Genomic DNA, 72,089 nt, shown 5'->3' on the forward strand with positions numbered 1-72,089 from the left:
AATAGCTACAGGATTCTCATTTAAGCAAAATCAACCATACTTGAAAACTAAACTTAGAATGTAAATGATGCAATCATTCATAATTCATTCTGCCAAGCACACAAAAGCAGAGCCTGCAGTCGGCTTTTCTTAAATCTTTTGTGCAGATTAATACAGCCAATACCAGATTTTAAAAAGCTGTTGAGAAACAGATCTTCTAAGGGTACTATTTTTTTTCCAGCATTTTATTACTAATCTTAAGCTTGAATACATCTGCTTTAGAAGAAAGACTTAGCAGAAAAGGTGAAGTTATAAACAGTCTCTGTTTGAAAAGAGTATTCTACATTTCCTGCTCAACAGAAATATTAGCTGCTCGTCAAAGAATGTTGTATGGCCATTTGCAAGACTCACATTTGCTTGTGACTGTTCAGTTAAATCTTGAATCTGGCAGTAGATAATGTCTACTGCCCATGCATTAGTGGAATCAATGATCCAAGGTAATCCAAGGATAATTTCTCAGGCAAGCTAACTGAGGGCAAGACCTCGAAATCTCAGGTGCAGCTACAGCTCTCCTGGGGACAAAGAGAGACTTTAAATATCAATCCTTGGTTTGCAGGTCTCAGCCCTTTTGCAGGCTAGAACGACCACACAAATTAGTTGTCCAAGCTCAGGTTACTGTTGCTGTTACCCTTATCGATGGAAACTCACTAGAACAGGTGAATATCAGCTCATTTTACATGGCATTTTTATGTGAAATCACTTTCTGCACACAAATAAATACCACCCTATGCACACATAAATATTATCCCCACAGAAAGCTGGTTACTTAGTACAACACATTCCAAAGCAACAATTTATAGTTGTTTAGACAACAACAACAACAATAATAAAAATAAATAAAATATATAGGTTTATAGTGTTATTCACTTATCAAAGTGCAGATTTTAGCTCAATCTGAGCAGTTCAGTCTGTGGTGTTTCTGTGTACCTGTACTAAATACTTTCTAAGCTACTATTAATCCTATGAGTAGCTTGGGAAAGAATTTGCAGTATAAATTGTATTTATAAAATGTAATTTGCAATTGCTTGAACCAATTGTGAGATCCTCTTTGCCATCACATTCTTTATCAATTATTGTGAAGAGAAAAAACTGAGCCTACTCATTGATCACAAATTCTTTGCTGATGTTGTCAATATATATAAATATAATGTCTTCCTGTACATATTTTATATTCCCTATGCCTTAACCTTTCTTTGACAAAAAATATTACACTCCTTCAAAATCCATTTCCACAGCCATTCCTAGCAATCAAACACTATAAAATATAACCTCTCCCTAATTTCTGTCTTACTCTACAGGATACACAGTTTCATGAAGCCAATAAAATTCCTGTGGATTCTGCACTATCTCACCACTGGGACTCTGTTTCTCCCATGGGGACAGTGTCCAAGCACGGATCGATGGGATCCATGCTGGGCTGGCAGTCTGTGATCCATGTGAGTATAGCACTCACAGGGATGGCTGGGTACACATTATCCTGAACAACCTCTTCACCATTAAAGCTGATTTAGGTCCTTCTGTTAACTCTTGTTTACTCCTGATTGTTCAGCTTCAGTCTGGCAATATCATGTATTGCTTCCCTCTTTTTATTTGCACTGGTAAATCATATTAAATGGGGCTTTCTGCAGATGGTCACTGTGTGAGTACATCTTTGGATGAAGATGGATGATAAGAAAGGAAGTCTGAAATTGCAGCAAACCATGGATTCTTGTCCCTCCTGTCATACTGAATACCTATATATTCACTCAAGTTTTTACTTGAGTTGAGGTTTATGGAGAGTTGAATTCCCTAGAGTGTGTGCTGAGATTTTTAATTTAACGCTCATTACTTCAAGAAACACAATGCATTTGCATTTACAGGGCAGGAAAATAAATGTTTAAATGGAACCTAATCCCATATTTTGAAAATCTGCAATTTATTTGAACTCTCTTACTGGCCACTTTGGATTTCAATTAAGAATGATGGCATAAAAAAATAGGAAACCACAGTATTCTTTCATAATTTGAAAATACAACATTACAGGTAATCGAATATAATTGTCCAGAGATTTAAGGAAGTGTTTCCACAGACAATAATTTATCTAACAAAAAGCAAACCCCATTGTACACTCAGAAGGGTTAAAGGTGAGGAAGTGGGAATATAAGTTATGCTATGCAATCAAATTCTTGACATAATTGCATTTGTCTTTGTGTTTTGTGTGCAAAAACCACATTAAAACATGTTCTAAGAGTAGTATTTACTTTAAAGAAATCTTTCTGCACGTGTATTAGGAAACATGAAAGAAACTATGTAGAAGTTCAAGCCTTCAGCATGTTTAACCATTTATGAGTAGTTTATGAATATTTTATTAACTATTGCTTGAAAGAACAACAAAAGTGCTGCTTGCCAATTCAGAGAAAGTAAGTGATCTTTAGTTTAATGATTTAACACATATAAGCTTTATGAAATGTGTTTGTTGCTATGGTACACATGCATTTCTCTGACAGAATAGACGGGAAGGTAACAGGATGCACATGGCATTCTTTTATGTGAAGAATTTCATTCCTTTTGGATCATTTTGACTCTGACTTTTTTCTTCTACAGGCTTAGTTTCCTCCCTTCACTCTTTTTTACTGAATAGTATTCTTTGCTCTAGGAAAAAATGCATTCAGCAATTGAATCGTCCCCTTTTTGAAAGTGAACAACCTTGTGATGCACTTTTTAAAAGTATCTGTTGCCTTTACAGTAGTTGAACTGTGACATATTTTGAAAGATTCTGAAAAAATATTGCTATTTCTGCCAGTGGGAAATGTTTCATGGATGCAAGAGGTGTACTGAAAATTGAGCTCAAATTCCAGCTATACAGGGTATTTTTACCTCTTTGTATATCAAACACTATATAATATAATCCTCTCCCTAATTTCTGTCTTACACTACAGGATATATACTTTCATGAACCATTCATAATAATAACTAACTGTGAAATAGTGGTTGTTATTTTGACTATGATTGTTTTAAAATGTCAGGTAAGAAACAAATTCTCAGTAAAGGAGGCACAACTGAAACATCAAATAATTTTTATGATTAACACTAAAATCTGATTGGAATCTAAGAGATATAATGTTGATAGGAAGCTATCAGAGAGGATGACATAATAGGAAATTTAAATGTAGATACAACTCAGAAGAGAAGAAGCTGTTTCAGATGCTGTGTTAGCTAGGACATGAAATTATGAAGAATGATATTTGAGACTCTGAAATGGAAAGTGTAGTTAGAAAGATCAAATTAATGTGTCCATTGGTGATGCCAATTTCTATTTCCTGATGCCAATAAGAAGTAATGAGGGAATGCATATTTAAATTACAAGCCTAAGAAATTAGCCATTTCCACTTAAAAGTATGGACATCCTAAGAGTTTCTACTTAGAGATTAGATTGTCTGTGGGACAATCTGTTTCCTGGTTAAAGCAGAGGAGGTTTTGTTTGGTCTGTACTACTATAAAGACAAAAACATAGGCAGTGCAAAAACAAAGTCAGCTAAATTTTGCAGGAAAAAGATCATGTCAAGAAAACCACACAATGTAAAACAGATACAGTACCACCAGAAGAAGTCCAGGTAGGAGGACTGGGACAGAGACATAAAGACTAATTCAGTGCAACTCTAATCAAGAGAAAGAAAATAGAAATGCATATCAGTGATGAGTCATGAGGCAAAACTAAGAACTTCATACACCACTGCAATAACCATCAAAAAAAAAAAAAAAAAAAAAAAAGAGAATTCCAAGGAATAAGAGTATATCTGCCATATGACTTGAATTGCTTCACAAGCTCTTGATTTAAATGCTCTGCAGGAAAAAATGGCTGCTATATTTGCAATTGAGTTATTAGATCACAAACCAATTCAATTTCAGCTGAATCATGGGACCAGATGCAATATGAGCCTCAGAAATATTGATAATATTACAAATATTACACTAGAGAAATGTAGCTGAGAGCTGGTGATACTCAGTATATGCACTATGAGTCCTGTAAGCAAAAATAAGCTGTTAATAAGAAACCTGTGAAACAAGCAACATTATCTCTCAGCATCTGTAACAGCTGACAGGCAGGAATACCTTACTGAGCAACACTGTAGCATAAAGAGCAATTTGCCCAACAAGTGCCATCAAAAGTACTTCAAACTGAAATATCAAGGACAGCAGCATTGATAGGAATCCTCCTCTTCCAGCAGCCCTAGGAAAACAACTGAAGAAGAAACAGGCATATCTCCAAAGGGGTTACATGTCAGAGCAGCACGGTTTGGATCTGCCTCCAAACAGCACTGACAAAGCCTTTTGGTAAACTAGACATTGGCATTGGCTCAGAAACTCGTAATAGCCAAGAACAACATTTCTCACAAACAACCTCTGAGGGTTCTTGCCTGCTTTGCCTATATTCAGGAGTCACTATATTGTGGTAAATTATACAGGCTCTCGTGTCACCTGACAAAGTCTTCATCTTGTGGTAAGTACCTCCAAAGCCAAGTAACTATGGATGCTTCCAGGAAGCATTCTAGTTTACACTGAACTTGGTATAAACTAAACGAGGCATTAAGATCAGAGCAGATAAAGCTTTTATTTTAGGAAATTGAAAGGGCAATGAAAAAGTAATACAGTGCTATGCATCAAAATACAGTACTGCTAACTAAGAAAAGGGAGAACACAAGGCTGAGTGGAGAAAAGCTGGTAATAAACTTCCCTACTTTGGACAATTTCTTTATGCATCCAAACCTTAAGAAAGCTACCAGGAGAAGTTATCACCACAAGAGTCAAAACCACCTTAGCCCTCTGGGCTTAGTTCCCTTTCTTGTTAGTGATTCACATCCACACTCCCATATTTGGGACCAGTGCTCTCCCCCAGGCTGCAAAGCAGGGTTCCTGCTGCCTCGCTCACTGGAGCATGGTTGAACTCCATGTGGAAATAAATGTTGGCTGAGAAGTATGAGCAGGACTTTAGTCTCCTGGTTTTTACCTGAGAGGAGACTCTGATCTAATTCATCCTTTAGTTAATGTTATTTGTACATATTGAAAAACTATTGGTAGGAAAATAATCTTCTTTTCTCTTTCCTTGCACCCCCAAAGAACTTACCAACTTAGTAGATGACAATGAGAGTTGAAATTCACTCAGGCAGAGACCAGAATGTGATCTGAATCTCCTTCATGTTTCAAAATTTACCTAGCCTTTAAGATATCAGAAAAGGGAAGATTGATGAAAATTACCCATTTGTGAATTTTTTCCTGAAAAGACACCAAAAAAATATTCAGCAAAGATAATCCAAATCTGTTAAGTATTTGAGAGGACTAAGTGAAACTGCATCTTTGTTGAATTTAGTGCATGGGAAAAAAATCACCCACCATTTATCTACAATTTTGTTTAAAGGGAACTAAGCATAAATTCCAGGCAATTTAATAACTGATTTTATAAGACAGATGCATGCTCGCAACTTGAAGCAGATATTGTCAAGAAGAAGCAAGAGAGGGGGAGCATTCTCTTTTCCAGTAATGAATGTTCAACTGAGATCATGTATGGGACAGAAGGGGAAGTGCAAAGAGTACAGTGATTGACAGTGAATAGAGATTTCTGCCCCATGTGGTCACAGTGTAATTGTACAAAGGAGGCTGCACGATACAAATACACAGGCAGACCTGGCTCCAGGACATTCACACAAGTATTGTAATCACAAAACTGAAAGGTGCTACTGTCTGCCAAAGTGCCCTGTTCAGACAGTGTTGCACTGCGGTGAAATGGGATGATTTCCTGCCAAACGGGCATTTCAGCATAAGAAATCTGACCGCCGTACCCTCAATGCCTTCTGCAGAGTCAGTGGGAAAGGCAGCCAAGAGCTGGGTGGTGATGGCAGGACGGACAGAAAAGGAGCCCTGTGGCAGTGCTGGACCGTCCCAGCACACAGAGGTTTGTGACAGCCTGAGCCGGAGCTGCTGTGCTCCGAACAGGATTAGGATTGTCTGTCTCCTCCCCAGCGCCTGACGGCCCCGCCAGCCCACCCGGCCATTCCAGCGCTGTCCTCCTCCACGGGGCAGGGGACACAATGAGGGGAAAACGTCATGGATCGAGATAAAAACAAGAAGATCACTGACCAATTGCCGCCATAGGCAAAATTGATTTGGGAAAAATTAATTTAATTTATTGCCATTTTAAAATAGAGTCGTAACAAAGTTAAAAACACTCCGTCGTCGTCGTCCTCCCCCACCCCTTTCCCCTCGGCGGAGCCTCCACGGCCTCACCCTGATCCTTCTACCTCCTCCTGCCCTGAGCTTCCGTGAGGGGCTGGGAACCAGCCGGGACTGGCCGAGTCCAGCCGGGACAGCCCCGCTCGCCTCACGGGCCGCCCCGCTCCTGGAGAGGGACACCCGGGATGGAGCAAGGTGCGCAAAGCAGCCGGGCCAGGAAAGCACAGCCGGGGCAGGGCCGAGAGGTGCCAGGGCTGCGTGGGGGAGCCGGGCTCCTTCCCACTCGGCAGCCACCCGAGTACCGCCACCAGGTCACTCCTCCTGGCTCGGTCTGGTTCATGGTCACGGTGACAATGAAATTAGACACAGTTGCAAGATTATGGCCGACAGTGAATCCCTCCCAAAACCAAAGACAGAACAGAAACCCTGAATGCTTCAGCTCGTTCGGAAAAGTAGGAAGCAATGGCATTTGGAAACCTGAAAAACGCCACCAAGAACTAAAGCAGCAAAAATACGGAGGGCAAATCCCCCATACAAGTAATCCCCCAGTGCCAGACTGACACACGGGTTTTCAGGGCAGAGTGAGAGAATGGCTGAGAAAGGCAGTGGGACAGGCTGTCCCTCAGGTGGGCTCCGGGCGGGCAGGGCTCAGCAGAAGAACAAGTGACAAAGGCTGTGGCACTGGACCTGCACCTGGCACTGATAGAAAAGGAAGGAAAGAGGGTTTCAGAGAAGATATCAAAGTCAGCTCCCTTGCTTATGGCTATAAGCCAAGCTGCTGTTGCAGAATCTGATAAACAAAATTTGCACTACAGGAGGTAGTAAACTTATTACTTATTTGGAGAGGAACCTGTACCTGGAGAAGGGTGTGATGTTTTCCTTAATAGATTATGCTTGAAGATAAACTGCAAAATAATTTCTCATCTATATGCTTTATTTTCCACTATTTTCCAAAGAGAATATCTGTTTTCTGAACTCAGGTTAGGACTAACCAAATGACTTTTATTTTTCAGTAAAAATGAGAGTGAAGCATTCAGATTAGACATTAGGTTGCAACTCCACGAATGCTGGCCTTTAATAAACAATAGCAAAAAAACCCAAAACAAACTGAAAACTAAAACTCAGAGCCTGCAAAGAAATGAGATTAAATTTTATTTTATATTTTTTTTCAAATTCAAAGCCAACTGTCTCTGGTGTTGGCTGAGGGAGTGTTCTGAAGAGTTAGCGATGCAAAATCTGCAACGACACAAACCCAAACCGAAAAGAAGGATTTCCGTTCAGAAGCCAAGACCTGGGGGTTTTGTTGGAGGAATTGGAGCCCATCGGGAGTGACCCTGAGCTGTCTGCTCTAACTGTGCTGCAGGTGTTAACGAGGAGCGGAGGCGCTCTCCGGACGGGACCTGGCAGTCCCCGGGAGCCAGGTGAGCCCAGGGAATCAGCCCGTGTGCCACGGGAAAGTTCGCCGGGGTGCAGAGCAGGAAAAGCGGCAGAGTTACTGTGCAGAGGACAGTCTCCGCTTGCCACCTTTCCCCGCAGCTGAGTCAAATGACTTCTGCACTGATCGCGGAGGAGCGTTCGCAGCGCAGCTGGGGCCGGGCGGGAGGTGGCTGGGGCAGATGCCAGGTTGCCCAGACGCGGCCGCGCAGCCCCCCAGGGGTACGGGAGAGCAGCCCGGGGGAGCGGGGCGGCCTCACGGCCGGGGCTGCGGGGACAGCGCGGGCTCGCGGAGGCGCCGCAGGGCCGCGGGCAGGTGCGCGGGGCGGGCGGGGCCCGCGGACAATGGGCGGGGGCGGGCGCAGGTGCGGGGCGGGGCGGCGGGGCGGGCCGGGGCGCGGAGCGCGGCCGCGCGGGGCGGGGCGGGCCGGGCTCCAGCCGCGCCGCCGAGTCCGCCGCGCCGCCAGCCGCGCCCGGAGCCGCGCAGTCCCCGCCGGCCGCCGCCGCACCCGCGTAAGTCCGTCCCTCCGTCCCTCCGGCGCCGCGGCCCCGGCCGCGCCTGCCCGCGGTGCCGCTGCCCGGCGCGGAGCGGCGGTGCCGGGGGATGCCGGGCGCTGCGCGGGGCTGCGCCGGGCGGGTCTCGCCGCCCGCCCATTGTCTGCGGCGCCCCGAGCCTGGGGGCGAGGTGGGGCCGAGCTGGGCCGGGGCTGAGGGGGGGCGGCTCGGAGCCCCTGCCGGGGTGATTCCACGGGTGTTTTCGCGAGCCCCGAGCCGAGGGACTGCCGCCGGGGTACGTGGGTCTGTCCGCCCGGCACTTGGGGCGATTGCGAGCTCGGCACTGCCGGGGCGGCCGTTCCCGTTAATTCTTCTCAGGTGTTTCTTCTTTCCAGTTTTGCTCCCAACTGGAGCCTCAGACCTTTTTACTCTTTGAGTGAAGAAAGGTTTATTTATTTTAAATGATGTTACTTCTTCTCGGTTGTCTTGGAGCAGAAGCGGCCGTGCTGGTACAGGTCTCTCTCGCAGCATTCATGAATCTCCTTTGCCATCGTAAGACATGTGCATCTCGAGTAATCAGTGAGATGTATGAGGCGAATGAATATTCTCTGACAGGGACTCGCCGAGCACCGGCACCTGCGAGCATCCTCTCCTCTTACAAGTCTGTGTCCTGATCACTTTGTTTGCTGCACCCGCAAAGGTGTGTTTCTTTAGCTGTGCAAGGTAGCAATGATTCAAAATCTCTCATGTAAGAAGTGGTACAGCTCGTGACACCAAACTGTTTGTGTGCATCAGGTGGTGCTGGGTGCTAATCTCAGTGGACCGACCAAATGTAGTGCCTGCCTTGAATGCTTTTTGTTTGATGATCCTTGGTGGACTTGCTAAGTGCATTAGTCTGTTGAGGCTTAGAGTTTCCTAGCCCTCGGGAGCAACACATCCTGTGAACACCTCTGTCTAACGTAGAGTTTGATTTCAAAGAGAAGCCCCTGATGTGGAACTGGCATTGTGTTTACAGAAACTTACTATATATTTTCCTTAAAGAAACAAGAAACCTTATAGCGGTTTTAAAAATGAAATACAAGGTTTTTACAGGAATAAAATGCTTGCGTTATCCCTCAGTATAGCCATTTAGTCCCTCTCTACAACAGTAGCAATTTGTTTTAATTTTCTATTTTTATTTCTCTTTCTGTCATGATTTTCTCTTGATTCAATTCCTTTTCTTTCCTGTCACTGTGGATGCTGGTCCCTGGTCCAATTCTTAACAGCATTTGTAACTACAGTTTATGCCCTCATCTCAAGGAAAAGAACCCAATCTTATAGGCAGCACCCCTATTAATTTCACAACTTTGAATCTGTAAGATTTTCTTTTCCCTTTATAGTTTGTTTGTGTTCTCTTTCAAATGTTAATATAACTTGGCCCGTTTCAGGCAGGTCTTTATTGAGAAACTGACATATAAATGCACTGACTCCCTTTAATGACCATTTTGATTACTGCCATTGTGTGTTCTCCAGTTATAGTGTGACGTGAGTTGTAAGTCTTGAGATCTCTTCTCCCCTTGTATTATTCCTCTTCACCAAAATATTTAGCCACCAGGAAGCCCATTTTTCACATAAGTCAAATTTGGTTAAATATGGTGCTAAAATGCACAGAATTGCTATGGCGTCTTTCTTTCCCTAAGAAAAACAAGAAAGAATTTAGGATGTGTATAAGGAAAGGTTTAATACACAGTGGAGAACCCGAGATTTCTTTTGGAAAAGAGCCTTAACCAATCTTTATTGAATTTGCTTGTCTGCATGAAGAAAAGAACTGTTGTTTTGTTATCTAGCAGCTGTAGGAAGATTGACAGCTACAAATTGCAAATCTATGAAGGATCTGCCCATGACACAATTTTTAGTTCATTTAGATCGTTATCCTACACATCTTGTCATTTGCAAAATTATATAAACAAGACCAGTAAGTTTGTGGAGAAGATGTAAATGCAGTGAATATACTGTAAAGATTGTGAAGCTCTTTGGGATAATTAGCAGAGGCTTGCCTGAAATATGACATTACTACAGTAAATTTAATTCAAATAGGAACACACCATTGAAAAAAATATGTTGTAGAAAAGAATTACATATTTCAAAACATGCTAGCTCTGTCAGAAGAACATTAAGTGTAGTAGTCTTTTTGTTAAGGTAAAGAGAACATCACTGATGTTGTGGTGTGCTTTGCATTTCTAAATGGAATCTAATGAATTACAAACATTCATTATGCCACAAGCAATTGCTGAAACTTCTCAGCACCCCAAAATAGAGATTTATTTATGTGCTCATATTTGCACATTTTCTGATTATGGTGTCATTGTAAAAATAGAAATTAAAAAACCCAACAATTGTTCTGAAATTAGTTCTCTCCTAGCTCCAGATCTTTGGTTGGTCTTCCGCTGTCTTGGAAATTTATGTTTAAATACCTCAGTGTATTCAGGTTATGGAACTTACTGTTGGGAAGTGTGGGAAAGCTACAGGAGGGGGTCTGAGAGCATTCTTTCTTGGATCCTGGAAGAGTTAAGGGCATATAATCTGCAGCAGCAGAAGGTCAGGTTTACCAAACGTCTGAGAAAGAAGGTAGCTGAAATTTTCAAAGGTCAAAAAGAACAATGTGCTAAATTTAAAGGACATCTTGCATAAATATTACTTTTCTTAACATGTTAAAATTTGAAAAAAAAATTTCTTGGTCTGTGTTTTTATCTAAATGTTTAACAACTCAGTCTTTCTTAAACATGTTATTTGTAACACAGTTACTGTTTTTCTAATGCTGTATCCTTCTCTGTGGACTCCAGAATGAGCCACTGGAAAGGGTCTGTATTTATAGGCCCAAACCAATTTAGAGCTTTTGAATGCCTCAGTTCATGGCTATACTTGGCACTGTACACTGTGGACTGTCACTTTCCACAAATGGATTTCTTTGAAACATGTGGGTCTTTGGAGTTCAGTTTCATCCCACCTCCTCTTGGGTGCCAGGAGAGCACAGCAGAGGTGGTGCCACCGCCAGGGATGGATGGAGTGGAGCCCCTCACGTGTCCCCTTGTGCTCTGGCACTGGGGTTGACATGCTGAGGGTCGAGACAAAACTGGGTGGTTCCTTTGGGCATGTGCATGGAGTGGGAGGATCACATTCTCTGCTGTTCACAAGGAGAGGTACTGAAAATTTATTATTGAATTCTGCTGCTCTTTACAACTGGTTTTAATTTATTTTTAAATACTGTCTCTTAAACCTTTATCTTGGGAATTAATTCCTGCCTTGGCACTGTATTTCTAAATTAACTCAAACCCAAGTGGATTCAAAATGCAGGAGACCCTTTTATAAATGACTGTCAATGACAGATGATGAAACATGGGCTGGAGAATACATAGCAATTTACCTGTTGGTTGTCTGTGCCATACTACAGCTACATTGATTATTCCTGAAACTCCAGGTGATTCTCCTGGAACACATTATGGTGAAACAGAAAATTGCAAATTCCTGCACATCTGCAGGAACTCTAGGTCTTAAAGCCAGTCCTAGGTTTGATCTGAAGTAAGCAAGTATTGTTGGTCCCTCAAGGAAGTGCTTAATGCTCATCTCTTTTCCAGACAAGGATACAGTCAATAAGCATGGCAGGTACGGGAAGTTTTAAGGGAGAAAAGTATGTGTCTCAAATTATGGTGATATTGTGGATACATTAATTGTGAACTAATGTAAATGGTATCCAGAAAATCAGACAAATCTTCAACACAATTATTAATCAAACTAAGAGAAGGGGAAAGAAATATGAAGTATTTTTGAAGGCTGATACTGGGCAGTGTCTCACAGCTAAAAATGAATGTTATTCAATGAGAGAATGAGGGAGGGGTTTTGGGGGAGGTTTTTTTTTCTGTTTTTTTTGGTTTTTTTTGTGGTATAAAACAACTGTTTCTTCCCTTGTAAGCTGAAGATCACTTGACTTTATCATACAATTCAGGTATTTGAGACTAGCCTTTTTTGGCAAGGAAGAGTCATTGTGTTTCTCAGTGTGCTCTGCTCCTGTGGCAGGCCTGCAAACGCAGTAAGTGCTTACACTGCTGTTAGACAAGGGTCTGCTTCTTTAGCTTAAGTAGGAAAGATCTCCACTTGGAAGAGAAGCTTTTGAGTCCTTTCTTCCAAAGCAGGAGGAGTTCCTATCAGTTTTGCAGTAGTACTTTTAAGCAGCTTCAATTACATATTCTTAACTTTGTTTCGCTAGCGGGAGATCCCCTTTCAGTATCTCTGACCTTTTTCAGTGAGGTTAGCTTAGCTTCTGCTGAATCCACCCTGCCTGTTCTGCTAGGTTGTAATTCCCTTTACAAAGTCCACTTTTACCTTTATTTTGTGACTTCTGGTTTTGATCATATTCCTTCAATTCTCAGAAATATTTTGTATTCCTTAATCCTTATGTTTCCTGCTGATACACCACTTCTGTCTCTTTTAGTCTATCCAAAGAACCCAATTCCTTGTACTCCAACTGTTTGGTTTGCTCACTAGCTCGAAGATCTCTTTACACCTACAACTTTTTCTTCCACTTCAAAGCTAGTCATGACAATGTGACATATTTTCTGTATCCAGCTGTAACCTGTTTCTGAACTGGTATGTTTCTGAACTTGAATTTTCATGCCACTAACACTGCACGTGAAGTTTTCTCTGTGAAGAGGGTTCATCCTGACAAATAGTGTTACTATGAAAGCAGGCGATACATCCATGTTCTTGAAAACAGCAGAATTGCATCCTGAGGTTGAGAGCAGAACCATTGCACAGAATGGCTGAGACATGTGATCCTAATTTTCTTTGTTAAAAGGTAACTGACAAACTGCTGATGAATTCTGTTTGCTTCTAAACCAAAAAGAGCCGTGTTCTTGAGTCAATAGCCTCGCTCCTTTTCCTTGCTACTCTTCCAAGGCTCAAAACTTTGATATGAATTCCCTTCTACAGAGCTAGTTTTGGTCTACAATGTGTTACAAGGCTCTTTGGGAGAGGCTGAAGTACAGATCTTGGCTGTTTTTGTAGTTGCTCTAAAAAGGAGTAGTCCAGCCCTACACCTTTTCCTGACTAGTAGCGTCTTGCTTGTTTGTAATGGGAAATACTATTGCAATTCCAATATGGACCAAATTTTTTAAATCTGCTTTAAAAATGCTTTAACCTCATTTGTTTGTTGGTGTGTGGTAAGGAAAAGAGTGAGTTCTTCACATATAATGAAAATGAACAGTAGAGAATCAGACATAACCAACCTGAAAATGTTAGATTATAAAGTTCAGCATCTTTGAATTGGGGTTGAGGGTGAGGAAGGCCCACTTATACTTGGTCATTTCAGGTAAGTATTACTTTTTTCACTTTCCCATAATCAAAGAGCAGGTGAATTAACCTGTCTGGGGCTGTAAAATTAAAAAGAAAAATTGTCTTCAGAAGGATTGGAAATCAACCATTTATTTCACAAAGCAAAAGATCAAGATGAGACTTTTCAGCTATAAATGAGAAATTACATAAACATTATTAGCATGAAAATATGTGTTTATAGTGCAAATTCTAATTCGGTAATAAATACCTTTTTGTTTCACAAAATAACATAAAAAGTGAAAAATCCTAGCATATAAATGGTAGTCAAAAAGTCAAGTATCTAAATTCAAATTTTTTCTAAACTAAAATTTAATGTTTTCTAGACAGTTTCCTTAGATATCTCAATCCTTTTCTGTCAATGAGTCAAATCTTTTTCCTATTTGAAAATGGACAAAGTCCATTCTTTCTCCAAATTGCTTGAGGAGAGAAGCTTTTCCTGCTCATTGCCTGGATAGCTCCACCAAATTTTAAAAAACCTAAACAACTAAATAAATCTGAGGAGGGTTTTTCCATGTCCCTGAATACGTCAGATAAAATGTGTTGAACACATGCTGAATTTCCAGAGAAAACAGCTGTTTAACCCTAAACTCAATGGAGAATTTCCCACACTTATAAAGTAGCAAGTTTTTCTTCTTCCATGTGAAGCATTACTCTCTATCATGAGGACACATTAAAAATTATTTTGTTTTGATCAAATGTCAAGTCTTTTCACCAATACAGGAAAGCCTTCAGATTTTCCCAGGAAAACATTACTTGTCCCTGTTAAAGCATTCCCATTTCATCTTAACAAATTACATGCAGCAAACTGAAGCCCTTGCTTTATCGTACATGACTGATGAATAATTTATTTTAAAAACACAAGAAAGGGAAAGAAAAAACCTTTATGTAACATATCCATGTAATGACATTTGGAACAGGAAATGTTTGGCAGCTTTGGGCAGGCACACAGCTCCTGTCCCGTCTTGGGCACGCCATGGGTAGTCTGGAATCTTCCGTGTGCAGATGCCCAGGCCTGCAGGGATGTGTCTGTGCTTGAAAGCCAGCTAAGTAAGAAAAGCAGTGTGAATTAACACAACTGGAGCACTCCACTGCTACAAGGACTCCTGCATAGTTTGAGATTTCCCACTTTATACTTCTGCACACAGTGTCCCTGTGAGTGACTTTTTCTTGGAGGATGGAGCTGTACGCTGAAACCATTACACTGTGGGCATGGAGCTGGCATGTCTACAAGTGCACGGGTGAGGGGGAGAAATTACCTGGTGATGATGGCAGCAGAGATTTCCATAGCAATCCAGCCTAGGATGACTGCCTTACTCACAATGGTGATGGATGGGTGCAGAGTGGAAGGGACTGGTACGAGTGTAGGTATTTATTGGCTTGAAAGTAAGCTGGAGTGAAGATAAAATGCAGTTAAATCTGGGAGCACTGCAGTCTGAGAAGTAACACTGCTCTGCAACCACATTCCCTTGTAGAAATGGTCACACACATGGTTCAGCTCATGCTCTGTGAGTATGGAATTTCTGAAAATGGAAGTTATTTCCAAAAGGGGATTTACCTTGTTAGGCTTTCAGTTGTTTAAAAGATTTTTGTAGTGTAACTTTGGATGTGATGAGAGGAAATACATAATTTTCATGGGGCTTTTTGCTTTATTGAAACGGTAAATGTAGAGCTCTTCTTCCTTGTGCATTATTTCAGTGTGCTCTGAGCATCTACCAGACATACTCATTGAGAAATTGTTGGAAATGTTTTCACCACTTTGTTTTCTGGCAGACAGTTGTAATCCAGTTTGTCAAATGAATTTTCTTGATTGCCTTGCAGCATATGCAAAGTACTTAAAATTGTTGTAATTGCGTCTGAAGAGCTGGGGTGGGGGGAGAGAACAACACAAAAGAAAACAAGCAAAAATCCAGCTTTCTATTATTATGTAAGTATAAAAGAAAATTATACTGTATAAAGGCAGCACAAAAAATACAACAGGGGTAATATAATGACAGCAATCAAATCCTTCCGAATTCTGTACAGTGATTGGTCAGGGCTGGGGGAACACAGATTGCTGTGTAAAACATTGAACAAACTAAACTTAGACTATCAAACGCATTTACTGTCTGACTGTCACTCAAATATAAATATTTGAGTTGCCAGTTCTGCAGGACTCTTCCATGTGGGGGATCTTGCTAAGGTTCAGGGGTATCCCTCTGCCTCCAAGTCTACTGTTCAAAACTGCTATAATCAATTTCACTTCCACTACTGTGATATTTAATGTATTTTAGAATGCTTGTAAGCAATTATTATCTCCGTCTTTCTGCAGAATTTACACTTATGCTGAGTTTGTTGCCTACACTGAAGAAGGGAGAAATGTTTTTTCTGCGTTATTATGATGTTTGGGTTATAGGTAGTCTTGGGTTTTTCTTTTAAGTTAACTTACATTTTTCTTACCAAAATCATGCTTACAATATTTGTCAGGAATCCGTGGAGGGCAGAGGTATAAACTCTTAGCAAACAGACAGGGCTTCATAGTGAAGTGATAAAACACTTTGCAAGATTCATGGTATGAATTAAGCTGCTAGCTGATTAGCTTTTGCAGCAATTTTTCCAACCACTCAAGAAAGGCCAGTGTGTGGTACAATAAATCCAGAGATCTTAGAGCTGATATTCCTGTATCTTAGCCTCTTGCTTTCTAAAATGCCAGCAGTCCTTGTAAATCAGCAGGTTCTGCTTGGTATTCTGGGCAGTGTGCCTTTTGAGCCAGGCTGGAGGGAGCACCATGATTGTTGCCTTTTGGCTGAAACCCTCAAGAGTTTTCTGGAGAAAGCAGTGTGGGAAAAGACCTTCTCGATTTGTTGCCAGGAGGTGTCACTGCAGCTCAGGAGTAACTATTTCATCCCTTGAGACCCGTTTTTGTGGTGTCAGGGTCTCCTCTGAGTGCTGGTGCCGTGGGGCGCAGCAAGGCCTGGCTCTTTGTCACAGCACTGAAACTGTGCAGGTTATTAATTGACATATAGACAAGTAAAGAGAAGATGCTGCTGTGTACTGTGTTGCTTCCCAAAAAGGCCCTTTCTGCATCCATAGTGAATATGCAGCGCTGTGGTACTGGGGCCTCCTGCCTTTGGGAATTTGTGTGTACATGGGGCTACCTGGGGCAGCTGTTTGTGCTGCCCTGGTCCCGTTCACCTCTCGGGGCTGTAGCAGAACCTCAGCAGTCACTGATCAAATCTTTCCTGCTGGAATGAGCATGGCAAGATATCTGGTGAAAATGTCAGGCTGAAGAAGCTGGGGCCATGAGTAGTTTTGGGAATCATATCCTTGAAAGCTACTGATAGCAATCTTCCAAAACAATTTAAATAATTTATTTTAATGCATGAGGAGCTTTTTATTCACAATCAGTTTTGCACAGCATATTATATGTATTTTATACAGCCTGCTAATGAGCTGAAGACTTGTTAATTATATGTGTGTGGAATGGCATAGCTGCTGAATTATGCACATTATTTTTCTTTACAATGAAGCTTTCCTCTTAACTGTATCCATACTGCTTGAAATGTGCACCTCTGGCTGCTGATACAAACTCCTCTACTGTCACTTCATTATTGTAAATCTTCAGGTTTTGGTGATATGAAGGATTAGTCTGAAAGGTGGAAGAGTTAGTTAGGCAAGACAATCTACTGTTTAAAAGCAGCTTCCTGTGCTGCATAAAGCAGCTGTTGGGAATTTTATATCCCCTGAAATAAAAGAAAAGAGTTTGATAAAGGAGTATAAAATCTGTAATGGTTCACTTAATTTTCTTCCTTCATCTGTTTGGTTTGTAATTCATTACAGTTTTCCTATTCAATATTGTCTTTTTGAGGTGGAAAACAAAAAAAAAACCTCCAGGAAAAACTCAGCAACAAAAACTGAAATTATAGGTGATATTTACAGCAAAATATTTTGTAAGACCAGATCAGTGTTGTGAGAATTGGAATATACATAAAGATAGGTGCCCTGTTTCCTGAATTTATGTTTACAAAGTTTTTAAAATGTAGTGGCAAAGCTGATCAGCAGTTTCTTACCTTGGTAAAATCTAGAAAGCCACAAAAATATGCAATGCTGATGATACCAGTAACTTACCGAACAACACATTTTAATGTAAACTTTGTGTCTAGTATAGAATTTAAATCATTACATGGAAGTAAGATTTTCAAATTCCCTCTGTCTTTTACAATGAATTATTCATATTAATGAATACTCATATCTAGCTCAGTCTGTTGAATGAGAATGATGTTTCATTTACATGTGTTGGAGGTCATGCTCGTAGATCTTGGGGAAACATGGAACCTTTGCTTTTGCCAAGAGCTTTAACCCTCACACATATTTACACTGTGGGGCTGCTAAAGTCTGGCCATGGAGTGCTCTTCAGTGTGGTGTGTCCTGGAAGCCTCCACCCGTGAGAGATGGGCAAAGAAACTGAGACCCTGGAAAGAAATTATGACCCTGGACGGAAAACTTGGAAAATGTTGTGAGCTGGATGTTAGGCACCTCTGTCTCTTAATCTTCTCCTGGTGCTTCCAGGTTTCATTCTGACACTCAGTGTGGTGGTTTGGATTTAGCAGCCTTGAGTTGATGGAGATCAGGATGTGTTGGCAGCTTTTTCAAGTCAGTGTTGGACTACCCAAATTACTGGGCTGTGTCCCCTCCCGAGGGGTGGGCTCTGTGGGCTGCTGAGGAAACACTCTTGCATTTGTGCAGGTGCTGTTGGGAAGCAGGGGGAGTCTGAATCAGGATTTCTGTCATGTTGAAAGTCCTGAACTTTAACAGTGTCATGATTGCAGCAGGGCTGGTGGGCTGAAAGTCTGAATTGCTTTTCAGTAGCAAACACTGATGGCATTTTTGTGTTTGTTTTTGAAAGAAACACCCAAAAAACACCCAAAAAACAAACAAACAAAACCCACAAAAAAACCCAACCTCCAAAAAACAACCCAGACAAAAATCACCCCAACAAAAACTTCTCAGTTTTCAGTTTAGAAAAGGTTGGACTCCTTCTTTTTTTTTTTTTTTTCTTTGTGATGATAATTGTGTTGTAAAAACTCAAATTTGTGTGAGTGGGTAGGAAAAAGTAATTTTGCTGAAGATTGCTGAAACTTTGTGGGGAATGGAGAGGGAAGAAAAGCAAAGCCATAGTACTAATATTATATGTTTAATGAAAGGAAATACAGCTTAATTTATTGTCCTACATTTTTTAGTTCTCAGATGAGGGAGTTGTATATGGCTAAAATAGGCTGAAGAAGATTAGTGGTCCATCTTGATCACAGACCCAGGCTACATGAAAATCAGTACTGCCTTCAACAAACAAAATATTTGTAAAACTTTCACCTAAAGAACTGGTAAGAAGCTGTTCATAAGAGCAGCATTAGTGAGCTTCAAGCTGAGCATCTTCTACGTTTTCCTCTAGTTCTGGGGATATTTTTGTGATTCACAAGCTGCATTCTGGGTATGTCCATCTTGGACATGTACTCTTGGGGAGAGGAACAGGTACAAGGAAAAACCTCCTAAATTAGCCTGAAGGTTTCTTCAGTCTTTGCTATTGTTTATACAGGGTGTTCAGGAGATTTCATTTGTTGTGCTAATGTCAGCTTGTTTCAAACAAGCTGTGGAATGACTGTTAGACAGATGATGAGCCTCAAAGGATTACATACATCCTTCATCTAGGTGCTGCTGCAATAGAAGCACAGTAACAATAATCAGCTTAGTTAAATTCAGACAGGTGGTCTAAAGGGAAAAGTTCATTTTCCCTCCATCCTCAACAATGGAACATGTGATTATACAGAAAACTAGAGAAATTTCTTAGGGCCATTTTCAAGACTTATATTCTAGGGAGCTAGGGTTGTTTTGGTTTCCTGGGTATTCTTTTAACACGGTGATTTTGTGACATTGTAACATGGCATGGACATGAAGAACTTCAATTTCCTTATCTGCTTTGTAAAGTGGTATATCAGGGCAAGATGGTGAGTGGATTTCCCTTCCTAGCCAGCTGATGACCTTGCACTTGTTCAACTTTTGGTAATGAAAACAAATAGCTAGTTTTGTTTTGTGGGTTTTTTTCTTTTGCTGTACACAATATTGATTTTTCTCTTCCTACTTTGGAAATGTAGGACCTTTGCAAGTGAAGAGAATTTTTCTGTCCGTGGTGTGGAAAGCCATGAGAGCAGCTTTCAGGAGAGCTGAGCTGGGACTCTGGGCAGCTCCATGGCTTCCTCCCTTGGGTCAGCTGCCTGCCCCAGACCCGAGGGGTGCTTAGGGTTATCTCATGTGGAACATCTTTGTACCTAAGGCTGAGGGTTAGCTCTAAAACAACTCCTAACCACTGCACCTTTCCCAGTAGCTTGGGGCTTCTGCTTCCACAACAGACACGTTCTGTTTTTCTCAAGTTGCTAATGTCAAAATTAGCTTATCTTGGCAATAAACTCCTTGCTTTGTATATGTAAATGCCAAATTAAAGTGATATACCAAGTATTTTTATACCTAGAAATAACTGTAAAACCAGGAAAAGGATATGGAGCTGTGCAATTACTTGTGAGGATTCCGAGACTGAAGGAGTTATTTTTAAGCATTTCATTACAGGGCTTAATTAACTGCTTGCCAAACTTGGTAGGTTAATGTCAATTGTTCACAACCAGTTTGGAGTACAATTTATTGTACTGTCTTGGAGAAAATTCATGTGACCAAGAAAGTGTCTGAGGTAATTGTTTCTGTTGTGATTTAGAAATATTTTCTTTCCTACAGCATTCCTTTGGGTGCTTTCTGTGATTGGTATGAAACCATGATAGCTTTTATTTAGGGAAAAGGTATTTCTACTAAGAACATTTATGGCAAAATATAGTAAAAGTAAACACACAAAAGAGGCACAGTTTTAAGACTCTGAAATAAAGCCATAGAAATTTTTGTTAATTGGAGGAATTCAGAATGCTTTTTTTTGCTTTTGTTTAGAGTTTATTTGCGGGGGAGGGGTTGTTCAGTTTGGGTTTTGGTTTGTTTGGGGTTTTTTATTGGTTTTTTTTATTGTTGTTTGGTTTTTGGGTTTTTTTTTTGGTTAGTTTTTATAATGATTTAAAACTAGCATAAAAAATTACATGGAAATCCCTTGACCTACAGCTCAAAAAAATTGGAGGCAGTAGGTGCTGTAAAATAGGCACATTTTGTGGATTTGTGTGGGACAACCTTTAGGAGACTATTCAAGTCTGAATATTAAACTCCACATAAGTAAATTTCAAAGTAAAAGCCCAGGAAGAATTTGTATTATGTTATAAGAAACCCTTTTGTATGCATGAAGACTCTAGATATGGAAAAATGATTATTTGCTATAGTATTCTGAGCTCATTTTTTCATTTCACCTGGATGAGATGAAAGTACATTTGGGAAGGTAGATTTTCAGATTCTTTGTCATTATCTTGTTTTTGATTCTTTATGGATTGTCCAGATAAAGGTGTCAACATAGTGCTTTATTGCAGAGAGCATCAATATGTAAAAAATGCAGGGAGGAAAAAAAAAAATCTTTTTTTTCCCTGTGCTGTGCCACAAATAAATTGTGAGAGAAATGAGCAAGAAACTGATTCCACTTGAATTGTGGTTGAAGAAGGGCATTTCATCCTTCTCTCTCATGCAAATCCAGTTTGATTTTTTTGGAAATGCTATTACCCTCCAAAATCTGTTCTAGCTTTCCTCATTGCAATAGCTTTTGCTTATAATAATGCACAACATACTGTATCCTTTTGGCACAGATTGATCTGGGGGAGCAGAGTGGAAACATACATTAGTGAGACAATGTAAAGATTTCACACTCCTGCTGCTTCTGTACTGCTTGTGTTTGAGATAAATGACAGACTCCAGGACACCAATTCTCCCCCTCGTTCGCACTTTCTCTAGACACCGAGGAAAAGATTCGGGAGCCTAAACATAGATATCTAATGCCATTTTAAATGCTTTGGGTACCTGAGACATCTGTCAGGGCTAGCAGGTGTGACAGATGACTTAATGCCTTTTTAGCAGCGGTTGCGAGCCAGGGTGGGATGCCCTCAGGCATCTAAAATAGCACCGAATGTGTTCCTTTAGGTACCTGCATGGCTCCTGAATGCTCTGCTGTGAAATGAAGTAGAGCAGGTAAAAATGGTTCAAACAATTGTGCGGGCATATTTGTATGTGGTTAACCTGGGTATGGAAGTGAAAGTGATAAAAGTGAGATTTATCTAAATTTTCTTTTGTATCAATTTAAATTCCTTTAAAACTTGCTTGTAGTACAACCTCTGTGCAAATTTGCAGTTGTACAACAAGTGAGGCAGGGGCTTTGTTTTTTAAATGATCAGTTACAAAGCTCTAGATAATCCCTCCTATTAAGCTTGTTGTGTTTTGAACTACAAAGGTTGCTGCTTGCAAGCTAAGGAGTGTCAAACTCCAATCACTGGATCAGGCAGGTTTCCAGCAGTTTGAACAGAAGATGACTGTTCCCATCCAGCTGGTGCCATTGTGGAGGTGAGGCTGCGGTTTGTGGAGTGCAGGGCTGTGAGCAGGCAGAGCCTTTGACCAGGCGTGTGCTTGTGGGGAAGCTGTGCCACGAGCAGTGGCCTTTGTGCAGTGCCCTCGCACACCTGGGCCGTACCTGCCCCTGCTGTGCCCTCCCCTTGTCTCAGGCAGGGACAGGGAGAGCTGAGACTGAAGTTCTCTCTGCAGCAGAGATGCACCGAGGAACCTGCCCCCACCTCACAGACCGTGCCCTGGACGTGCTGTTAGTTCAGAAGTTAATGCAGCATCTCTTATTTTGAGGTGTTTGGTCGCTGGGTAATGCAGATGCTTAAATAAATTCAATAAATTCTAAATGACATGTTCTGGAAGCAGTAGTTACCCATTGAGCTCTGTGATCAAAAAGTAATGTTTCAGTATTCTATTTTGTGTTAATGTTCTCTGTAGTCAATGTGTAGTTAAACCATGAGGCACAACAGGCATTAATCCCTTTTAAATATACGCCTGTCATGATGTCAGAGGTGTCGTTGGAGATGTGCTGAAGAGTGTGGTAGTGTAACTACCTCAGTGGTACAATAAGCTTTCATTAATTCATTTCGGGGGGCATCACATTGCTGCTATGAAATAGAAATTTAAATAAATAAATGAAATCCTCAAGGAGTTGCTCTGCAGTTTATAGGGGATTTTAACTGAGGTTTGGCCTCCCTGCTGCTGCATTCTGTTTCCATGTGAGTGTTTGCTTTGTTCATGTCCAGACCAGTGTGCCATGGTGCCAGCTACCAGAGCTACCAAAGCTGCAGAGCACACACACAGCTGCACTCAGTGGTCCAAGCTACTTTTCCAATATGTGCTATCCATAATTTATTCAAAGCAAGGCCAGAAATAATGTGTACTTTAAAAACAGCTTGAGTGGTGAAAACCATAATGCAGTGCAAGTCATTTTCTTCTTCTTAATAGTGCTTGACACTTTCCAGTATGGAACATCTACCTAACAAAGTACTGGAGGAGCAAACAAAAATAGGAGCAGACTTGTTTCTTGGGTTTTTATATACAGTCACAGTTAGTACAAGATGTTTTTATTTTAAAATATGGGAGTGTATATATTCATAGGTTTTAACATCTGTTCATTTCTAATTGTTTTCTTACCAGCTATTCTTAAATGTTTCAGAGAAAGCCCAAAGGCTTATTAAAATTTCAGTGAGAAAGCTCATTTTTTAGGGCATACAAGATGTTACCTCTAAAGAAATATTAGTGAATTACTCCTTTCCCTTGACTTTAATGACTTTATAATTATACTTTGTCTTAAAGGAAATCTACACAGGTTTGCTGGTTTTCATCTTCACTGGGTAAAAAAGCTAATCTTGCCCTGGAATGTGGACAGATGAGGAAAACCATTGTAACCATTAGTTATGACTGCTTCTGTGCAGAAATTGTTTTTAACTTGATTTTACTTTGAGAAGGAAAACAAACACATTCATCCACATCCCACCATGTTTTGGTTGCTCTCTGTGTGGTGATCAACTGGAGGACAGTGATGTAGAGCACTTTCATAGGCTGGAAGCCTATGACTGCAAAATCAACATGGAAAAATAATGTCGTGTTAAGAGATGGCATAGTTAAGAAGCAGGCAAGAATGTATTCATTTTGTTTCCTTGTGAAGTAATGTCTTGCCAGGTATGCACTTGAGAAGAGTCTTTTCTGCTAGGGCCACTGAAAATTTTTCTTGTTGTCTTTATTGTGGGGTATGATCTGTTTCCTTGAGCTATTTAGAATATTTTTTTAATTGGCTATTTGCCCATGAATATGAAATACAGAAAAAGTCTTTGGTATACCTGATATAGTGAGGGTTTTTTTCTGACATTTGGGATTTTAATGCTAAATATCTTATTTTTCTCTTATCTCTGTATTTTATGGTTTCAAAGGAGACTGGGGAAGGGGATCCCTTTGTGGAACTGGCTTGATAGTGTCTCTTACAAGCTGCATGTGATCCTGTGAAGCCACAGTCAGTTCTCTTCCTGCTTTTGTGCTCTAGTGCTGCAGCACCTAATAAATGTGTTTAAAAAAATAAAAGCAAAGCAGCCAGCAGTACTGTGACAATCATAAGGGTGAAGAAGGAAAGATAGGAATTTTCATGTTAAATCTAATGGCAAACAGAAGTGTCTAAAAATTTGCAATATCTCATAATGAAGGACTAATCCAAAATAGAACAAAATTTATTCCTTATCCTTTCCTGAAGTTTATATACTCCTGATATTTATATATCATCTGTAAATTTATGATGTTCAGCTAAACAATGCTGTCTTACTATTTATTTATTTAGTTGTCTAATTCTTAGTCCATAGCTTTAGTATACCAGGCCTTGTATGTTCATCACCTATGGAAACTCGATATTCCTGGCCTTTAGAGCCTTCTTCCTTGCCTCTGATCAATTCAGTGCCCATCCCTGGACCTCCTCAATGTTTTCTGGTGGTGACTCGTGTAATTGCACTATTGTATTTTCAGTGTTTATTCTGCTTCTCCATATGCTGATACCTTTTCCCTGTGTGTTTGCAGTTCAGATTGAAGCTAACGTGTAAGCAGGACTGTGCAGGGGATAGTTCTAGCAAATGGCACTGAACCTCCTTTAAAACTTTGGTTAAAAACCATCTGCAGCAACTTCTGCTGCCCTTCACACCTTCCTTGCTCTGTCTTCTGGCTTCAGCCAGGACCCAAAAACACCTCCAGTGCAGAAGGCTGGTAGACCCTGGGGGTGTCACTGGCAATTCCAAGTCCACCTCAGTGCACTTTGGCAGCCCCAGCTGGTGTGCTGCCTAGGAGCTGTTGAGGAATTTTCCTGGCCTGGATTCTCTGCTTCCTCCTGCTCATAAACCCATTGTGAGCCACATCAAGGACTTTAAAGTGTGGAAAACTGGCATGTGCAAAATATTTTCTTTTTCCTTGTTCGTATCTCCGAACTGGCTTAACTGCAGAGGTCACGCTAGGGGAGGGCTGAATAAGCTCCCTGATAACAGGCAGTTGTTAAAGCTGGCTGGTTTTGTCCAGCTGCAGCCAAAGAGCAGTCCACGTTGTTCCCTCTGAAGTGCCCTGCCTTGTGCTTGAGCTTATTAATTTGCTATACAAGTTTGTTTTACAATTTACCACGTCTTCTACAGAGACAGGGCAATTCATTGTGTCACTCTGCCGTCACCTCTTTGTGCCTTGGTAACCACACTGGGATACTTAGGAAGGGAAAGACCTCATGGCACATTTGCTGAGGTTCTGGACAGTAAACCAGAAAACTAATTAGGTTAAGAACTGCATATTTTCACTCACTAACTCAATTCACTGGTGAGTTTATCAAGTTTTTTGTTTTTCCTTCAGTCTTTCCAGGACAAGAAAATTCAGTTGGTCCTGCTTCTTCAGTGAACTTTAAACCTTTCAAATCCTCTTTGAGCTGCACAAGTAGCAGAATTAATGCTTATAAAACTTAAAATACTTTGTCTTTCAGGATGAGAGAAACAAGATAGGTGGCAGAGTTTTATTATAGGCTCTACCAGAGACCCAATTAAAGCCTGCCAAATCTTTGTCTGCAGAAACCCACTGGAAGGCTAAGCAGTCAAATCAGTTTTATAGGAACCTTATACCCCATATTTCGGTAAATGCTTTTTTGTAACTGTTGTGTGTAAAGTGAATTCAAAATCATTACCAAAATAAAGAGGCCACTGTAGCATATATACTGATGCATGTCAAATGAATCCTTTAAACTGTTCGAGGGCTATTAAAATTGTTCTTTGCTTTCGGGGTCGGATATTTCTCTCCAGGAGAAAAAAACCAAGGCCTGAAATGTACTGAGTGTAATTAGCTGCAGCTTGCAGTGCCAGCTCTTCGGTGTTCGTCAGCAAGCTCTAATTCATTTCCTCCACACCTGATGATACTGCAGGTGCTGAAGGAACTCAGGAGCTTATGCATCACTAAGTGCTTGAGTGGTAAGAGATTTTGAAACATTTAAAAGAGGAAATGTAAGAGGAGAAAGAAACTCCTGATGATCTTTATAAATATAGATACATGCATCCTACACAATCCATCCTGTAGTATTCTGACGTATAACTGTAGAATGAATAACTTGGCATACTTCTCAAGACATATGAGTGTATATGAAATAATTCTTCTTGTGACATGACTCTGCCCTGTCTATAAATTATTTTAAGATGCAAGAGACTATGCATTATTCCTGCTGTAAATATAAAATTATTATTAACTGTTGGATCTTCCTATATTGACAGACGTGCTGCTATTCAGCAGTTTCATTTTATTATGCATGTAAATATGTATACAAAAAAGAAAAATCTGAATCATAATTGTGAATCCATATGCTAGAGACCTTCTTCTGAGTTTGTCATTGCAATATTTATTGAAGTAGAAGACAAAAAAGCTCTTTCAACCTTTGAGTGTGAATCTTATGTCGGGTGAGCAAGTCTGTCTGAACTGTGTTTTATTTTGTACATGCATGTGCACATAGTACCCATCTCATGGAGAAAAGGGGTAGGGTCATATTGTAAGCACAGAAGAAAATCATATTTCTTCCATGTGGCAGGAATGGATATTAAGGGAGGGAAAAAAGCCATATTTGAAGTAGAAGAATAAATATTCTGTTCTTCTAACTTATTGCACAGAACTGACCTTTCTCATAAATACTTGACTCACTGCAGAAATTGTTTATGCGGTGCCCACAGGGCCTCTGTAACACATCCACTGCTAAATGAGGGGGAAAATTCAATGGTCAATGGGTAACACCATGGACTGGCTAGAAAGGTAATAATTTTTGCATGTGCAGGTGTTGAATTTTTCTCAGACTTCCATAGTAGTTACTGGTCTGCCAAAGAATTAATAGAAAGAGTTTAGATCCTAGACTAAAATATGGAAATTGTAGTCATACACTTTGCATGCAATCAGTAAATGCCTTTCAACACTTGCTCTGTTGCTGAAAGCAAGTGTGCAGCTCTAACTGCTGCTTAGAGATTACATTGAGCAAAAGTAAGGAAGCACATTCCCAGGGGAAGGGAGCTGAATACAGAGGGGTGTGTACAGGTGTATTTTAAGGTCAGTGGTTATCTGTGCAGAGTACTGCATGGCATCCAGACTGTGGCACACTTCAGGTCCTCCTTTAGGAAGGAATTATACAGTAAACATTAGGGTACTGTGTTAAGATGGCAGATCAAAGTTATTATTGACATAGGCAGATAGAATCCCACAGACACATCCATTGTGAGCTGTAGCTTTGAGGCTTGGTGTTAACTCTGAAAGGAGCCAACAAAGCCAGATGAGCAGAAAGCAGGGCGGCACATGAAATTGATTTTTGACAAGTGAAAAACTGCTCACACTGGAAGAGCTCCATGTACACATTGCTTCTTTCTTTCTAGCCTCACATACTGCAGTGCTCCACCATCAGCTCTCTTTCAGGTGATAAATCATTTTGAGGTCTCATCTACTTACTGACTTCTCGTGTATGTGGAATAAGGTGGCAGAATCTATCCCTGATAAACCTAATTATATCTCTGTGACTGTGAGGAATCAGCTCTTTGTCTCAGAAAAGATTGCCTGTATCTAACACAACCTTACAAAGCCACAGAAAACCTGGAGAGGAGGGGAAGAAAGGATCATGCCAGAAGTACAGTGCTGCCATTTTAAGGAATTTGCCCATCCACATAAGAAGAAGGGAGAGGCACTGGCTAATCCCAATGTTTGTGTCTCTTCTGTGTTCACAGGAACTCAGAAACATTCATATATCAGATATTCATTCTATCATTAAATTCCAAGGAAATGTTCACCAAATATGAATTTCAGGAATTTTTGTCTTCATTGAAAAAAAGGCTTCACATATCATAAATCACTTTGACTGTATTTACTAAATAATTGTATGCTATAGAAATAGCATACCATTCAAAAATCTGAGTTGAGAGCTTGCCTTTAAGGAGAATGACAAACTGACTTCAACTGGGTCATTTTTCACATGGAATCTCTAGGGTGCTAGAACGGGAGAAAAAATAGTCTTTAGGGAAAAAAGCCCCTACCTTAATGAAGTACTGAATTTGAAGCTGATGGTGACCCAGTCTTAGTGTTTGAACAATTGTTAGAATTCTTTGTTAAATTTTCTTGTGTTTTTAGAGGGTTTTTTCCTATTCATTATTTGCCTTTTGCTTGCCAGTGCATTGCATTGAGTGTAGTCTGATGGAATCATGTAACTTTTATGTTGGCTTATTAATTAAAATTAGAGTTAAAATACAACTGCTCAGATCTTAAATCATCAGAATGGATTTTTTTTTTTATCAAGAGGTAGCTTTATCTTTTGCATGTCCCTTATCTGGCAGTTGTCCTTTTGTTCCCACTGTCAGTCATCACAGGTGTGATCTTTAGTCTGCTCTTGTGGAAGAGAATTCCTACATTTAAGAGGCAAAATGAACTGGTTAATATCGTCAAAACATTTGTCAATTTCTCAAATTAGGCGCAAATTAAAAGAGGTATTTTGCTAAGCAGAGCTACTAATAGGAGCTATATTAATAATGAAAGGTAATTTAAAAGCATGACTGCACAAGCAGAACAAGGCTTTGAAAGGTCCGAACATATGCCTGTGACTGAATAAACCCATTAATTCCTTACACATTTCCATTCTGATTCCAGGCAATCAAAATGAAAATATGCAACTCTTTAATAGCAACACTTTAGTGTAGCAAAGGAAGATGTGTTATATGCAGGATATCATAGTGCATACATGGTTGCCTATAAAAAGTCGTGCAGACTGGCAACACACTATTTTCCTCATTAGAAAAAAAGCATGGATTCTTGTGGAGGATGCTTTGCTTACAGAACTTCCTTTGCTGATCATGTTTCAGTTACAGCATGCTCAATGTTTAGCAAATCAAAGTTAATAATTTACAAATTATGGTAAACACACCACCTTCTTGATTTATGATGTGCAACAGGGAAAGAGAAATAAACTACTGAAACATTGTAGCCTTTGTCCTACTGTGGGTCCAGCTAGTCTTGCATGCTTTTAAATGTCCGTGTATAACATTGGAGGAGTCACTCAAATATATAAATATTTACTTGAGCGGTGCTGCTGTGATATGTTGATTTGCAACAATTTTTTTTTTTAAATCTTTGTACAGAAGTTCTGTCAGTAGTCAGTAGACCTGAAAGGATGGATCTTGCTTAACAAAGAACTGATGAACTGTTCTGGCTGGATTTGCAACAAGTAGGGTTAGATAACAGGTCCTGTAAGTGATCCCTAACGTTTCACCCTCCATCTCTGACCTGCTTTAACTGAACCAAGAATTATGACTATCTCTAAATGACTCTGCATGATTGGGGTTTGTGTTGCTGTTCTCTTTCCCAGCTATTCTCTCGTGTAAGAAAGGGCAAAAATCCAGTACAAGTCTTATTGATGGGCACAGCAGTTTTACAAATGAATGGGAATTCTTCCCTTGAGATCCTCTGCCACCAATGCTGAAATATTTGATAGAGGAACTTGCCTGAATATTTGGTAGATGTGAATACCTTTGGTATCATGAGGAGACATGGGGACAGAAAATAGAGAACAAGAAGAACTATTTCAAGGGGAGAAATGAGGAATAGGAGAGAAAAGACATAAGGAAAAGAATAGAAAGGTTACAATTGAGGAAGGAAAAAGAAGGTGATAATGGGAAGAGATACACTTTTTAAAGAATTGTATGAAGAATTCTACACTGAAACTGTAAAATGAAGGAAGGTAAGAAAAAAGAGAAATTGAAAGAGAATGGTTATTTCAGTCTCTTAAACTAATAACTTCTCAACATCTGCATTTAAAAGAATTCCTTTTTAAATTCAAGGAAATTAGAGAATACATCAAAAAGACATGCTGTGAAAATGGCTGACAGCAATCAGGAAATTCAGAGTTAATGCCAGCACTATCTCTACTGGCTGTTGTACTGCTTTATTGCTGGGGTGGCTCACACTTGTTGTCCTAATCTTTAATACAAGATGTATTGTGCTGCCTATCAGAAAAAGGACACACTACCCAAATTGGTACACCCATTACTTCTCTTATCATCCCCTGTTTAGACTTTGCTTCAGGTAATTTTAAATGAGAATTTCTGAAATCTTGAAATTAAACTTTAGTTATTAGACATGATCCTTCAGACCTTGCGTAGGGAGCAACTCCTCCTCATTCTGAGTTGGATAAATGCTTCCCTGCATATATAATAGAGTGGCCCTGAATGAATTCATATTTGCTTTTGCCTCAGGAAGAACAGCCAGGTTAGGCAGGTGACTCTTAAGTAAGATCCTTTGCCTATTGACATTATTTTTAAATGCTTCTTCCTCAGGCTGTGGCAATGTGCACTAAATAAACACACATCACACCTAGCAAAGCACATGCAGCCACAGAGGTGAGTCCCAGGTAGCTGAGAGCTGTGTGTGTGAATTATTTATTTGGGGAAGAGTCTTGATAGTGTTATCCTGTCACCAGTTTTTTCAAACTACTAGTGTTTGGGTACTCAGTGATGGAAATGGTTAGTATCTAGCTTATTTTTAAACAATTACAATTAAAATCAGTAAAATTCACTGTTCTGAACATCAGAAAAACTCCCAAGAATGGAATAAACTGCTGCTTTTCCAGGTGGCTGTATTGGTAGTCCTTAAGTAATGTCCCAGAAATTTTTGCCTGACAAAGCATAATGTTTGTAATGGTAAAATTGCTAATTTCTTGTCTGATCAAACAGATATGCTAACTGGTGGAATACTCAGCCTCTTCCAAAGGCCAGTTTCATTGTTTGCTTGCAATAAATAGAATGCAGTTAGGTACATAACCACATATAGCAAACAACTTTTGTTGAAGAAGTGAAGTACCTTGATTCCAGCTTCAGCTGCAAAGATAATATTATCTGTGTCTATCAAATTATCTGCAGGATGTGTGTCTTTATTTTCTATAGATGCCAAAGCAGTTAATATAATTTACCTACTGCTTTTACAGGAAAAGAGAAGTTCCATATGATAACTGTGGTGTTCTCATTCTGAAGCCAATCCATTAAACTGTGGGAGAAAGCCTATCAGGAAGGTCACTTGGAGGAAGGAACCAATGTTGGCCAGTTCAGGCTTATGTTACTTAGGGGCTCAGATATGAAGATGGAGCAGAAATTACTTCTAACTCTAAGGGGATTGATTATTCCATTGACTGTGCCTTTCATGCTTTATGTTTTGTGCTGTAAATATTTATGGCTCTCATATTTTGTTTGTTGTTTTGAAACATAATGAGTTTTTGTAGCATAAGCAATCTCCCTGCTCTACCAGCCCAAAAAGAGACAGTGAGTGCAATGGAAGTGTCAGGAGAAGCCTGGCATGGCTATGATGTGACACTTTGTCTAGTACATTGCCATGTTATTCCTGCAGAAGTTTGCTAATTAGTCATTAAACTAAAGTTACCCCTACAATCTTGTCCAAAATGTCACATGGATAGCATTGATTCAGAACCAACAGACAAAAATGATAATTTTTTTCATGCTGTCTGCATAATATTGCATTATTTTATGTGGTGCCTTTCAGTCCCTGCATGGTATGTGCCCATTTTAGCAAGTGCCACAAGCTGGATTTGGAGAGGGGAAACAGCCCTAGGGCTTGCATGCTGGAATGACAGACCCTTGTGCAGCCAGGGCTGCTGTGCAACTCCACATTCTTCATGTGCTGATGTGTTTTACAGTCCTTGCTAGATTGGGTGCAAGGTTTGTATGGGGAAGTGACTGGGGCAATACTCTGGCTGTGCCTGTATTAGAAGTAGATGGTGCATATGTCACACTGTCTTCTGTGCCTTAATATAATTAAACCCCTCTAAAGGAGTAAAGAAGTAGAGGCAGGAGGGCCCGTGTACCAGCCCTGTGAACTACCTGCAGAGACCTGGGCTGACTGAAGTCATTGAGATGGGGATTCAGTAGCAGATGCATGGTGTCCACACTCAGTGGAATTTCTCTCTAGTTTTAGTGCTGTTGTTAACTGAATTAAAAGCCTGGTAACTTGCTGCAAGCTACAGATGTTTTTAGTTTGCTCTAGGGGACAGGCCTGTGAAGAGTGGCCAGTGTAACCCCTAGAGAGATGTTAACTATTCTTAATTATTTGGCTGTCACTTAAAAACATAAGTCTCACAAGAGCACTGAGACCCAGTGGGCCCCTCTGTGTGATGGGGTGTGCAGGGGACACGTGTGGACAGCCAGGAGGTTCCTCTGTCCACAGAGCTCTGTCCCAGCGCCCTCCAGTGTGAGCCAGCCCCAGTGGAAGAGAACTGAACTTCCCCAGTCACCTCAGCAAGGTGTAACATTTGGCAGACTTTTGTGTACTTTTTTTTTTTCCAGGAGAACTCACATTTGAAGATCCTGTCTCTCACTGTAAAGTTCAGCTGTTCCCTCAGTTGGGTCTTTACAGTGCTTGGCTCAGTGGCTGCATTTATGGGTTGTGTTGGGTTTTTTTAACAAAAGTGAAACACCACTGAAAAAATACTCCAACAAAGCCAGAACAACACAAACAACTCCCTTCAGTCATCACCAGTTTTTAATATGGCATAATTTTTAAATGGGGGTTCTTTACCTTAAACCAGCAAGCTGTGTTTTTCCATGTTTTGTTTTTCAAAAATGAATGTTGTAAAAAGTTTGGTGGTACATAGACCTATTAGAGGAGTGGGGAAAATTCTTGCAGTGAAACATTTGATAAGCCAAGCCAGCACATTTTATCAAAAGTTTATTTGAAGATAGTTTAAGATGTCTAAATTTTTTGTAGGCAGAAAAAACCCAATATATAGAAAGGGTACCTTAATTTGGAAAGGGACAAAAAAGTTCACATCTGAAAGAGGGCTTTTTTGTTATTGTGGTGGGTTACTTGTTTTTATATAGTAGGTCTAATTAACAATTAAAATGATACGTTGATAGATGCAGTGAATTTTGTAGGTTGTGGTGATGTTGGTTTGGAAGCATGTGCTTGAGAAAGTAATTGAAAATGCTGAAAAGATATTGTAATGGAAAAGAAAGTCCTAGGCATTGTACACTACCTAAGGATCGCTTTTTCTTGCCCTTGTAGGTCACAGCAGAGGAACCATTGTGTTACTCAATATGAGGCTCAATATAGTTTAATTGGAAAGCAGATACTCTGGTTATTAGACTCGTAATTGAATTAAATGAAGGTCAGATTTAAATAGCTAATGGCCTTTCTGACTTAAAACTCTTCTCAGACAAGTGAATGGTAGTAGCAGTAAACTCTTCTAAGTGATGATGGTAGTAGCAGTACCTCTCTTAAAAAAAAATATTAGAATGTGAAAATCCTAAAATCTAGGAAGATCTAAGTGGAATTATAAACTATTTAATGTTCTCTTGGCCTTATTGAGCAATTGAGAAACAAGTTTGTAGCAGCCAAGAACTCTTACAGTAACTAGAAGTGACTGGGAAGTTGAAATAGATCATCCCAGAGGCAAAGATGGAAAAAACCAGCCACTATGGAGAAGACATGGAAGCGATCAGGGTTGTGTGGGAAATGTATTTCTCTAAGAAAACCAAAATTTTCATTTCAAACCTAGTTTGTTCTTTCCTTTTTGTTTATATCCAGGTAAGATACTGCCTGTTCATTGATTTGACCTATGGGGAGAAGTTGAGAGCAGCTGTAAGTGCCATTTTGAGAAAAGTTAGATCCTAAAAACTGCTTATGTGAGTGACTGGCTGTTGTGGGCAGGGTCTTTACAGAGAAGTTGAGATCTGCTGTTGTGGGAAAATTGTGCAGTAATGTATGATGCAGTGTATTTCTCAGTGCTGTGTGTGTGCTCTGTGTGGTGCCTGGGAGATGGACATTAGGCTCTGTGGGAGCTTCAGCATCACCTTCAGGGAGAGCAGGGTATCAGGATTTGTGCATAATCATTTCACAATTTATCCAAAGGCTCGGGCAGGCATTTGGGCACCTGATTTCAGCACAAGGCTCTGGAATGGGAAGCTTGCAATGCATGTCTGATATTCATTTGAAAGGCTTTTTAAGTGATGTGGTATGCTCTTTACATGATTACTTTTGGGCCTCAACCAACAGACATTAATATGTGGGAAAGCTCCCATTGACTTTAATTAGGGCTGGCTTAGTCACACACTGAACACTTAATTGCTGTCTGAAGCAAGGCCTAAGTGAGAGGTACTTTATAGCTACCACAGGTAAACAAACATTATTGAATGATTTATTTATAAGTAGGAAGTATGGTTGTCTGTATAATTCTTACTATTTTGCCCTGTTATTTACTAATAAGTAAAATAAACTTTCATTTAAACTGTTGAGTAGCTACACCATGGCTGTACTTTAATATAACACGAGAGTGATGTTGCCTGATTTGAATTTTTAGAGATGGAGCCCCAAGGCAATTTTTTTGTTTTGTTTTGACTGTCTTTATATTAGATTTATGAAAGGTAGAATGTGTGTAGCTCTGGGTGGTTCTAAACATGAACTTTTCATTACCTGCATTATTTGTCTTACTGATGCTTCTTTTTTTGTATTAAAATATTAAAGCTTGCAGTGAAATGGAATAGAATGCTGATTTAGAGGACTTCCCTTAGTACTCTGAGCTAAGTCTGGGACATGCCTTTTGGATACTGTAATGCCTTCCTCAGTTACATTTTGCAAGAAAAAAGGAGACTTGTCCCACAGCATATGACAGTTGAACAGACTGTGGGGCTGTATGCATGTTAAATTCCTGTTAACATTAATCAGAAATACATGTGCACACTGAAATTAATAAACCAGCTGATATTGCCTCAGATACCTCACAGAAATGCCTCTAACTCCTGCACACAGTACCCATTCCTCCAAAGGGTGCATTCATGTGGAATCTGGGAGTTGGATGTGACCATGAAAGAAAATGTGGGTACCGAATGCAAAGATGAGAGTAGCATGACCAAGGCAAAAAGCAAGAAAAGTAATATTTGCTGCAGAGTTATTAATGAATAAGCTCAGAAAGGGCAACCCACCAGGAAGAGAAATGATGTAATATGGAAGTCCAAGCCCAAATTTTTAACTAGTGAATGAGAAACAGCATGTGGTAGATGTTGCATTAAACTTGTATGTGACTTGGTTTAGAAAGTTTTTGGCTGATAGTGTTGGTTAGATTTTGTCATTAGGGGTAAGGAGGATAGGTGTTCCTTCTTTTTAGATGAAAGGATCTAGAGCTGGGTACTTTATTTCTGACCCCTTGGGTCTGGTATGGTAACCTCAGCCCCAAGTGCAGATATAATACTCAGACAAGGCACAGAAGAAGAAAGAGGTCCAAAGGCTGAACCATAAGGTTCTTGTGAAGGGCATCCTGAAGAGAATTAGAGAGGTAGAGAGAGAATCAGGAGAAAGCAGGGCTGAAAGAGGGAAAAGACACTGAGCGGAGTCTGATCTCTGTTTTTAAGCTGGATCTGAGGGTGAAATAGAAGCTGGAATATTGAGTGTTACTAAGCTTTTTGCTAGAAATTAGGTTGTACTTCCAGGAAGAGCTGCATGTGTTAGAAGGCAAAAGAGCAGGACAGATGTGACATTGTGGGGGAAGTGGCATGGGGATGGCAGTGACATTGAGGAGGAAGAGTTACTGGAGCAAACAGGGGATAAAGTATGAAAAGTGATGAAAAACTTATATTTTGATGTAAGTTGATGCTGAAGAGATGAAAGACAACAAAGAATGGCATAAGGAAAGTCAGCTTCTAGGCATATATTGTCTGAAGAAGTCATTAGATGCACAGGAAAAAAATGAGAAAATGATACCAAAAAGAGGAGGAAATGGTTAAAACCAAAAAGAACTAGCATAGAGTAGTCTAGGATTACAAGCATACAATTCTGCCAGGGCAGAGAACAAGAGTACTTTAACTAGGAAGATGTCAGAGCTGAAGGATAAAAACATTTATAGTAAAAGATGTCAAGTTGGTCAGTTCTCTCCTGCCAGGAATGCCCACAGCAGGACAGAATAGTCAAGAAAGCAAATGTTGTGCATGAACTGTGCCTGTAGGTTGGCAAACCAGGCCTTTCATCTGTAGGGAATTAAGAGAGAGCTGTGGTTAGGAGTAGAGCCTGGAGGAAACCAGAGGTTCACAGAAATAGACCTGAAGAAAAATAGGAAAGGGAATATTTGGAACAGAAGAGAAGTCAGCATTGTGCATAAGCTGGAAGTAGTTACACAGATAAGTATGAAAGAGGGGCAACTGGGAAACATTTTGGATATTAAGAAAATTGTGGGTATTCTGTCAGAGTCCTTCCAATTTGGGGACAAGTTACATGTTAACGCACACCAAAAAAATGAAACGTAAAATTGGAACTGTTTTTATGGGACCAAAAAAAAGGAGTTGTGTATTATAGTGAAAGTGTATTTATTTAGTACCTTTTGGCTATATAAAATTGGTTTTGGACTGGTTTTAGGATTCTTCATAAAACAAAGACTTATTAAATTTACTTGGCAGCTGTGCAGTAAGGTAAAAATGAAATAAGCTGTGCTTGGTTGAGTTTTTCTTTTTTTTTTTTTCTTTCCTTTCAAACAGCCTTTGGCAGTTTTCCAGGTTTTATTTTAAGCAGATTAGACCCAAAAACAGTGATTACATTTAACATCTTTGGAAACTTTTGATCATATTTAGCTATCATGAATTGTAGGGGGCAGTGTCCTGGAGTCCAGTTTGTGACCTAATTCAGTGTAGGTTTAGTGAACAAGCTCTGCTCCCTGGGTTAGCTGGGGTAATTAGGGCCCCGAGAGGTGGCACAGTTTCTCTTTTATCCTGTGACATGGGGACTGTGCTGTACTGAGGAGTGTTAATGAGAAGGGGACTGTGCTGACTGAATTATTGCTGTTGAGCCTCACACACTAAATTAATAGAAATCTAAATAATAGTTTTTTGAAATGTCACTCTACAGGGATTTTAAATATGAATGGCTGCATTGACAGGTCAAAAGTTTTTTTCCTGAACTTTTTATTTTTTGGAATTAATAGTCATTTCCACCTATTACTTTAATGAAGAAATTCAGATTTAAACAGGTTTCATTCATTTGCAAGGATTGGCAAAGCAATTTTCTATATATAGTATTCAAAATATGGTGCTGCCCTCTCCAGTAGGTGTAGTGTTAAGTCAATAAAAAGATTTGTTTGCTGACCTGCCATTCTTGATGGTAACATTGGAAAAATAAAGTAAATATATATAGACCTTGCAAATAGAGACCAGTGTTTTCAGAGGAACAAAGGTAGTAGGTTTAAGAGAAATTACCTAATAAAAGGTACTTGGTGGGTGCTTTTCAGTATTGCTATCTATGTAAAACCATCCTTTTTTGTAGAGTTTTGGATTCCTTCTTGAATTTTGAATGTTGAAGTATTTTCCATCATCAATAAATTTTATTCTAGAGCTTGACTTCTTTTTTCTTTCTAACTTTGACTATGTGAGCATAGTTTAATTTCGTATACCTAAGAGATTCTACAGAAAATTTCAATTTCTTTCCTTTTACTGGAGTCTTAGCTTAAACGTCACATAAGTTACATGTTCTGCTTCATTTGCCATCTTTACCTTCTGAATGAAAAGAAATATTTCATCTGGGTTTTTTGTTGTTTTATGGTGGGATTTTGCCCCTCTTTTATGAAAGACTCAGATTTTAGTACCAGTGCCCATGCTGCCTGTGTTGGCTGAAGGCTGTAGACTGTAGCAGTAGTGGGCTGCACCTCAGATCTGACTTGTTAAGTGAATGCTTTCTTTAAATGCAGCCTTGTAACTTCTTTGATGTTAAAAAGTGAAACTTCTGGAGAACTGCTTCAGTTGGAGAGGTCATTGTTCAGCTGGAACTAAGCTAATTCTTTGTGATCATAAAGATGATGTGTGGAGTTTCTGACTTTCACTGGTTTGTTCCTGAGTCTTTTCCCAAATGCACTAAGGGCAGGCTATTTTACTTTGCTGTTAATTTTATCATTATTTTCATGTTCTCTTTTGAAAAGTTTCTGTTACTGCTGTAAATTGCTTTACTCATAATAAGCATGTTGTTATGTTGAACTTTTCGAGGGAAATCTATTCATCTTCAAATTGAAATACAGTTTTCAATTTGTTTACAAAAGAGGAAAATACACTGAGCACTTGAGACATAAATACTGGTGGTGACTCAAGGAGATTTTTGTGAAAGTGGATTAGGTCTGTGCTTAAAAACAACAGTTTGTTGCTCATGTATTAGAAATTCTAAAACATGGTACTTGGGCAAATTGGAAAGCTGCTTGCAAGATGAAAATAGATAAAACAGAGGCTTACATTGCTACAACATTTAAATAAAATCGTGTTGATTCTGTGATATTCTATGCATTATGGCCTGAACCTTTAAATATTTGTGCCTATAAATAACTGATTATTTGAGTAAGTGTTCCCATTTGTATATATATTATCAAGAAAAGATTCTTGCATCTTAAAAAAAAGCTTTACAGAATCATTGTGCAGATCTTGTTATCTTTATCTAAGACTTTTATTTCTCTAGAAATTAAAATATAATGTAGCATGTGACCTATCTTAACAAGCACTAGTTGTATTGGATTCTTGCATTTTCAAGGGTAAATATTTTCCAGCTATGTGTGAGCATCCCTCACCCTGGGAGAGATTTATCGCAGGACAAATTCAAAACTTTGTAACTTGATTTTTTGTACACTTGGCTATTTTGTTCTAGTACTTAAAATGCAAGAGGCAAATATAAAGGCAGGTTCACTGAATAATTGCCTCCAGCTCCTGAAGGAAATAATTCTGAAGACTAACTAAAACAAGAAAGGGATTTTAGGACTGAGTGAACACTTCAAATAGCCTATAATTCAGAAAGGCTACCTGTGAGGAAGGAGAAGTTGTCATGAAAGGGAGGCAGAAAAAAAATCTGAGTGTGCCACTGAGCAGCTGGGAGAGTGATGAAGTACTAAATTGTACCAAAACATTTGAAGACAGAGCTGTAGTATACCTTAGTACCATAATGCCTCTATATGTATGCAGCTGTCATAGGAAAAATTATGGATGACCTATTAAAAGTGAGAGAGCTTAGAGAATGCCCAGCAGAAATCCATCTAGAAATGCAGGCAATGAAGAAACCATCATGTGGAAATTGCCTGATCTAAAGGAGATTAAAGAACAATCTTTGTTTGTTTGTTTGTTTTTTCCAAAGGAATCAAGATTTGTTTTTCTCTCTGTGTATGTCCCTTATGCAGGGAAGGAGGTGAACTTTAGTTCCAACAAAGATACATAGTCCAGAATGCTCACAACTGGGCTCTTTCTCCTCACCCATTTATCAGCTGGCTGTGTCCAGCTGAGCGACAAGGACACAACCAACAAAAAATGTTATGGGCCTGGGACTACTTTTTCTGTTCAGAAAAAGTGACACATTTATCTAAAACTGTGTAGAAAAGCACTGTCCTTGCAAACATGCCACTCACTTCTGACCTCTGGAGTTTTAAGGTTTTAAGGGATAAAATTAACTCAAGGCAATATTGTTGGTTGGCTCTCATGCAAAAGCCTCAAAATTGTGTTCACAGTGTTGGCTGGTAGAGTAACACCAATGTAGAGTAAAAAGGTTTTACACTGAGGAAGGAGCAAATAGATTCCTGTTGAGCAAGTCTCCCCTCCCACAGGTGCATTTTCCACTCTGTTCATGAGTTGGGCAGAGGGAGGCTGTTATGTACAGCTGTCATTATGCCAGGTGGTCCTGGGCACGTGCCACAGACTCAGACCTCGCTGGTCTCTGAGTAGATGTTGGCAGCTGCTTTGCCTCTCAGAATCACCTGCAAAGCTCTTTCATCTCAGTTCATGGCTCTATTGGCATTGAAGACAGTGGGGGTCCAGTTGCATCACTGGGGAGGAAGCTGCAGCTCAGATAACTGAGGGCCCTGTGGGTCTGCAAAATGTGATGAGACTGGAAGAGACTAACTTGATTTCCCTGCTTTAGTTTCATTTCGAGATCTAGCAATGAGTGGATGGGGGAAGGAGGTTGGGGCATAGTTATGGGCAGGGGAAAATCACCTTGTTACATGGTTATATAATATATATAAAATATATATTTCCAAAGGACGGGACACATGAAACCAGGTAGGGCTGGCTTTATAGAAACCAGGCAGGGCTGGTTTTATAACACAGAAAGCCCAGTAGCTGCATAGCCACATGATACTTAAGTGTAATTAATTGGAATTTGAGATAGTGAATAAAAAATAATCTGAGTGAAAAATTTTAAGTATAAAACCATTTATGTGTCTCTATAGTTTACAGCAACATATGAAATCCACAGCTGCATGCAATTTTTAAAGGAAACAGTCCCTTTTGTTTAAAAGATGAGTAAATTCCTACACAAACTGTCATGATGTACAACCTATAAACCTGCAATAGACAATTATCCTTACAGGGTTTTTTTAGCACCTTCATTTTTCTATTAACAGACATGAACATAGTAAATTCTAAAGAGGATGAACAATGAGAAAAGGGGAGGAAACTGAAAATACTAAAACGCGTTTTCTTTTTTTTTTTCCCATGGTAGTAATGAGAAATCTAGTAAATAGTAAGAAATGGGAGGCACTGTAGTCACATAATCAAGGTTCACAAATCATGAGCAAACATCTCAAACACATTGATAGAAACCTTTTTTTTTTTCTTCTAAGTTCCCCAGGGTCTCAGTCTACACAATTTTTAGGGTGGTTTTAACATTCTGGGGCACTGCTGCTTGTCATCCTGCACATCTCTGTGGGAGCAGAAGGGGTGGAGGACACTGGACCCTCTAGGCTTGTGGCAGCTACTCTCACCAACACAGTGAGCATGCAGGGGGTGAGGAGTCTGCACAACGGGAGCTCCCTCCCCAGGTGACAAAACCCTTTCAGAGCTGCCTGTGACCTGCAGGGGACACTGGTGACATCCTGCCTGTCCAGGTGCTCTGTGGTGGCAGTGTGACAGGGCTCAGGCTGGGATCCACGTGGGGACTGTGTGTGGTTCAGGCTTCAGACTCTCCAGACCAGCTGTGATGTGTAACCATACAATCAAACTTAGCTGCAGTTGGAAACTTGTGTTAGTTCATACCCTCATATTTGTCCTGAGAGATTCACTGCAATGTATCCTACATTAAGATTTTCAGCTAAATAATGTTGATAAATACTGTTGGAATTGGTTCAGGGGCAGAATTGGTTGAGCAGTGAACAGTGAAAAGAGAGCCCTGTGCCTTGAACCATGAGGGATAAAACTAAATCAGAGCAATCCCTCAGGTCCCCAGCATGTGAATGGAATTACAGAAGTAGCAAAACAATATTTTTCAATGTAATTATTTTATTTACTTCTAGAGCACAGATTTCTAAGCAGAAATGAATTTAGAACAAAAAAAAAAAAAAAATCTTGCTGTGGAAGCAGAGCTGTATTTTAACTTCCAAGAAAGGCAGACATATTCTGGTGTTGTGGAAACATAAAGGCTACTTCTACAAAACTAACTACCACATGAGTATGTAATCTTTGAAGGCTGCATTTACTTTGATTACAGAACAAATGATGCACATCCATAATTTTATTTAATGCAGTTTTGATTGCTTTGGGTCATTTATCTTTGGCAATAAGAGTAAAGCTGATTGGTTGTTTGTTCTTGGAAGCCAAGAAACAACAGGTTTTTGTTTGATCAGCATGAAAGCTTTGTTATAGGCAACAGATTTAAAAATAATTCCAGGAGGTAGGACTAATCTGGAGTAATTACACAAGTGTGTCATCTGTGTGATTTAATAAGATTCAGGTAAACCAAAGAGGCAAAAGTATTTTATTGTCACAGGTTATGTTGCAGTTTTGTTCTTGTAAGAACTGGAAAGAAACAGGACTCCTCATCTGAATAACTGTGCATTCTCTAAAAAAGCTCTGCTTTTATATTGCAGTGTATTAGTTAACAAAAGCAATCATGCAAAACCAGAGTACATTAATGCAGCCAGATAATTTCTTATTGTGTACAGCTGTACAGGAAACAAATACAAAGTTAATGTTTAAATTTATCAGATATTTTCCATTAACTCTCTATTTAACAAATTATCAGATACTGTGTGTAATATCCAATCTCCAGAAGTCTTAATGATCATGGATGTGCACAGTAAGAGATTAGCATAAAATTAGCACTGATGCAGCTATTAAAGAATCTCGAAAGATTGTGATATCCTGGTACATAAATTGGGCTGCAGAATGTATCTGAGCTTTGTCAAAACCCCCAGGCTAGCTGAGTTCAAAAATACTTCTTTTCCCCTGGGGTGCAGTCCCTATGCTCCTTCCCCCTGTTTATTACTTTGTACTAATCTTCAAATTTACAGAATAATTTATAAAGCTGTAGGGGACCCGCTTCCAGCTGATGCATCTGTTAGGATCAAACCTGAGAAAGGAGGCAAATTGCTGAGTGAGTCTTGGGCTTCTAAGTGTTTTCATTTCCATATTTGCTTTTTTAGCACAGTGCTTGGGGTGGGAGTTGGGGGGTGTCCTTGGTTTTTTGGTTTGTTGTTGTTGTGTTTGGGTTTTTTTAAACTTTCTGAAGTTTGCACTTTCTGGGACGGGTGCAGCAATCTCACTGTATATCATGTCAGGGTGTCTAAATTATGGCTTCACATCGTCTGGTACTTACTGTAAATCAGTCTTTTTAATTGTACTGTGATAATGTCCCATTTCCAGTCATTTTATTCAACCCTGCTCTTCTCAGAGGGTCACACTGAATTGCAGCTTTTTACCCTATTTCATCTCTCTACTGAATGCTTCAATTTTTAAGATATCTAACAGGGAGCCAAGCATATTTTTAAAAGGATCTCTTAGCCCTGTAGGGAATATTGTCACTAAAATGAAATATTTCCAACATGAAGCAAACTCTTTAAATAGTCTGAAATTAATTCTGAATCTTTTCAACACGAGAATTTGGGATGATGTGTTTTCTTTCATATTCCTCCTCCATCTCTTCAAACTGGCTCGTTTGTCCCTTTTGGATACAACTTCCTTCTACTTGCAAAGCAGTAATTATCCTAATTACGCTTCAGCATTTAAAGCCATCTCTGGAAGATGATTTACAAGAATTACATAAGAGATCTATATACAATGACACACTTGCTTGTTTGGCCTGAAGCATTTTATGTTTTCCAGCTTAATCAGAATTCTTATGATGAGTAGAGAAGTTCTAATGAGTTTCTGCATGAGTTTGTGCCTGAAGATGCTTTCCAAATTGTACTTTTTTCTCTCTGAACAGCTGAAGTAGTAAAGCAATGCTTTATTACTGTGACTTGCTCTAAGGTGTTGTGACTATTTGAGATCACAGTTTCCACCAGTGTGTGCAACAGTTTCCACTAGCTGAAAAGGTAAAAATGAGCAAAGACTGAGTGGAAGCTAGAAATAGTATCAAGAACAACAGGCAGATTGATACAGTCGTGTGAACCAACACCTGATTCTTGTTCAAAGTGCAAAATTTAAAGAAAATATGAACACGAGATAATCTGCGAAAACACTGAAGGTTTTCTACCTCTGCTTTTGATATCTCACAGCTGAAGCTTGGGACATGAATTTGATTCTCTGGGTGGTGGTAGAGGAAACAACAGTGGATTTTTTTTTTTTTTATGAGGACCCTATGGCAGCATTTGGTTCTTCTGTCTATTTATTCATCAGATACAGTTATTAGATCAGCTGAAAATGAGTGGTGGGGCAAGATATGGCAGTAATTTGATTATGTTAATTTGGAGTTTTGCAGTCCTACCCAAGATTAATCTCAACTTTGTTCTGCATTGTTATTTTGGAAAGTTGGCCATTGACACAGAGACAACACACATAGTGAACTGATACTGCAAGATAACACAGTGACGAGAGTCATGATTCAGTGAGCTTGAATCCATCCTGAAAAGCCCACAGGAACATGACAATATGGCTGATGGTTTGAATTAGCAGCCTGGTTCAAAAAGACTCCCATCACAGATAGAATGCTTTCAGTGGAAAATGTGTTCCAAGTAATTTTCTAAGCTTCCAAACTATAATCCCTATAACATTTCTGAGGTGCAGTGCTTGCTTGCAGTGCAGTACTAAAAACACAATCTTCAAAAGCTGGTTTTTCTTCACTCTTCAGAAGTCTCGCAGGAAAATTGAGAATTTATTCCAATCCCATTTGGCTTACTACATCTCTATATACACTACTAAAAGTATGAAGTATCAATATAGAGGGGTTTAATATACATTTAAAATTGATTATAGAATCATCCAGGAGCTTCGCTTCTTGTAGCTTTTGCATCTGCCTCTAAAATAGTAATGGGAATGTGGTTCAGTACAGAAAATCTGGTGGCTTCTTGGGGTAAAACTGTTATAGCAGAAGTGCTTGTAATGAAGAGGAAAGTAATTGAGTCATCTACCATAACATATTCCACTTTCAAAATGTTGAGGTTATGATGATGCAGTCTTGTCCTAGACAACATTTAAGTTTTTTCTTGGGATGAGACAGGCTATGCCAAGCTGTTCTATTAGGTGAGATTCCCTGCTCAAAGTATGTGTTACTGCTAACACAGGGAATGACTTATAAAAAAATAAATGATTGACTGATGTTTTCTTAAAATATAACATCAAATATTAAAACTTTCTTGCAGGGCAGGTTTTTTGAACAGACATTTCAAGTGAATTTATGAAACTACAAAAATGCTTCAGCTGCTGACCAAGCAACTGGAAAGGTTCACCTATGCTTCAGTGTTGGTTCACATCCCATTATTCCTATGACCTTAAGTTACTGGGTAGGGACACTTCAGAAACCTCAGTGTGGTAAAATTGGGGTATTGACTAAAGTCTACTGCTGGATATTCCTACACCAGGCAAGGATTTTCTTACTACTTCTCAAATTATATTACTGCCTTTTCATAAAAGTCTGCAAAGTAATTGTGATGTAAATGACAATACAGATTTCATGGATCTGGACTTCATTTGGACTCATCTCATGTTTTGAGAGGCAGAATGTAAAAGGAGGACTTCTGTCTATATGCATACTAATGAACACTAAATTGTTTTGGGAAAGAATTAGGTCTTCTGATTATTGTGCTATATTGTTCAAGTCAAATATGACCTCAGCAGCTTAGCAACCAAATTATTTTCCAATGCCTGCTCTTTAGTCTGCTTTGATGTTCATGCATAATGTTTTCTTAGGTGGGTCAAAGTTTCTTGTATTGTGGGAAAAATGGGCAAAAAGTAATTAATTTTCAGATTATGCTTTTATTTGGGAATGTGAATACTGAAGGAGATTGTGTGGCTTAAAGCTCAGCAAGTAGTCAGCATAATAGAAGGTGAAATGTGATATTGACCAAGGAAAAGTTTTGCAAATTAAAGTAGTTTCAACTGCTCATAGAGATTACAGGCATGTGATTACCTGTAATCACTCAAAGGGAAAAAATAACCTCGTGGAAAGGTTAAATAGATGTATCTTTGAAGCAGAACATGGTGGTCAGGAAAGTTCATAACATTGGATAAACCTAGAGAATGGGGTTTTGGAAAATAAATCTGAAAGTACTGCAGTTCTGTATTTGGAATCAATTGTCTACCACAGTTTTAAATCTTGTATTCAGTTCTGTTGAGCTATTCTAAAAATGATATTGCAAAGAAGATAAGGATTGGTGGATTGGTATTCACTGCTGTAGCATATCATTGTATCAAAAAGCTTAGCAGGATTCAAGAAAGGATTAAACATTTCCTTTAAAAATTAGAACATCCATGTTTATGAAAAATAGGGTAAAAATTTGTTGGAAATATGCCCTGAAGCTGAAGGGCTGAGAAGTCAGACACTGACTAGAAGTAAACAGAAAGCAGTGTCTGCTAGGATGGTTTCCTGGTTGGAAAACAAGTTTCCCCTGCATTTGCTGGAGCTGCAGTGCTGGGAAGTAGCATTGTAAACAAAATATAAATGTTGTTTAGCATAGCACAGGGGCTCTGTAGCTCTCTCCAGTGTATGAGAGACGTACATGTGTGACAGAATTAATTGTGACAAAAAATACACTACCCTGACTGCAGATGTTACATGTTTACATTTTAAAAACAGACAAATGGGAGCTTGAATTCTTCCTGGAAGAGATTATCAACCCAATCCAAGGAATTCATGAAGGAACTCAGACTTCCCAGTGGGTTTTGAGGTCTCTTGCTGAGGGTACCAGTGTTACTAGCACTATAGCTGGACATAAACTTTAGGAAACAAAATTCAACAAAAAATAATGTCAACATGACATCACACAGCCCAGATCCTAGTGAGATTTTTTTTTAATTGCATCTTTCATTTCTGTAAATTTTTCCAGAAAATCTTTCCCCTTGTTCTCTATTTTGCTGCTATTTTTATTTTTTGTTAGATTTAAGTGTTTATATTTATACAATATGTGGGATTTTTAGTTCAGCAGCAAAACTTTAGCTGCGTGTGGCTACTAAAGGAAGGAAAAAAAATGGCACCAGTGAACAGACTATTTCTGCTGGAGACTGTGTGCACTCATTAATAGCTGAGCCTCCAAGAGAGAGCGGAGATACTTTATTTGCTTACACTTTTCCTGTTTTCTTTCTGTAACAAACTACCTGTATTAAAGATTTTATCACTTAGCATTGCATATGAAGGGAGTGTGATTGCCTAAATCATATTTTATAGTGGTTTTGTTCATCATACTCATTCTAATTCAGTGAAACCCTGTTTTTGCTGAATTAGCTTTCCTGGAAACAATAAGTAATACTCCCTGTCAATCACCTGGCAGGAGGTGTTTCCGAGAGTGCTGATTAAGCAACACATGGAACTAGAGCCTGCAGGAATCACTTAAAACCAAAAAAAAAAAAACAAACAACAACTCAATAAGAACATTTTATGAAAATTCTTTTGGTGGGTTTGGGAACCTGAAGCGTGAACACCAAAGATGGTAATGCTTGAAAGCATAAGAGAAATAAGATAGGAATGGAGAGAGTAAATTTAATTTTTTCTCTTCAATTTACTCTTACCTTGCACAAGTCTTTTTGAGTCAAATGTTGAAGTTTCCCATTTCCTGTAGAAACTGTTATGGATTTATGTTGCTGCTTTTTTCTATTAACAATATTGTCATTTTTTAGAAGTCTGTCAGTCTATCCTGATGACATCACAGGTTGATGCCCTACCAGAAATCTATGATGTAGAATTTTTGTAACTTACTTTATTACATGCAAATATACAAACCATGGAAAAGGAGGAAGCTTCAAATGCTACAGACACTCCTGTATTCCCAATATCCAGTTTCCAAGAATTGCTTCTAATTAGAATTGCTTCTCTGTTAGAGCATAACAGAGAAAACTTCTCTACCACCAATTTTACATTAATAATAATAATTAACAAAAAAACAAACAAGTAAATAAAAGCAGCCATTTGTCTTTGTAGAATCCAAAAACTCACACTGTTGGAGAACTCATTGACCTGTGCATAATTGCACATTTTTAATCCCTTAAGACCAAGATTGTGCTCACTGTGATATTAAATAAGGACAGCTGTATGGAGCCCTGCTAGAAAATTGTATCTAAATTATTCAGTGTTGTAGCCATGCTTCTCTTCTTTCAAAGAGACAGGTAAGATCCTAATTATACAATTTTCTTAGTGCTTTGTGCCAACTACCTTTACCTCTTTACCTTTAAAACATGTTTTTGTGTTGCCCTCAAATTACTCTCAGACATAAACCCACACTGAAGTATTTTATCAGTCATATTTTGTCTCTGTGCCATTGCTGCTCAAAGAGTTTGAAGTGCTGCTCAGTGTTGGCAAGGGTCTCCAATCAAGAAAGTAGTGGAAAGGAGCCCAAGCCAAGAATTCCCAGGGTGGGAGGGAGATCATGTCTGTGCCAGAAGCAGGGACAGGCCCTCCTTGTGGCAAACTCAGGTTGGTGCTGAAACCTCTCAGAGGAAGGCAGAGGTGTAGTTACCACAATTTGCAGCAGGCAAGGGCCACTGACACAGTAGGTAAGAGACAAAGCCTTTTCCACAATTTCTCTGTTGTCAGGAACCAGAAGAGCTTTATTTTATGAGCTGGGCAGCTGGAGCTGACAAGACTGAATTTCTTGGGAATAAGTAAGCCAAGAACTTGTCATAATCACAGAATGGTTTGGGTTGGAAGAGATCTTACAGAGTGCCTAGTTCAACCCCCTGCCATGAGCAGAGATACCTTTCACTGGAGCAGGTTCCTCAAAACCCCATCCCACCTAGTCTCCAACGTTTCCAGGGGTGGAACAGCTGCAATTCCTCTGGGTAATTTGTTCCAGTGCCTTACCACCCTCAGAGTAAATTGGAACTCCTAATACCTAATCTAAACCTGCCCTCTGTCGCTTTAAAGTCCCCCAGCTTGCTGGCCACACTCCTTGGGATGCAGTCCAGGACATGTTTGGCTCTCTGGCCTGTGGGTGCACATTGCCAGGTCGTGTTGAGCTTCTTATTCACTGCCACCCCCATGTCCTTCTCCTGAGGGCTGCCCTCAATCCATTCTCCCCAGACTGTAGCTGGGCTTGGGACTGCCCCAGCCCAGCTGCATATATAATGTATACTAGATTGGTGTTTTCTTCAGCAGTTTAATGGAGTGTGTTTTCTCTCAGCATCACGCTGAAGTGGCATACTTTAGAAGTAAAAATGCTGGGGTCTTTGAGGCTTGTGAAATTGTATGGTGAGGGCTTTTTTTGAATCCCAAAAGTTTGGAAAATACCAAATTTCTGAAGGTTTTATTTGGACATCTGAAGCTTCTATGAAGCCTTTGATAGCCAGGAGGGTCAGTGCTGTGGAACATGCTTGTGCTCAGCACACCTACACCTGACTGAGGAGGGGCTTGGTGTCTGTGGTGCTGAGAATCCCTGGGGTTTAAAATGCTCATTTGTCAAGCATAGTGTAGCAGAGCTCCAGACAATGCAAATCCACAGGCCACAACTGCACCTGCTATTCATTCAAGGTGTAATTAATGGGAGTTTGGAAAATCAGTCGTGTATTAGATTACAAAATTAAATTAATAATGGTGTATTACCTGTCTATGAAATCAGAGGAAACAAGGAGCATCTTTTGATGAATAAACATCTGAGGCTTTCATTTTCTGCCCTTTTTACAAAGCTAATGCCTTTTCCAGGTTTAAAATCGCAATATCAAATAAGTTGCAATTGCTAGAAGTCCAGGCTATTTAAAAAGTATTCAATTAAATCTGATAAAATTATTAGAGTGAACAAGATTTATTTTTAAAGAAGTTTATGTGTAACGATTGCATTTCTTACTCTTGCACAGAGAGACTTACTCCCTGTGCAAGAGTATAGATCAAACATCTCTTTCTGCTTCCTTGGAGGAGAAGAATAATGGGTGCTTTGGGTTTTTTGTGGAAAAGTCAGAATGGTTTCTCACTCCTTGGGTAAAGAGCTGCTGCCAGCTTTGTGATAGATTTGGCCTTAAATGGATAAAGACCCTTGGCTTTTTATTGGGAACTGTGAAGGAACCCAGAATTAGCCTCCAAACCAGGTCCTGATACTGAGTGATAGATGATTCTGTCTGGAGTGCCTACAGTTTCTCCTATCCCTTCCCTGCAGTGACAGAGAGAACATTAATTTTCTGTAAGTGTGTTGCTGCAAATATGACTTTAATATAATTTTCAGATGTTTGACTAAAACCCTAATGTCTTCCAATAATTCTCTTCTATAATCCTCTGTCACTGATGATTGTAGACAGTGACAAATGCCAGATCATGCCTGATGGTTGTCTCCTGCCTCCAGTTACCTTACTGGTTTGGATAATGTAATATTCTTTGTTAGGCTGTTCTAAGTTCATTATCCTTCATAGAACAGCAGTACAGGGGCTTGATGGATGGGTGAGTGCACAAGCAGATCCAGAGAGCTGCAAACCACCAGGGAAGGAGGGATAAGAGCTGGAGGCAGTGCCCACTGCAGCTGAAGGTACAAATGAACGTGTGCTTGTGGCTTAAACGGGCATGGCTTTCCCCCTAAACATTACTTTGCAGAAGACAATAGTTTGGGGCTTTTTCCCATTCCTTTCCTCTTTGCTTGCTTACTACACAGATATCTTGGTATTGCCCTTCTGCTGCAACATAGGCTCAATTCCCTTCACTTCCACTTCCCATCCCTGAAATCCAAGTCATGAACCCTGGGACTTTGTAGAGTCCTGATGTCCCCTCAGTATCCAAAGCTGCCCTTGCATTTCTTCTCTTTTCTGTGTTTCAACCTGTGCTTTGTCTGCCTTTTACTCAGTGTCTGTAGCTGGCAAAGTAAATGTAGAGGAGGGCAGAATTACAGTGAGAAAGTTTATCTGCTGTGATTCTTCTACTTTGTTTAGCATCCCTGCTGAAGAAAAACACTCAGAAGTGCTACATTTGTGGCATTAAATGGTGTCCCAGATACCAAGAGAGTACTCGTGTAGTCTCTGATTAGTCTCTACCAGTATAATTGAATTTGGATTTGCAGGAAATTTTGAAGGTTTTCAGGAATTGTAGCTGGCATTAAATTGCTTTGAACATTAGGGGTACAAGCAAGTGCAGTGACCATTTGCCATTATAAAAAGCCTCTATAAGCAGTACAGCATCAGAGAGGCACTGCATCGTGAAGAAACATTAACAGGAATAGACTTTCAAATGCAATTGTCACTAATTTCTTAGCTAGTGGGCAGAAAAATCACTGGAACTAAATTTCTATGCGTTCATACTTGAATTTTGAAGTCAGCAGCCACTGTGATCTTATTCCTTCAGATAATTTAATAGTAAATTCTGTTTTGATTTTTGACCGAAGAAAATGTACTTGAATTAGTAAGGAATGCTGTGCATTTCAATGTCTGTGAAGAGGAAAGAAACACTGTTTAGTTACTGGCTTGTGAAGATTTTCTGTGTTTCTCTAATTATTGAAATGGTTTTGCTGTTGACCTCTATAAGTCTCTGACTCTTCTGTATGTAGACTGAGACATCTAAACCAAACTCTTAAAGTAGGTTGGGTTTTGGGATGTTTTCTGGTGGTTTTTTTGTTTGTTTGCTGGTTGGTTTGGGGTGGATTTTTGTTTGTTGTTGGTTTTTTAATTTTTCTCTTTTTTTTTTTTTAATTTTGTTGGGAGGGTGTTGATTGGTTGATTGGTTTCATTTGTTGGTTGTTGGGGTTTGGTTTCTTTTTAAGAGTATGCCCTGACTGCCAAAGTCCATTCAACCTGATCTTAAATGGGTATTCTCAGAACACCCTTGTTCTTGGCTGGGTAGGCTTTTCACTTTGCATCCTCTCCTAGCTGTGTGATAAGAGACAAGAGGGGGAAGTGTCTTGTCCAGTGGGCCAAAAGGCTTGTATGGTAGCAGGAAAAGTTGAGAAGAGGTGTTGCTGAACTCAGGAGTGGCTTCCTACTGAAACTGCTTTTAGCCTTTGCTGCACTCTTTTCCAGGATTGCTTTTTATGCACTTCTCTTTAGACACATTAGATGTGAGAGAGGGGGTTCAGGCCAACATTGCCACCAAGGGCATGGCTGTGGTGCAAGAACAAGGGATAACAGAATATACAGACGGCCAGATTCACTCTGAAGTTATTTAAAGCTGAGAGTAGAGTTCATGTTGTTTGCAGACATGTTTTCTGTCAATGGCAATTTCTCTGTCTCTCTCTTTCCCCTCCTCTCATCCCCAACCCTGGGGAGTCAAAAGGGGATTTTCTAGCCCTGGCCAGCAGAAGTCAGAGCAGCTCTGAGGATTGACAGGTGTCACAGTGCTTTGCACTGGGTCAGAATGCAGTAAAGATTGCAGTTCATTAACAAAACGAGTGATTAGAAAGAAGGAAACAGGTAATCAACTTTCTAGTAAGGAAGGAGTGTTTTCTTACTATAGCTAAGCACTGACAAAAGAGGATGATGGCATTATTTCCAAGAATTCCTATAATTATTTCAAGCTTTATGGCTTTGTACTTTAATGATTGGTGGGGGCTCTTTTCTAGCTATCATTGGCCTTTTTCATTTGGAATAGTAGAATTAAAACTGAGTTTGTTTTTATCTGAAAGTGCAATGTCTTTTTGTTTTGGTCTTGTGACATTTGTCTTGCCACTGCATTTGTTGTACCATGATGTCATGAGATTAAAGAAGTCCATCACCTTGATCTTTACTCTTATTCTAAAACTGGTCTTGATATCTCTGATTGCTTTATAGACATTGTTTTCTTGGCATAAGGCTGCTCCCAGAAAAATGGAACAATATGCCATGGCTGAATATGGGTTTCAATCCCATAATTTCCATGAGCTGGCAAATAATAGCCCCTTGCAGACTGAGATGCATAATTTAAATCAAAACACATCTTCTGTAGAATTGGCACATACTGTGTTGAGGACTGCAGCTGATAATCTTCCACAAGACAATCCTGGTGACTGTATGAATGTGTGTGCTAACTCTGACACTATTCTTCTGCTGAACACTGGCATTTTATTCATGGAGTCCTATTGCTTTTATTTGAATAGTTTGATGAATAAGGGAGGGAAAGAGCTTTCTTCAGAAGGACTAAGATGGCAGCATCAAGAATAAGGATTAAGCAATGCTGCTTCAGGGAGGAGCATTAGACCTTAATATTTTTGTGTTATTGCCACTGAGATATCTTAGGCTAAATTCTCAAAGGTTTGCAAAGGGTTTAACCACACATGCCATTCAAATCAAGGGAGTCATGGAGCTAAAACCCCATGTAATGTTCCATGAATGTATCTCATGGGTGTTAATTTCATCATCTAAAATATATAGCATAATGGATAGTTGCTGCATGAATACAAAGTTTTAAGTCCCTCTAGGGACTCTGCTAACAGCACAAACCATGAGAGTGTATCTGAGTTGTTTATGAACAGAAGCAGAGTCCCAAGAGTGAGACACGGCTATAAATTCACTGCAGTCTGTGCCTATCTATTGTTATTTGTAATAACTGAGAGAGCCATTTTGCTCTAAAACTACTTCCTTTAAGAGCTTTAACTGAGAAGCTCTGCTTGAAAATCACTCCTGATAGTTGCAGAGCTTTGCTGGAGAAAAGACTCCATTTTCTCTATCAGTGTTTGTGTATTGTATCACACTTTCATTTTGTACTCAACATGGTTATTTAGTCAATTCATGTGAGTGTGTCGTTGCAAATGAGTTTAGGAATGCATTTTATTACTGGACCTTATTTGGTAATAGATAGTCTATTAAGACAATTACATGTTTCATTAAAATGTGGTATTAACACACAAGGTATATGCATGTGCTTAAGAGACTTTACACAACTCAAATGTATTGGGTGTTTTTTTGCTAAGAAAGAAGAGATGAAATGTCTGATGAATTGTTGGAGTGTTCAATTCCTCCCTTTTTCTAACACCAAACACACATTAGGCCCAGTCAAAGCAAAGGTATAGCACAATGGGGAGGAGAAATTTCATTTTCAACCTTGGAATTTACCACAGCATATTTCTGACAAGTGTTTTTATGAAAACAGAATTTTTATAAGGTCTGATTTTTATTAAAATGGCCAAATGGTGCTGTAGCTGTCACTAGAGTGACCTAAATAGTAGCATATTACTTTTGGTTGGTATATTTATATATTTTAAAAATATGTCTTTATTTAAACAGGATGCTTGTTTAAATTCTCATAATGCTGGCTGAGAGGCATACCTATGCAGATATGGTTTATTCTGGGGCTATGGGCAGAGAGTGGGCAACACTGACTTCCTCTGTGAAACATTAGATTGAAAAGTTAGGAAAACAAGGGCTCCTAGTAGCAAAGAAAGCTGATAATACTTGTGACAACACAAGTATTTTTGAGTCCCTCAGAGAAAAAACCAGGAAATTTCACACATTGCTTCTGTACTTGATAAGGAAAAGGCTCGGATCATTATTCTTGTCCTGTAATTTTTGGCTCCAACCTAAAAGAATTTACCACTTCTTGCATTTGACAGAATTTTGGGGAGTTAAAGTACTGGTGGAAGGTTTTACTTGGTGCATATAGGACAGTCTTGTCCAGCATAATTCTGCTGATAAAACATTTGAACACTGGGGTGTGGTAAGCACATTTCTCTCTCTCTCAGGATTTTTCATAGAGGTGCACAGAGAGAAAGAAAGAGAAAACAATTTCTATTTCTGCTCCTTGCTTTTCCTATGTGGAATGTGTTTGGAGAATTGTTTACCTGGGGTGATTGCTTGATTGGATTCTGGTGAGGATTGTTGGAGGCTGGTGGCCAATCCAATCCACCTGTGGCTGGACTCCTGCGCAGAGGGTCACAAGTTGTTAGTAGTTAGATATAGTAGTTAGAAAAGTAGGTATGTAGGTTTAGTATCTTCCTTTATATAGCATATTAATGGATTATAGCATAGTTATAATAAAGAAATCATTCAGCCTTCTGAACTGATGTTGGAAGTCATCATTTCTTCCCATTGGGTTCATCTGCATTTTACAATACCAGGGCTTGTACTCTTGCTCGTTCTGGACCTGTTTTGTTTGGGTTTGCTTTGTTGTTTCCTTTGCTGCCAGAAGTGAATCAGCACTGCCTGCTCACTGCCCCTGCTGTGTGGGGCTGTTTCACCTGAGGGACCTGCAAAAGAAAAAGGGCAGAGTAAATTCCCATAGTGTACTTAGTGAAACTAAAAGCAAACAAACAAAAAACCTTGGAAAATGTAAACAAGAAACCCAAACCTACCAAATCTGCAGAATTTTTTGAGTTTAAGTGGGATCATACTGGGTTTGTTTTTAACAAAGAAATATATAGTCATCATGGCCCTGTTGTCAAAGGAGAGGAAGCTTTAAATTCATTCTAGGTCAGGAGCAATGGGAAATTTTTGTGGTTTAGAATAGATATGATTATATCTGGACTTGAATTTCAAATTTTTTTTGTAAAATGTATTTCTGCAGTAACTCTAGAAATTAAGTTATGGCTCCATGAATTTGCTGGCTATCAAGACAAACTTTCTGTTCCTCAGAAGCAGCATTGTAAGAAAAAAATCATAAATGCTTCTGTTCTTGTTTCCTGGCAGTTGGTTTTGAAAACAATGGAATGCATTCCACTTCATCTCCCTGTTGTTTCTTAAATAAGAGTTATTCTACTGAAACAAGCAAGTGGCCCTAAAACAGTGTCATTAAAAAACTTAATTTGGACTGCTATGTTTAGCTTGAGGGACAGGGATTTTCTAAAGAGGCTTCTGTGACAACACCAGAGTTGAGAAGATGATGTTGGTAGCAGCTCTTCTGAGCAATTTACTTGACTGCGCACACAGCAGTTCCTGTTTCGTCCTCCTGTGAAGAACATGGTATAAAAAAAGTATAAAAACAGTGACTGATAAGGACATACATACACATTGCAGTCAAAAATACATGCAGCAGAGTTTCATATCTACAGAGAGTTTCAGACCATATAGAAAATCAGTAAAGTAAAAAATGTGGCAGGTTTTTCCTTCAGTTTTTCAGGCCAGAATCCTCCTCTGCAAATCCAAGTGCCCAAGCAGCTAGGACAGGACTTGTTCTTTATATCTTGGCTCAGTCTTGCCTAGGATCTGACTTTTAGAAAATTTAGTTATTCAAAGGAGGCAGCTCAAACCATTCTAAAACTAAAGATGCAGTCAGAAAAAAAAAAAAACCATTCAAGGCAACTGAAGGTTTCCCATTCACTCCAGAGCTTGTTAGCTTGGGCTGCATGCACTTGGCACATTGCCTTTATCAAACCCCAAAGGCAAGTAAATTTCCTCAACTTCTAGAAACCACATGATCTTTAAAAAGTATTGCTTCTTTTCAGCTATGCAGTATTTCTGCATTTTTAATGCTCTATTACTGTGTCCTTACCTGCTGGCTCTTGTACAGGAAGCCTTCAGTGAAGGCCACCATCATATTTTTAAAATATGCATGTCTTGAGAATCTCCTCCATTGAAGTCAAGCTCACTCATTCCTAGGAATGATATGTGATACTAGAAAACATTTGTGTGTAATGATGTGTTACAATACAAAATCTAGTCAAAAAGCCAAGTTAAGCTTGTTTTTCTCAGTAGCCCTATGTTTGGATGAAAGCTGAGCATTTCACAAGAGAGCCAGGAAGGGTGCAGTGTCTCTGATCCTGAAAAAGCAGCAGCAGTGGCTGCCAGGGCCCTCCCTGGCTGCAAGTGCCCACCCTGCAGCCACCACAGGATGAGTGACCCAGGGCTGCAGCAGGAGTTCCAAAGGAAGCACCACTTGCCCGACCCATGCCTGGGCTGATCAGTATGGAATGAGGTTTAGTTGAGTTTTGTTCTTCTATGTAATCACGAAAAGCAGTTTTGTGTTTCTTTTCACAAACAAAATCCTTCAATATCTCTAGGATGTGAGGGAGGAAGTGTCTGCTCAGTTCTATGAACTTCTACAAAGTTTGGAATCTGAGCAAAGCGAATAAATTGGATCCTTGGGTTGATGACTGTAAGATCTGTGAAACCAAACATATGCAAGTGATGTGTGACGCTAATTTCATCTCTAAACCATTGCACTCAGATTTACTTCTTTTAATTTAGGCCATTAGCACAGTGAGAAAGGTTAAGCTGACAATTCTGAATAACAGGTCTCAAGAACATGTGTTCCAAAGGCTATTTGAAAGTCCACAAAATGTGCCTTAAAGGACCCAATTCATAAAATATTATTTGGTCTGTTTCCATGGGATTCTTGAAGTATTTCCCACTGATAACCATTCTTTGTTTACAGTTACTAAGACAGTTTTCACTCTCTTGGAGTTCTTCCACAGTCTTCTGTGCTTGTATTTTTAAATAAGTCCTGTCCCATTTCCCCTGCAGTTCCCTGCAGGGAAAGTTTGTATCTCTCAGCATACAACCTTAAAAAAAAAAAAAAAAAATCAATCCTGATTATTTTGAATTGCCTTTAAAAAAAAAAATTGATTGCTGTTGCATAACCTTTCTTTTGCACAAACAATTTTGCACAAATTGTTGAGTAGGTTACTGAAAGCTTAAAATAGTATTCAGTACAATGACAGTACAGTGATCGGTGTGAAGCAGGAAATGAGATTGTACAGCAGAACTAAAGAGTGGTGGAGCATTTGCCAATATTCACTATTTTGGTTCATCACACTTGTAAAAAAATATTATCTGCTCTACTGCTCATTTCTTTCACATGACACTAAAATCTTAAAAGAGGTAAATAACTGTGGGGTTTGTTTTGTCTAAAACAGACAGCAGTGCACATCATTAATAATGTTAGCAAAGCTAGAACCTAAATGGATATATAGACAGATGACTGAAAGGGGATTTTTGGGAGCCATATCTGAGCCTGTGAACTCATTTCTGCAAGAGGAACTTGTTCTGGAAGTCTGAGGTATTTCTGTAGTTTTGTAACCAACTGAATAGGAAAGTTACATTTGAGGAAAACTATAGTTTTAGTCCAGCAGTATGTAAATAATGATTCATAGCATTCTGTGATCTCTCTGAAGTGATTTTTTATCTCCTCTTATACAATCTTTTTAATGTAAAGAACATATCTAATATGCAATTATACCTTGAACATAAAATAAGCAAAAGAACACATATCTAAAAATTATGCTTTCTAAAGATGCCCCATGCATTTTTTTCTTAACTTTTACCAAAAGGACACAGAAAGATTTACCCCAAAATATGCTATTTTTTACCTAAGTATTGACTGTTAGCATAATGTTATTTACCCAGGAGATATTTTGTATGGTTGTCATCTGATATAAAAGCAGATAGCAGTTATAGTTAGAAATGGCTGCCTGCCATTCTGCTTAAAAGAAGAACTTGTGTTATTTTTCTAAAGGGCTTAAAATCCACATTGAACAAACCTCTAAGACTGGCACCAACAGTGTAGGAAAGAGAAACCAAGTAGCTTTATTTAAGAGTTTAATCTGCCTAAAATGTGTGTGTCCAATTGTCTATCCCCTTGGAATGAAAAGGCTCAGAAAGCAGGTTCTGAATTCATTCCCAGTTTACCATCAAGATTCTGCACATCCCTGAAAATCTATTTAAGCTAAGAAATAGCAGGAATGAAAGCAAAGTTTGAACTGATTAAAGATGGCAAAGTTTAGATTTTCCCATGTAGAGTACCTGAGTACTCTTCTTTCATGCAGAAATAATCTCAAATATGTGTAAGATGTGATAAAGAGTGAGTTTGTGATAAGGCAGACATTTGGAGAGAACAAAAATCTCAAGATTTCTAGCATTAATATGAGTAAAGAATTAAGTCTCCTTTGCAATATCTATTAATTTTAAGATTTACTGCATTCTCTTTTCTCTTCCCTAGTTATTCTGGAACAAAAGGAAAATAATGTTTTTTGTCAGCGATTATTTTCCCACATTGAACAGTATCTCACTCTGTGAAATTGTCATATGGAAATTAGAATCTAGGCTGAAAAATATGCAGTGTGAGCAAGCCTGGAAAAAAATCTATTTTTATACTTATTCTAATCAGTTAAAGAAGTATCACTTAATTGCTGGTCCATTGATCATAGACAGCCCAGTCCATGAGCAACAAATTCACTGTATGACTGTGCTTGCAAAAATTAATCCCATTTCTGCAAGCAGGGAAACTGTGGAAATGGAAGTAATCAATGGGAAGTCAAAGCTTAGGCTGATTGTTGCTTGGCTGTAAATGCAGGCCACTGTTTGAAATTATACAAAGTTTTTTGTTGCATAGACTAAAAAAAAACAATGACCTGAAGTATGCCTGCTATTGAAATGTCTACACATTGCAATATTATTTGAGAATGAAGAATAAAAGTCATAAGCTTAAAAAATTGCTCATGTCACAGGGGCACTATTTGACTAAATGCTGATGTTTATTTCTGGTAAATTATTTTTGACCCGTAAGTTCTGGTTCTGGTGGTGTATTTGTGTAGCAGTTTGGTGTCTCAGGATGCTCCATGAGCATTCCAGCCCAGAGCACACTTTGGAAGTGGCTCTGCCAGCCCTTCTCCGTGTGCTTTCACTGCTGACAGGGCAGCTGTCAAGTGGAAAGTGAACACCTTGTGCCTGCGACCACTCAGAGGATGCGCTGCAGGTGGAGACCTTGTGCCTTCCAGCTGCTGGCTGCTCTGTGCTCCAGCAGACCAGGCTAGGATGACTCAAGTGAAACAACACAGAATAGATAATTTGTAGATATTTGGTTCTCACCCCAAATTGCAGTGCCTACAGCTCCAGTTTCTGTGGTTAGACTGTATGTTCTCTGATTGCACTTCCATGACTCCGGGTGCACTCCAGGGTTGTTCTGGGGTTGTCTCCTCCTTGGAACACGCAGCCTCCCAGGAAGGCCATAATGGAAGAAAAAACAGGACTAAATCCCCATGGTCGTGTCTGTGAATTGAATATTTGAGGTTTCGTGTTCCTCTAGAGCTTAAGAAATAAAAAATCAGAAATAAAGCTTTTATCAGAACAGATTTGGTTTGGATGAAAATTCAACTTGGTCATAATAAACAGTTTTGCTGGACCTTGTATAGCAATCCATCCAGTTACATGCCAAGGTAAATGATACTCAGATACTGTAGTTTCATACTGATTGCTCTCACAATTAAAAGAAGGCTGGAACTTGTATAGTGTTTCCTTTAACTATTTGAGTCTTACTAGGAAGACAGTGATTTGAATGAATTGCCCTGATTTAGGCAGTTCCCTGGTTTTCATAATGGGGGCATATTTAGTTGCTTGGTTACCCATTTGAGATGCCTGTATTTTAGATAATCGCTGATGGAAATGTAATCCAGAAAGTGAGTGAGCAGCATGATGCAGATTTTCAACAGGCCACAAATGTAAAAATAGATCTGTGCAAGCAGAAGAGAGATTGCAATAGATAGATGTAATTTACCTATTTCCCCACACTTGCTGGACACATTTGCACACCATTTGTATGTGCCACTTTGTTGTTGCTCTTGCATCTTTAGGCTGAAAGACAGTGGAAATCACAGAAGTGTGTGCTTTAGATCAGTGGGAATGGTGATAATGGATATCCCATATAATGCTGAGAGAAGAACCTGAGAAAGTGCATAGAGAAATTGGGCTCTTGTAGCTGATTAGACATCCATTTATTCTGAAGTCTGCAGCGGCTCAACCAATCTTTATTTTGTAAGGAAAAGTTAATTTGTTTATAAAACATGAGAAGTGCAATCTTGAGTATGTGAAATAAGATTCATTAAAATGTTGTTTCTGATGAGAGGTGCCAGCTGCTGACTTGACATGGGGCACCAGTCAAGATTAAGCCTGCCTAGAAGTGAAGCCATGCTGTACAATAGAGTGACATGGGGGGTTTAAATGTCTCTGTCTCACCTCTGTTTAATTATTTTAATTATTAAAAAAAAAAAAAAAATCCAAACTTACAAAAAGCAAGTGTTAATTTTGCTGTTCAAAGGGAGTTTCCACGGAGATGAATCAGAAGAGTTAAGGGCACAGGTAGTGCAGGTGACAGTTTTCAACTGCTTCTACTCTGTTAAACCTCAGAACACACCAGTGTGGTCAACACTTGACAGTGGCTTTTTTTTCCCCTGAGTCTCGTAGGTCTGAGTGGGTCTTCAACCAGCAAAGGAAACTTCCCTTTGATGGCTGAAAAGAAGTGCATAAAAAGGAAGAGGAAGAACAATTTAAAACAAACTCGGAAAAAATACAATTGTCTTAAAGACAAACTTAAAATTTTAGAGGCATCTTCAGATATCCATACCTTCTGTATCTCTCCCATTAAAAGTCCATTGATATTTAAATAGTTTAAACCTTGTGTTATTTTAATCTGAAACTGATTTAATTTATTTAAGCTGAGATGCAGATATCATTGCTTTTTGCCCAGAAATACTGATCTTGATAGAAGATACTGATCTCTAATTGAAGAGGCAGAAGAACAATTTCCAATGATTTCGTGAGGGCTGGCTGGTTGTAGGAGCAGCTCTTAAGTTCTCCATACAGCTCCAAGTCTTACTGTGTCAACAGTGTCTTACTGTGACAACATCTCACATAAGATACTGTGCATTTGAAAGATTTTGCCATGTGATAAAGACTAAGAGCAATTTATAGGTAAACAAAAATGGATATAAAAGGGAAAGTAGGATAAGAATATTTGTAGTTGTTAGCATTTTAAATTTTTGCAAGGGAGGGTCACCAGAGTGTGGGGGATAACCCAGCCACAACTAAAGGTTAGTGTTCTGCAGTATTTTCAGAAGGGAAGGTTGGAAAAGGCTTATTTTCTTAAAGTTCTAATATACATTATTCCCCAACTTATCAGAATTTTTCTGTTCTTTTCCTCCAAATATGAACTGTTTGCATTCCAGCATTTGAGCTTTAAGGGTATACTCTGTTTTTAAGCTCTTGCATCAAAGCTACAAGAGCTCATAATTCCATGCTTGGACTTTTTCTTGAGCAGTTTAGGATTTTATTTTTATTTTTAAGAAAGCAGAAGTTCTCATTTAGTCAGTTGCTTCCAGGATATTGCTATTTCAGGAAAGAACTAAGTACTCAGACTAGGCAGTCAGCAACTAGAAACTAGAATTTAACAATTTGAAGTCCAGTTATCCCAAAATCTGTGAAGAAGTATTCTGGAACAGGATGAAGCATCATCATTCCAAGGATGGTCTAATGTTATGTGATATATGAGGCAATAGTACTAGATCAAAAGTGGAGTGTAAATTCCTTTGAACATGAAGTTCTTGAACTGATTCAGGTGTGTCCAGCTGGACTGTGTCACCCACTGGGACTGAGTGGCAATGTTTGGATAGTTGATGTCCACGTTCCATTTCAGGAAGGGGTGAAAACTGAAGGTGGTAAAAGCTGGAGCTGAACGGAGCCAGCACAGTTCAGGTGCCTGAATCTTTGTGATGTACCTCTCTGATGTTCATCTCTTTTTCTTTCTTGTTTAAAAGCATGTAATTATCCACTCTCCTCACTGACTTGTGATACCTAGTTTTCCTTTCAGCCTGTACCACGGTAGGAAGAGATTTCTACTAAAAACACATCTCTCTAGTCATTAGAAACCCTACTGCCATATAGCAGCTCTTTAGTGTTTTAACTGCAATAGTACTTCTGCCTTATGGGTCTTTGTATTGATTTTCCTTGTGGGAAATTTAACCCCATCATTCAAGAGTAAGTAGTGGAATCAGCTGTTTACAGAGTGAAACAACAACTTTTTCATCACTAGAAAGGGCAGCATATGTTGTGGCTGCTAGTTTTATTGATGGAGTTTTGGGGAGCATCAGGGCCAAAAACCCCAATGGCTTTGCAAGTGCATCTGATGTGCTCTGCATTCCCTGCGTGACCTGCAGAACAGACCTCACTGGGTGGAGCTGCCTCTGGGGCAGGTGGCACCCTGCTCTTGGCAAACAGACTTTGTTACAACCCTGTGTGTCTGGACAAATGCACATGTTCATCTTTACTCTTATTTAGGATGCAAACTTCTGATGTGTAATTTTGAACCTGTTGCTTGTCTCTTAGTATCATTACATGACTAATTCAGCCCCACAAGTCAGATTCAGGACAAGGAGGTCCTGAAATTCTTAGGCCAGCAAATTCCCACTGATCATGGTAGAGCTGCACTTTTCTGGCCTTTCACAGAATTAGGTTGCTCTTGGTTTCATTCTTATTTATTGGAAGTTACCTATATACAAACTTTCAACTTCTAAATATTTTGCCTTTTTGTATTGTGACAGAACATTTAACAGATGTCATTTCTTCTTCACAGCAGTGTGGTAACAAACATATGCCATCGTTTCCTAGTAAAGGAATATTAGTATATTTATATATGTGTGGTATTAGATGGAGTGGTTTTGTTTTAGCAAAAGCACACTTCAGTTTTGCCTTAAACTCTTATCTGACTTTAAAGCCTGAATTTACCCATCATTCAAGTCATCATGGAAGAGACTTTACCTAGGATTTGAGTCCTTTGGGCTTTATAAAAATAGGATTATAGAACATCTGGCTGCACAGTAGGAATATTTCACTCTGAAGTACAAAAAATAAAACTACAAAAGATAAAGAGAAAAACATTCCTGGCAAGAAATTAACCTTTTCTTTATGTTTCTTGTATCCATCAAACACTGGCCCCTTACAGATGGAAAGCAAGGAGACAACGAAAGAAAAATTGAGAGAATTCAAGAGCCACATCATATCATTAATACTTTGGCAGTTTTGACAGCCATGAGTAGCAATGAAAAACACTGCTGTTTCAAAGCCTGAAACAAATAGGGAGCTTGGTACCTTCTCCAAGTCAGGTCCTCAGTTCAAACTCACAGAAAGTGAACACTCCACACCCTTACTTGATGATGATATACTTAAGAGCAGAAAATTAAAAAGATAAAGGGTGTTATGAAATAATACATGGAGAATGTATTTTTTTAAGTCTATGACTTCTATTAACTGAGAGGTTTTTAAATTAAAATTTTATATATATATATATATTTAAACAAAAAGCCTGACTTTCAGGGATCATTTGTTCACATCTTTAGTAATTTTTTGTGTCTCAGTTAAAAACCCAAAGGAAGCATATCCTGGGGTTGAACAAATGTTTTTACTCTCTTATTTCTGTCTTTTGGTAATCATAGAGATATAGCAAAAAATATGAGGTTTGCTTTATTTTCATTAACATCGTGTCAATACAAGAGTAACTTGTCGTGACAGTTGTTGCCTGCATAAAATAATAGCTATTGTTTGAGATATTACTTAAATATTAATTATGTAGCAATGGGGCCATGAAAGTAATTTAAAAAATAATTTCTTAATCCCAAGATAAAAAGCAATAGCTAGGTATATTAGTTCTACAAAAACTTGTCTAGATAATATATTTTATAATTTAAAAAAATATTTTGTACCTCAGAGTTGCATTGCCTTATATCTGATCAAGAAAAATAAACTTGCAAATGAGATATTGTTAAGATAATATATCCTAAGAATATGATATAACAAATCCATTAAGTGTGCCATGATTTAAATATTTTTTTTTTTTTTGTAAAAAAGGGGCAATTCAGTTTAGGGAAAAAAAAAAAATCAAAGCAAACCAACCTCAAACAAACCAACCAAACCCCCAAACTTTAAGCACCCTTTGTGCTCATATCTCTACAAAGCTGATCTCCACAGCCCAGTCTGAAGAGGTGTTGGCTTGAGAGCAATGCAGGCATTAGCTCCTTGGTACATTTTCCTTGCCCTCTGGGATGACAATCACGAGGTTTAACTGGTACATGTATTTAAATTGCCATTCTTTGCTTTGCTTGCAGGCAGGCCACTGGTTGTGCTATTTCCACCGTTGACTTTCAAGCCACTTCTGGCTGCTCGTGTAGCAAAGAGAGTGAAATGCTGTAACTCACTCTGATAACACAAGGCAGCTCCTCTTCTTGTAGAAGTCAGCATTTTCCATGTTAAAGCATGGCAAAAGTGCAGTATTAGATAAGCATTTGTTTTGAGTTGCTAGAGCTCCAGCGGCTATGATCAATTATTACTTCTGTTTTTAAAGCAGATTCCTCTGGAATCAGGTCCACCCCGCATTTGTGCCTGTGCAGTGCTGGCTGCTTTAATGATTGTCTTCTTGGGGTGAAAGGAGATTAGAAGCTCTCAGCAGGCATTTGTACAGTGTTCCCCAGTGCCTTCCCTTTTGTAAGCGGGATCTGAAGCTGGGATCTGTCACTTTCCCATGTTAATGTTTCACTGGCTTCAGGGGAGGAGGAATGTGTTTCTCAGTGTTGTGTTGACAGCACTAATATACATCAAACGTTTCAATCAAATAAGTTAAAACAGTCTTGGGCCTTTGTCTCAGGGCTGATGACAAGCTTTTGGCTCGTTACTGCTTCCGTTGAACACAATGAGACCTAGTACTTCCAGGAACAGGAATTTTGGGAAGCTTGATATCCAGCTTTCCTGCACTAGTGTGTTTGCTGCCCAACTGCTTGGGCATCATTCAGTGTAACAGGAAGATGGCAGAGGATCTCAGCAGAACCTGTGTTCCTCTTTGCAGAGTGAAGCTACAGCGGTACGGAGTGAGGCGTAAGCAAAATGCCTTGATTGTTTTAAGTAAGCCACCATTATTCCTAGAATACATAGGATCTTTTGAAATTGTATGGAATTTTATATAATTTCTTTCAAATTATTTGATTATCTTTTCAATGTATTAAAGATTTGCTAAGGAAAGACTGAATAATTTGTAATAGGTGTAATACCTTCTTAATGAATTTCCTTGCCTTATGTTTTAATTTTCCATGATGGTTCACCCACACTACTTAAAGAGCAAATCAAAAACTGCTGTTGTGATTTTAAATTCTTTTCAATTGCAGTTGGAAAGGTAGATTTTTCCTTAATACTAAAAGATAGCAATTATCTTGAAATGAGGTTCAGACTGCATCTTGCTGATGATTACAGAGATCACGCTGCATTTTAATGTGAGCATAAAGTAAGCATATTAGAATATTTTTTTTTTCACTTATGTCTTAAACATACTAAATCTTTGGGTTTTTTTTTAAGATGGGCAGTTTACATTTTTAAGTTTTTTCTTGTTAGAGGCAGTAAAAAAATGTTAAATATTTATTGTACACATTGACCTGGATATGTGTGAGATACATATCACACCAGAAGGGTTTGTGATACATCAATACAGTGATGAAACAAAAAATACTGGGTTTTCATTATTCACTCTATAGTATTTATTTTCTACATTGAATATCATGATAGTCTTACCTATTCTAATATTTGTCTGCCAGGGAGGGCTTTGTGGAATAGGTGAGGGCACAGCCATTTCCCAGCTGAATGCTCTTGTACCTGCTGAGCTGCTGTGTGTGAAGGGGATTTACTGTACACAGGGATTGCCATGCAGGTTGGTAATTTACAGTTCATGAAAAAAATTATACATTCCCCATTACCTATTTAATAAAGCCATGCTTAGGACTGTTTTTAACTATTTATATTACAGCAGCTCATAGAAGTATCCAAATTACCCAGAAAACTGTGTAAGATTGTGGTAAAATACAACCTTTACTCATAACCCCATGGAGGGTAAATGAGTTGTAAATATAGGCAGGACACAAAGACACCATATGAGTTGTTCACAGGTATATGGGAAGCATATGAAGTGTCCAGTAAAAGGATTTTGGTTTCCTGTAATACAGGAATGCAGTGCTGTGGGCAGGCTGCTCTTTGCACTCAATGCAGACAACGCAGCCTTGGCTTGTGTTGTGTACCCACAGTTCTTTCCACAGCCTTGTGAAAGCATCTGTCTGCATTTCTCTGTCTCTCCTTCTACCCTCGTGACCTATGAACCAATGGGCCAGTTGTGGGGACAAGAAGCAAAAGAAGTGGAGCACTTTGGGGTAAGTTAGTTCTTCAGATGGGTAAAAGAGATACTCTGTGACACAAAGTGAAAAGCTATGGAAGGAATTCCTACTCAAAGGACAGGTCTCTGTTTCATAAGATTCGTGCCCTGACTTACTGGAGGGATCAATCAGCAGTTGCACTTTACCAGGCAGCTAAAAGCTGAAGACATAAGTCTGCAGAAAACCAGATTGCCCTAGCTGAACTGCTCAAAACTTCTCTTCATTTTAAAGCAAACACTGTATGTGTGTATTATGGACTTCTTATTTCAGCCAGATCCTTATGTAGTACCTGAAAGGAAGCCTGGGCAAGATGTATTTCAGATACAGGTCCAGCTCTCCCTTTTCCTGGAAAAGTGACCAGGGCACAAGCTGTATCATAATGCTGCATGTAAGGAGAAGTGGAAGTTTCATCCTGTGGAGTTCGTGAGAACTCCAAGAAGAGAAACATGGAACCATGTAGCATGCAACAAAGAGGAAAAGGGTGTATGAACTTACCTTAAAAAATTACTCAAAAGCCAGGGAATCCACCCAAAGTGACCTGTTCGGCAGTCCCTGTTTTAAAGAATATATAGCCTTCCAGAACAGAGCCACTGTTTCATGTTCCTACAGAGGAAAATATTCCAGTGATGAGGATATATTAAACATTGCTCAGTTCTGTGCTGGGACAAAATCTCACCACCATGCTGAAGTGCATTGGAGTCAAATGAACATTTTCCAGGAAAGTATCTGTCACATAATTTAGAGACCTATGAGTTAGAACTGCTCAGTAAAATAACCAAGGAGTCTCTTAATGCCCAACTTGTGTTCCTGCATTCATTTTTTCCAGTTTCTGTATTAATCTAGATAAGTGAATATCCCAAAGAACTATTCTACTCACTAACAGAATATTAATAGGGAAAATGGATGTGAATAAGCAGGTAATAAAAGCATGGACTCTAGAGAAGCTTCTTGCAGACAACCATCTAAATTATCATTAATTCCCCCACCATTTCTGTTTTAAGTATTTGTCAGGAAAGGCTTCATCATCATATAATTGTGTTCAAATTATTTATTTTTATCCTCTGCTGTTATTTGCAATTAAATTCTAAAGAGAACAGACGTTACTGTTCAAGGGCTGAGTGCTAATCTTGTACTTAAAAGGACTTTTTTCCTTGGCAATTGAGTAAGCTCAGCCAGACATAGGATGCTGTAAAATTTCCAGAGCATCCACTCTACGCCATAGTTTTTATATTACTCTGATTTTATGGGTTTCAAACTTTAAAATGATGGGTTTTACATCAAAGAAATTGCACAATGCAGAGGGATACAGAATGCTAGAAAGAACCTGCTGCAAAAAATACATGTTGCAGTGCTGATACCACAAGTTTGCTAAATATTGGAGAAAGATCTGTTTATATATCAGATATGTCAGTCCCTTGTAGTGTTCTTTCTAATCTCTTAATCAAAACTTTTAGTAGTCATAGCAGTGCAACATTTCCAGCCTGGCTGCAATAGGCATCGTGGTATATGTGTCTTCCACAGTCAGGTCAGAATCAATTTATGAATCTATTACTTCACCCTTCTCTTTTGTCTCCTGTTGAGGCATTCTACTGTTGTATCTGTGGCCATCCATAATTACGTAGGCTGCTGTTTCTGGTTCAGTTGAAGTATCATTACCAGGTATTCTGGAAGTGCCTAAAAAGAAGCTCCAGTCTTTCCTGCAGCCTCTTTACAGTTTCCAATTTTCATCTAACATGGACCCGAGCAAAAAATTTTGAGAGTAAATAAGTTGCTGCTAAGAAAGAATTTTTGTGATCCCTCTGTTTCTAACTGACTTAGATCTGCTATATTTAGAAGCATTCTGTGGTATTTGTGTCTGTCTGTTTCTTGAGGCTTTGGCTCTGCAGGGAGTTACTCAATAACAACAATTTCTGAGTGCTGATTGCAATCTAAACATTTTGGTTAACTTAGGACATCTCTGAAAGAGTAGTATTAGGCTATAGGTATCAGGGAAGAGGAGGAGACAGTAGTACCATCTTTTATTCTCTGCAGAAGAAAAAGGGTAGTCTTGTAGTTTAGAAGACAGAGTTTTTTTAGAACATCAGGACTCCAGCATCTAATTCTATGACTGTTTAAGTGTTTTGTACAAAAAACAAGTGCCTTTCAGAGAGCAGCTGGAGGGGGGAAAAGTTCATTCCTCTGTATTATCCTAACATGATGTTTCAGCTTGTCTCTAGCTCTGTCCCAAGTTAGGAAAGAAGGGATTTTTTGGATGGGTTTTCTCCATCAAGCATTATTGATGTGAGCACCAGCTTAAAAAAATAATGCATCCAGTATTATGAAAGGCACTTCAGCTGTCATGGGAGGCTAAAAAAGCTGGCTTGAGAAGTCCCACTCTACCCCATAAGCAGTGCAAGACATTTTTCACCATTGCCAGAGCTGTGTTTTCAGTTCTCTGAACTGACCTGTACTGGGACAATCCCAGCACAAGTGGAACGCTCTGCAGGCTGCGTTAGTTGCTCTGAGCTTGCTTTTGCTCCTCGAAGTGCAGACAGTCAGGCCTGCTGGCTGCCTGTGGGACCCTGAGAGCTGATGGCATGTTCACAGCTCGGAGCTGTGCTGACCTTCTGCTGTGCCTGCTCAGCCCAGCCGCAGGGCAGCGCTCTCTTTAGAAGGGGCGCATGAGTATTCTTGTTGAAACTCAGCTGCTGTCTCTCCTTGTTACAAATATTTTTTGTTACTGATGTTGCCAGTATTTATTATGGATATTTTTGTTTCATTCACGAACATAACTGTAAGTTGCTAATGTAGAAATGTAAGCTGATAAAGCCCTCAGATGAACATGTTTAGGTTGCAAGCAAACTTTTTTTTCATTCTGAGGATGTGAGAGATGCACAAATCCTGTTGTTTCAGAAGTGATGCCAGATCCCCAGATAATGTCTGCCCGCAAGAAATGTGCGATACATCTGAGCAGGATAACAACAAAGTGCAGCAGAGATAAAGATTTGACGTTGATTTAAAGGGATATCCAGTATCATTTTCTAAAAGACTAGATAACATTAGCTTCAAGCCAAACACAAAAGATAGCAATCTCTTTTAAAAGGGGTGACCATATGTTTAACAGCTGATCAATTTGCTACAATACAAAGAATTAGTAGGAGGAAATTAGGAAAAGTAGAGGAGCTTTGTTGGCTAATCCATGTTCTTTTTGTGTGTCTTTCTAATTCAGATCTCCATTTTATATTACTCTTTATTTCCAATTTTTTGCTCCTTACTGCACTGTTACCTTTATTTCAATATCATTAATTCATTTTGATCTTGAGCACAGTTGGTTGCAAACTGCTGTCTCTCTGTTACAAATTGATTTGTCCTTTAAAAAAGGGAGACAGACAGAAATGTCAGACTTGTTTCACAACGGGAATGTTGAATGTAAGACTTGGCTCCAATACAGTGTCCACCCAGTGGTTCTATGAATAAGTGTTTATAGATTGTACTGAGCTTTCTAGCCAACTCCTAGTGTCTCCTATAATTGCTACTGTAGGAAACAAAAATGTTTGTCTGAAAAACCAAACTCTTCATTTAAGCTGTGCAGAACTATTATTCTGCTTTATGTGTAGTTTTCTAAAGGACTATAAATTTAATGTGTTTAAAGAATACAGGAATACAAGATTGACTCACTGCAGATTTTCTTTCAACTTCAGTGATGGTTGACAATATGGCTCTGGTTTACTTGACTTCTTTTAGGGCCTTTCTGGTTTTTAGTATTTTGATGGGGGTTGAAAGAAGTAGTCCATGTACTGATCTTGTTATTTTGTGAGTGTCTCCTCTTAATTGTTGGTTCTACTCCAAAACATTCTATCGTTGTGTCTACTTGCATTTTTTCCATTGTATTTCATGTTGTTTAAAATTGTAGAGAAGATTAGTTTAGAAGAAATGGAAAAAAATAATCTGAGAAAAATCCTCACTATATTGACAAACGTAATGATTTGCAGCAGGCAAAGTAGCCAGGAACAGCTGTAAAAGGTCTCTCTAAAGGGCAGTGGAAGAATGTGCAGAAGTACATACTTGTGTCTGGCATATGGGATCATGCAAGTAATGAATGATGGGGGTTTTTGTTGTTATTTGCATTAAGCAAATGCACATGAAATAGTCCATATAGCTTTAGCTTGATTGATATTGGTAATTGCTCTCTGAATGTATTAATATGGGCCACATGCTAAATCTATCACTAGCTTAAAGTCATAATCTCTAAGTAAAACTTACTAGATGGTACAGTGACAAGAGTAATTAAAAACTCTGAGATACATGTTGTAGAAACTGTCATTGTTCTACAGTGCCACTCTGCTTTTTAAATAAGGTGGGTCCCATCTAAACACACAAAAAAGCTATACAGTAAAAAAAGAGGGAAAATAAGGAAAAATTGTATACCACCTGCTGATGTGTGAATTGGATAGCATTGCAGGAAACGACATGTGTTAAGTTACTCTGATGATAGAAGGAAGAAAAGTTAGAAAGTAAAAGATTTATTTCAAAACACTGAATTAGAACATAGCATGTGTTCAATGTGAGACACAAAAGCTGAATTCAATATAGTATTGGCCACTGTCACTTAAAGTTTGAACAAATGCAATGACTCTAAAATTTAGGTATGAAGTAATAGAACATATTGCTATAATGTGTGCAAAGAATTAAAGATTATACTTTATTATATTTATATTCCTTCTCTGAAAGCCTTTCAGCCTTAAAGCCCATTTGTATAGGAGCATGTGTGCAATACTGTGTGTGCTTGTGCATGGAAATATAATCAGTTTTCAAAAGCTCCATGGAAATGCACTTGTGGCTTTATATGCAAGCGTCAGATACAGATTTTTGTACTGCTTATACATAGGAAGGTAATTTTTTAACTTTACCCTTTGTATGTGCTATTCAGCAAAAAATGGAGAATTTCAGAAGCTAATGTACTCATTTGTGTAATACAAGTTCCTCTATATTTATGATCCTTTAATTGAGGCATATTGCTGTATATCCAAAATGTCAAACTGCTATTTTATATTAGAAATATTAGTCGCAAATCTTGGCAGTTTGTGATATCACATCACTAAAGGAGGCAGCCTTGGTCATAGGAAAATGTCTTTCCAAAAGTCTGTTTTGCTAAGAATTTGTCAATGTGAAATTTTAGAGGGTGTGGGGGTGGTGGGATGACACAGGACAAAAACAGAAGTTTAAATCTGGATTTGCTCAGGAAGAATGCATTTAGTGTCCAAAAAGTTCCAAGTGTTCTTTCAAGAATGAGCAAAGAATTGGCTTAAAGGCTGCTCTAACTCGGGTCTGAACTGGCAGCTGGAACTGATAAGAAATTAATAACAAATCTTGTAATAATGGAAAAAATTATAGTAATCCATATAAAGAATTCATGAAAGAGAAGATTGAAATGGAAAGGTAGAGTTATCAGGAGAAAAGATATAATTGATATGGCTACAAAAATGGGTCAATTAGGAAAAGGTTACATCTTAGCTGTAATTTTGCCTGTTAGTCAACAGGAGTTGCAAGATCACCAATCAAGTATTAAGAATGCAGTGTACTTTTACTGTTTATTTTCTGTCCTGGGATGGATGCAGGACAATGTACTCATTACATTAAGAATTGTTTGAAGTCATTTAGTAACCAGTAAAAATATTAACCATGATTTAGGTCTAGGTAATTTATATAACATCCATGGTTCTGCTATTTGAAGGCTCAAATTTATGTGCTATGACAATTCAAAAAAGGTGCTGAAAAGAAAGATAAGATGGTTGTAGTGTTTCCTCTCCACAAGAAAGACTCTTTATTCCATGTAGTTATCTCATCCAGGAAGTAAAATCATAGCAAGAATCATCAGTTGGAA

Source organism: Vidua chalybeata, chromosome 13 (genome assembly GCF_026979565.1).
Source record: "Vidua chalybeata isolate OUT-0048 chromosome 13, bVidCha1 merged haplotype, whole genome shotgun sequence".
Lineage (NCBI taxonomy): Eukaryota > Metazoa > Chordata > Aves > Passeriformes > Viduidae > Vidua > Vidua chalybeata.